Source organism: Thalassophryne amazonica, chromosome 10 (assembly GCF_902500255.1).
Source record: "Thalassophryne amazonica chromosome 10, fThaAma1.1, whole genome shotgun sequence".
NCBI lineage: Eukaryota > Metazoa > Chordata > Actinopteri > Batrachoidiformes > Batrachoididae > Thalassophryne > Thalassophryne amazonica.
The window spans coordinates 13463346-13535434 of record NC_047112.1 but is presented as its reverse complement, the minus strand read 5'-3'; the positions used below and the strand labels follow the sequence as shown (position 1 = coordinate 13535434).

The following is a 72089-nucleotide window of genomic DNA, read 5'->3' as shown; positions in this document are numbered from 1 at the left end:
AGAATTTCGTCAAAACCAATTGGCATCCAAACCTGTCAAATTCAGGTATGTCTCATCAGTTCTGGGAGCGCGCATCGGCCCCACGGGCTGGCTGCATCCATGACTTTGTGTGCTGGATGGCAAACACCAAGGCAGACAACTGGTCCATCCCCTTGAAGGTATCCACTAATCTGCTGCAGCGCGGTGAAGCGTAGACATGTCCTCAACACAGAGGGGGTCCACGTCCAGACATCCAGGGGTCACCGCAGGTCAACATCCAAGTCTCAGAACCAGGCCGTAAGACAGGAAGCACCACCACCAAAAAGACTTGGACCTTCATTCTTCTGCAATTAACTACCCAAATCTAAAATGATTATCATGGCAGGACAGCAGAGGGACTCATTTAGAGACACAATTTATGATTTATTCACATTATTAAAAAAAAAAAAAGTCTGGGCAGTGCACTGTGAAAATGCTGCAGCTGGACATGTGTAGCAGTCAGAGGAACAGCTCAGAGTCTCACAGCCAGCACGTAAGCCAGCCATCTGTTTGGTGTCTTTTCTGTTTGTTTGAGGGGTTTTTTTTTATTAATATTTTGGAAATTAAACTTTGTGGAGTAATCCAATAAAAACAGGTGCCCTAGAAAATCAGCGGTTGGCTGGCGGCATGTCACACAAAGAGCTAACCTCTTCATCATGTTTTCAAACTGTGCACATGAAATATTCTCTGTTTTATCTGTTGTAACCTGTTGCACAAACAAGTCTGTTTCAAGTCATGTTTCCCACCGTGCACCCAGAGACGTGCAGGGAGACAGTCAGTCATGCAACATTTCATGAGCAAGATTTCTTCAGCTGCACTGGCCTGATTGTCACCCAACTTTGTATATGCTTGACTCATAGTGACCCCATGAACCCCACTGATTTTGAGGTCAAAATATCAAAGGTCAGGGTCACATGAGTGAACCATTTACAAACATCATGAGCACAATAACTTCTTTTATAACTGCCTGACTGTCACTAAAGTTGCTATGTATGTCCGGTGAACTGGCCCCAAGAAACATATTGTCTTTTGGGGGGCAAAATGTCAAAGGTCAAAGTCACTAGAGCATACTTTGTAAAACCCTTCTGAGTGCAATTTTTTTTAAACTGCCTCACTGGCTCAAAACTTACTTTGTGTGTTAGGTACATTGACCCCAAGCAACCTGTATAGTTTGAGGTCAAAGATCAAGGTCACTGGAACCTACTTTCTAAAATATTTGTATGCAATAAATTCTTTCCCAATTGCTTGATTGTCACCAAACTTGGTATGTGTTTTAGGCACCCTGACCCCAAGCAGCCTCTATGCCTTGATGCCAAAAGGACAAAGTCATTGGAGTATTCTTTGTAAAAATCTTGTGAACGCAATAACTTGTTTCCCAATTGTCACCAGAGTTGGTGTTAGGCATGGTGACTACAGGAAGCCTTTTATTTTAGGATCAAATGGTTAAAGGTCAAAAGGTCATGGTTGCTGCGGGAAGCTTCTGCCAATCAGGATCTTTCACTCTCTCTCTCTCTCTCTCTCTCTCTCTCTCTCTCTCTCTCTCTCTCTCTCACACACACACACACACACACACACATAAACACACACACACCTTCCTCTTTCTCTTCATCTCCTCTGTGTTGTTCATCTGCATTTTTTAAGACTTACACTCCCATGTGTATCATTGTTCACCAGCTGGCTCGGTCCGGCGCTTGATCTTCCAGGTATTTCCATGATGAAGCAGCTCGTGAGGTTGTCATTCAGGAAGTCCTTGTAACGTTTCTTCTGCCCTCCTCTGGGTCATTTCCTACACTCCAGCTGGGAGCAGAAGATCTGCTTGTTGCCATCTAAAGCTAAATCTATTCTCTGGAACTTGGCTTCAGCCAGGATGCTGATGTTGGTAGATGTCACGTGCCCATGGCTCAGAGGACAGTGACAAGGAGGAGACACAAACGAGAGGATTAGAAAAATAGAAGTATTTATTTACAATAGTTTAAGTCAATAAATTAAAAGGTGCAAAGATGTGCAGCTGTGCAAAAAGGCGCTCTGTTACCGGTCGGCGCAGCGAGACGTCCTAAAAAGAGAGAGGGAGGAGAACAAAATGAATTAGTTGGGCCTACTTAAATAAGAGACAGGGACACCGGGCCCAGGTGCCCCTGATTATGGGCCCGCCCCGCTACAAGACGGCGGGGACCGTCACAGTAGAGTAGTCTTTCAAAAAGAGTATCCTCCACATCAGGTGGAGGATACTCTTCAGACGGTGTTGGTGGAATTGCTCAAGGGTCTTCAGTTGGTGTTGGATGGTGGTCCAGATCTCTAATCCATACTGCAGGGTTGGCATGATGACGGCTTTGTAGATGAGGGTTTTTCATCTTGTGTGAAGTTCTCTGTTGCTGAAAACAGGGGTACGAAGCCAGCTACGGCAGGTCCTGCACACTTCAGTCGATTGTTGGATCTTTTCATTGATGTCGGCATTTGATGACACATGGCTGCCCGGTAGGGAAAGTGGGTCACGTTCTCCAGGGCATGTTTTTATAATTTCACAGTAGGAAGTTTGGATTGATTGTGTAACAATATGATGCGGGTTTCTTCTTGCAACCAGTGATCTCAGCAGGTGTTTTTACTGATGAGCTCCTCCCGTCATCTAAAAATCCTGATCATCTGGGAAATCACCTGTGGAGGTGATTGGTAGTCAGGAAATCTTGCGCCATCTCGGGCTTTCATGCCTACCCCTGGTCTCTAGTGACTCACACAGATGGACAAATCAAAGTGAACAGACCAGATAACATGGTCAAAAACACTACGGAAAACACTGCTTCCTGACAGAACACAATACATTGTTTAAACTAAAATAAAAGGAAAGCAAAGTCAGAAAAACATGGTAGCAGGATCAATGGGACTAACCACCAAAGGGATGGACATCTACACTCTATAATAAGGTGACTTTACTAAAAAAAAAAATGCAAACTTGCTGCCTTAAAAAAAAATTATGTTGACTTAAGTGAATCAGATTTGATACTTAACTGAAATAATTAAATCAAATCAAAATCAATTTTATTTTTATAGCGCCAAATCACAACAAACAGTTGCCCCAAGGCGCTTTATATTGTAAGGCAAAGCCATACAATAATTACGGAAAAACCCCAACGGTCAAACGGCCCCCTGTGAGCAAGCACTTGGCGACAGTGGGAAGGAAAAACTCCCTTTTAACAGGAAGAAACCTCCAGCAAAACCAGGCTCAGGGAGGGACAGTCTCCTGCTGGGACTGGTTGGGGCTGAGGGAGAGAACCAGGAAAAAGACATGCTGTGGAGGGGAGCAGAGATCAATCACTAATGATTAAATGCAGAATGGTGCATACAGAGCAAAAAGAGGAAAGAAACAGTGCATCATGGGAACCCCCCCAGCAGTCTAAGTCTATAGCAGCATAACTAAGGGATGGTTCAGGGTCACCTGATCCAGCCCTAACTATAAGCTTTAGCAAAAGGAAAGTTTTAAGCCTAATCTTAAAAGTAGAGAGGGTGTCTGTCTCCCTGATCTGAATTGGGAGCTGGTTCCACAGGAGAGGAGCCTGAAAGCTGAAGGCTCTGCCTCCCATTTTACTCTTACAAACCCTAGGAACTACAAGTAAGCCTGCAGTCTGAGAGCGAAGCGCTCTATTGGGGTGATATGGTACTATGAGGTCCCTAAGATAAGATGGGACCTGATTATTCAAAACCTTATAAGTAAGAAGAAGAATTTTAAATTCTATTCTAGAATTAACAGGAAGCCAATGAAGAGAGGCCAATATGGGTGAGATATGCTCTCTCCTTCTAGTCCCTGTCAGCACTCTAGCTGCAGCATTTTGAATTAACTGAAGGCTTTTTAGGGAACATTTAGGACAACCTGATAATAATGAATTACAATAGTCCAGCCTAGAGGAAATAAATGCATGAATTAGTTTTTCAGCATCACTCTGAGACAAGACCTTTCTAATTTTAGAGATATTGCGCAAATGCAAAAAAGCAGTCCTACATATTTGTTTAATATGCGCATTGAATGACAATGACAATTAAATAATAGTAACTTGTTCATTTGATTTAGCAGTACTCAATTAAACTTAAATAACTACATTATAGTTACATGTTTATTTTGAGTTTGCAGTGCTCAAATAAATTAGATTACAGAAACTTACTTACTGTGAACATCCAGTACTCAAGTGACAGCTAATTCTCTTTAGTTTTGCTCACCCATCATATTCAGGTCAACTTAATTTTCTTTACTCTACAGCAGCTAAAGCTAACCTCTAACTTTTAGTATTGAATGTGGTACACTGTCAGCTACTGACAAGCCAGTTTTGACTTTAAACACCGCCAATGCTTCTGAGTAAAAACAAAGGTGATCACAAACTCAACACAAACAAGGAGTCAGAGCTTCTGTCTTTGAGCGCCCTGCTCACTGCTGTAAAGAAGAAGTTCATAACTTTCAACATGGAACAGTACAATGTGTCGCAGAAGACATTAAAAGCAAAGCAGTTTTGACTTATGGTTTTGATTTATTATACCAAACTAATTCTAGACAGTTGATCGAATTAATGTCAACTCTGTCATTTTTACAAAGTGAAAAAATATCACATATATGTTTAGTTTTAAAGTAATACGTAAATTCTGAAGGTTGAGCCTTACACACACAGATGCCAAAAGGCATTATGGGAAAATGAGCCTCTGCTCAAACATTGGTTTGGTTGGTTTATTTATTTTGTAAAACCCAACACACAAGTTACTGAACGTGTGTGTGTGGTTTTTACAAATAAATTGTATATTTGTAAAATGTAAGTTTTATTTGTAAAAAAAGGCATTTGCAAAACTGAAAATTCTGTTGTTAAATATTAATCCAGTGTAATGAATAGCGACTGGATGTGTTAGATGCTAGTCACACTCGCATCCATTAGGCAGTTCGCAAAGTAAATGAGGCAGTTCTGCACATGTCTGAAAGAATGCCCAAAGGACATTGGGCACGAAAAATTATTTTTTTCTAATTAGGCTTAAATGGGATACATCAAGTAAAGCATGCCTTCCAATCTCAAAGTATTACTCACTTATTTAAAATGTTCATAAAAGGTGATGAAAAACTGAGCTTGGTTCACTGTATCATTCTTAATTAATTTGTATGTTGCATTTACAGTGTACAGAGACAGAATTCCGAATGCCATGCTTAGTTTGGACATTCTTCTGTTGCTGATGAATATACATAGACCTGACCAAGACTGATGACACTAACATAAAATCATACCTTTTCAATCATGTAGAATCCAAATTTGTAACTCCACAAACCATTCCTCAACTCAAACAGCATTACCTCAACATGTCAAGCATAATGCCTATCTATATGTAGACTTGCGTTTGATTCCTGGCAATTGGGATATTGCATCACCAGTATTTGCACAAAATAGACTTGTCGTCTATTTGACCCCACCTAGGTGGCGCTATAGTGACCACTTGTCTCTTGTCAATGCAAAATCCTCACTCTATCTGAAAATGAATAGCATCTGGTCATGTTGCCTATGTTTCTTGCAGGAAATGTGACCAAAGGGTGATGGGGGGTCCCAGCTGTTCTTGTCTACAATGTAAACAATGCCCTCTGCTGGGCAAACTCCATAATGATATCATTTCCAACAACCAAAGTGTTTCTTTGTTATTTATTCTGTTTAAAAAAGTCTTCAAAAAATAACAGCAATACCGATATGTTTGTCAAAGACTTGATATCATTGGCTAACTGTTATATCGGTCTTGTTATCGGTCTGCTTTTAAATTCAGATAAAACTGAAGTTATTGTACTTGGCCCCACAAATCTTAGAAACTTGGTGTCTAACCAGATCGTTACTCTGTATGGCATTACCCTGACCTCCAGTAATACTGTGAGAAATCTTTTTGTCATTTTTGATCAGGATATGTCCTTCAATGCGTATATTAAGCAAATATCTAGGACTGCTTTTTTGCATTTGCGCAATATCTCTAAAATTAGAAAGGTCTTGTCTCAGAGTGATGCTGAAAAGCTAATTCATGCATTATTTCTTCTAGGCTGGACTATTGTAATCATTATTATCAGGTTGTCCTAAAAGTTCCCTGAAAAGCCTTCAGTTAATTCAAATGCTGCAGCTAGAGTACTGACGGGGACTAGAAGGAGAGAGCATATTTCACCCCATATTGACTTCTCTTCATTGGCTCCCTGTTATTCTAGAATAGAATTTAAAATTCTTCTTCTTACTTATAAGGTTTGAATAATCAGGTCCATCTTATCTTAGGGACCTCATAGTACCATATCACCCCACAGAGTGCTTCGCTCTCAGACTGCAGGCTTACTTGTAGTTCCTAGGGTTTTAAGAGTAGAATGGGAGTCAGAGCCTTCAGCTTCAGGCTCCTCTCCTGTGGAACCAGCTCCCAATTCGGATTAGGGAGACAGACACCCTCTCTACTTTTAAGATTAGGCTTCAAACTTTCCTTTTGAAAAAGCTTATAGTTAGGGCTGGATCAGGTGACCCTGAACCATCCCTAGTTATGCTGCTATAGACTTAGACTGCTGGGGGTTCCCATGATGCACCCCAGGTTTCTTTTTATTCACCTCTTTTTGCTCTGTATGTACCACTCTGATTTTAATCATTAGTGATTGATCTCTGCTCTCTTCCACAGCATGTCTTTTTCCTGATTCTCTCCCCTCAGCCCCAACCAGTCCCAGCAGAAGACTGCCCCTCCCTGAGCCTGGTTTCTGCTGGAGGTTTCTTCCTGTTAAAGGGGAGTTTTCCTTCCCACTGTTGCCAAGTGCTTGCTCACAGGGGGTCGTTTTGACCGTTGGGGGTTTTTCTGTAATTATTAGTATGGCTTTTTGCCTTACAATATAAAGCGCCTTGGGGCGACTGTTTGTTGTGATTTGGCGCTATATAAATAATTGATTGATTTGATTAAGATTTGTTCCAGCAACTAGAATTATCATGCAGTAACATTGGGCTGCACATAATAATAATAGTGAAAGCCAGTCTTTTAAAAAGTGTGTTCCAAGTCAGCTGAGGCCATCATGTTAATCTATGAATGAAAGAGCAGATGCTGACCATCAACTTCGGCGCTCTGCCTGAACTCATGCAAAAAGCTCACTTTCTTGTGCCCATCTCCTCCAGGGTCATTTGTTGGAGGACGTTTTGCACACAACATCCTTGCAGCTCTGCACGTTACATCTGTGCCACCTGTAAATAATAAAACACAGCCGGAGTGCTTCATCTGAAGTTGCACAAACAGCAGCATGCAGCAGTGACAAACAGCCTGCAGACACGCAGCAGATCAGTTGCAGAGTGGAACGTAATTGAATGTCATTCCGACCAGGGAGGGGATGCGTCCTTTTTGTGAGAGAGCAATTTCATCAAATGCTAAAACTCTTTGGGAGTAAACTAGAGCTAGAAAACTCATCTGCCAGTTATCAGCCTGGAACGGAGCGACCGCGTGCTCTGGAAAACAAAAGCAATCAGAGATTCCTAACGTCCACCAATCCTGATCCGGATCATCTCCAAAATGCAGTGGAGTCTTCCATGTCCTATCTGTGGTGCAAATTTCATCCATGCTGAAAATTTGGTGAGAATCCATGAAGCAGTTTTGACATTATCTGTCAGAACCTATATAAAGTGAAAGTTGATCCAGAATCCAGAACCGGTTAAGGATCACCTCCGAAATTTAATCTAATTTAATCCGTGAAGTAGTTTTGACATTATTATTGAGGGTGTTAATTCAAAAAATTTGGAAATCTATAAATGTTTGCCTGGAATATGGAAATATACACAGAATAAACCACAGCAGGATAAATTTTGGGTCATTTGGTTCCAAAAACCCATATGGACGGAGCCAGTGAAGATATCGGGTTCAAAAATCGCCAAAAATATCAACGAAAATGCCATATCTTGAGAACCGCTGCACCTAGAGACTTGAACTTTGGCTCCAAATGTTGCTTGACTCCAAGTTTATATTCAACTTCTATAGTAACAATGAGCCTATCTGGTGTTTTTTAAGAGTAATTGACAAAAAAAATAATAATAATTTCAGTACATATGTTATGATCAATTGTAACAAACAAAATCTATGTAGTTTTTATTTCAGGAACATCAGTTGAGTATAATAATCACATGTAAAGAATGACATGGCCACAATGAACTAATTATAAGCAACAGAGTGGTTTTCTACGTCACCAGCACATATACGACACACGCGTTACTTGAAATTTTCAATCGCCCCGTCCATGTGGGTTTTTGAAACCAAATAACCCAAAATTTATCCTGCTATGGTTTATTCTGTGTATATTTCCATATTCCATGCAAACATTTATAGATTTCCACATTTTTTTAAATAACACCCCTCCCTAACATTATCCTTCAAAACCTATATAAAGTGAATCTTGATCCAGAATCCCGATCTGGATCACCTCCAAAATTCAGTGGAGTCTTCCATAGTGTAATATCTATCTGTGGTGAAAATGTTGTCAAAATCCGTGCTATAGTTTTGAAGTAATCCTGCTAACAGACAGACAAATAAATAAATAAACACTGATGATTTTATTCCATTCTTGGCAGATGTAATAAATAAATAAATGAATAAATAAAATAAGGGACAATTCTGTCTGTTGCATGTAAAAAGACATTACTGTGACTGCATAATTCTGCACATCTCCTGTGAGGAGCCTGTTTTTGACTCCTCGCTGTTTCTGACATTAGGCCAGCGGCGTCATGTCCCACGGTGCCAACCTGCAGCACAATACCGTTATTTATTTATTTTATTTATTTCAACCAATGGGCTTTCCCATGAAGCAGATTATTGCGCTGCTGATAAAGAGTTTAAGTTGCCGCAAGGTCAGGGTAATTCCTGCTTAAGATAAAGTGAAATGGAGATCCGGCGCTGCGGCTGTGGGCCCTTCAGGCCAGCTGATAAAACTGCTCCTCGGGAAGGATGCTGAACAAAGATAAGAGAGAGGACTGGGGGAGAGTTGGAGAAATGATGGATCCTCAGCATTCACGGCCACCTGCACAGGAACACTGACAGCTGAGAGGTCGTTAGACACGGATGCAGCACTTCACCTGTTACTGACTGGGCAATTACTGTTGATGCACCGTTGTTGCTGCATCATGAAAGAAAAGTGCTTTTGCAACGGCTCTGTCACGTTGATCCTGTTTAATGCCGGGGTTTCACAGCTGTGTTTTTTTTTTTCCCCTTTTAATTTATAGACTGACCATCATATCATCCATCCTTATTAAACTTTCAGAGGGATGTTTTGCAATGCACATCTTAATGACAGGTATTGTCATAAAGCAACTCTGCCCTCTGCAGTATAAAACAAAAACCACACAAAATGCAGCTTGTTTGGATTTAAAGATCCAGTCCAGTCAAAAATGTGTGTTTTTTCTTCTGCTAATTTCTCCAGGTTTGTTAAATTGTCAGGACACACAGATGCCTTCAGGTTTTACACACAAGGCTGTCTTTTCCACTCCAGTCCTGCAGGGGGCAGGATGCAATTACCTGTTAGCAGCATTCAGCAATCACAGACAAGTTTAATTTTCTCAAATTTAAGATGACTGTTTGTATCAGATCGATCCATCCTGCCTTATTGATCCTTTCTGTGCATGTGCACAATTATGTCTGCAAAACCTTTGATGGCCAGCTGGAACAACAGAGTGTTTTAGGTTTTTGCAGTTTACATGGAGAGGCTGTTTTTAAGATTAGATTAGATTAGATTAGATTCGATCGAACTTCCCTTGGGGAGACTCTCTCAGGGAAATTGAGGTTCCAGCAGAATTGTATAGCAGCACACAGGGTATCAAAAGTGAAAAAAATAAAAACAGTTTGCAAATATAAATACAAATACACAACATAAATACCAGACATACTGATCAATAGTGGTTTACTGACAACTACTGTTCCTCTCATTGTCATGCTCTTTAAGACAACTTGTTGCCAATCCAAAACAGACCGTGGCCTGACCAAGGATACAGACAACCAGGAATCAAACCCAGGCCTATTTTGGTGGCCCAACTTGTTACTCCACTGAGCTACCTCAATCCCCACCCCCCAAAATTTATATAATCAATAACAGAAACAACTTCAAGCAACAAGTTTTAATTCTGTCGTACGTTTCAAAGCTTGACAAGCAAGAAGACAGAAAAAAACTTCAACACAAACACATTATAGTAAATTATATAAAACACATTATAGTAAATTATATAAAATAACTTTGGTGGCCACGAGACAGAAACTCCAGAGCTGCAATGATGCATCAATTACTAAATTAATCAACAACAATTTTCAAAATTCATCATTTGTTTGGAGTCATTTTTTGTAAAAAGAAAAAAAAATGGTCCAAATTCACTTATTTAAGCTTCTTAAATGTGAATATTTTCTGGTTTCATTATATTTATGACAATAACCAGAGATACTAACCTAAATGTCTTTGGTTTGTGAACAAAACAAGATATTTGCGGACCTTATCTTGGGCTTTGAGAAACACTGATGTTAATTTCTCTATATTTTCTCAGATTTTATGGGCCAATCAAATAATCCAGAAAGGAAAACCCCTGACAGATTAATCTATGATGAAAAATAAAATTGCAACCTTAATAAACAATAGAAATGTAAGATTTTAAACTACATCTAAGTTCAACCGCACCTGTTCCTAATTTCCCATGATCCTTGTGATGATAAGATCATTGCCTGCAAAAATCCTACAAATCTCCAGCAGGTGGCAGACAGGCACTTGTTCTATTACATAAACAACCAAATGTACTTTATGGATTGATCTGGTGCATCAAAGTTCAGCAAATTTGAATAATTTGTCCTTAATATGAACCCTTTTAATTCTTAAATGTAGAACATTTATTATTTTTCAGTTTGTTTAACAGTTTGGAGGGATGGACTCATTTATCGATTCACTCTATAAGTTGCATTTACTAGTTTGGGAGGTCCTGAAAGGGAAACAGGGAACTCAGCCCTTGGGAGAACTCTTGTTGGGTTCAGAACTCGGCCCAGTTTAGGTGTAGAGCATGTGGCACTGTGAAACCATGGCGATCAGCGGGAGTCGGGTTCAGTGGTCATTTCAGTGTCTTCCAGGGGGACATTTTATTTGCCATCTTGTATCAAGAGCTGGGGGATTAATGCGTTCAAGGAACTGTGAAATCTCTTCCAACACCTTGAGCTACTGGTTTCTCCTTCTTCTTTCACACAGACGCACCGCTCAGCGTCCATTCTGAATATCAAGGAGGCGCCCCTATCTCCAAAAAAAAAAAAAAAAAAAAACCCACACAATCAAAAAGAACCTGTCCTTTTTAGACTCCTGAATGCTAACTAGATATGCCACCAATCCAATCTGTGTCAAGTGTGGTGCCACCCCACCCACCCCACTTCCAGTGCCAACAAAAAAAAAAAACACAACAATTCGTGCCGACAGGATTCGGGTGAGTTCTGACACATTTTCGTAAACGTACCCAAAACAAATGGCACTGGTCCGGCGGTAACAAGGCCCGTCTGAACTGACACGGGCCGTGTCCAGTCTTTCAACACAGGCATTTAAAAATTAAAGATGGCACATGAGCAAGAGAGCAACAAATTCATTTAAACAAATAGAACTGTGAATGCTGCTTTCTCTGCTTCCATCGTTCACCAACAAGACAACTTCAGCGTTTTCTTTACAACATATTTTCATGTTCTTATTGAATGTCCTGGCCATGTTGTCCATAATTTCTCAGCTCTGCAGTGACAATTTTTTTTTTTTTTTTTTTTGGTTTAGGCTTCCCGATAATGTATAATTGAAAAGATAAAGCGGCTACACACAACCCAAAAATATCTCTCAGGCTAGTCATAAATAAATAAAAGCACTGTACATTATGCCGGTGCTTCAAAACCTGTGTTTTCATTTCTTATATGAGAGCGTTCTGCATCCCTCAAACCACACGCACAGACCACCTCCCTGCAACAACTGTAGTGTTAAAACACCACAGGCAAATGAAAGGCATCATGGGGCTGATGTATGCCCCGTGCATAAGGTGGTTTTTTTTTTTATGACTTCTTATTTTGATTTCTTTACATCTCCATCATGAAGTTAGTTATACCAAACAACCACAATTATTTTGCTGATCAATATGAGCATTCAATCAAATGTCTATCCACATACATAGCAGTGATGTTATGGTGCATGTTTTTGGACTATGTTTTGTTTGACCTTGACCTTTGACCAATCTGTTCAATTTTATTTAATTAAATTTTATTTTATTTATACAGCACCAAATCATGACAGTCGGTCAAGATGCATCACCAGAGCAGCTTCCAGCTTTTTATGAAGTGTTCCGGTGATGAAATTCATTTATTTAAGGAAGGGCATTTAATCAACTTTAATGAAAAAAATAATAATAATAATTTAATTTACGGTGGGTGTTTAATCAGCTTGACGAGGGGCATTCCAGTGCACAGATACGGTAAAATAGAATGCAATGGTTATTAAAATTAAAACTGTAACTTGCAACTGGAATATTGGTACAACTCAACACTGTAAAACAAATTCACTGTAAACCCAACTCTGCACAATTCAACATATGTAAATCCATGGCAGTTATAAGAATTAAAAAAGTTTAGCCTTGGTCCACAGAATAAGACTGTATTATCTCAATGGACAAACTGTTTCACTGAAAGAGTGCAAAGTAAGAAAAGGCTCTGTGACTTGCTGAGTTCTTCTTCACCCTCAGAACACCCAGCAGTCCTTGATCCTGACAAAGCACAGCACAGGACGATATAAAAGGTGTGAGTGTGAGCAGCAGTCCAAGTTCTAAAAGTTCATCATCTGGAGAAACTAACACAAGCAATATTCCACAGCGGTTCCACAGGGGTTCTTGCTAGGCCCCTTGCTTTTCTCCTTTTATATAGCCCCCCTTGGGCATATTCTGCAGCGTTTTGGGATTGCCTTTCATTGCTATGCTGATGATACTCAGTTGTACATGCCAATAACTGCTGATAATCTTATCCACATAAAATCCTTAGAAAACTGCCTTGTATCAGTGAGAAGCTGGTTGTCTAGTAACTTCCTACTCTTAAACTCTGATAAGACTGAAATGATGGTTCTTGGTCCAGCCAGACATTGGCATCAATTTGACCAGCTGGTGCTTAGTTTGGGTTTGTGTGTCATACATCATATGGACAAAGTGAGGAACCTTGGGGTACTTTTTGATCCTACATTGTCCTTTGACCTCCACATTAGAGATAATATGAGGACTGCCTTTTTCCATATGCGAAACATAGCAAACATTCATCCCATCCTGTCTATGGCTGATGCTGAGACTCTAATACATGCATTTATCTCTTCTAGATTGGATTATTGCAATGTTTTATTTTTTCGTCTGCCACAGTCCAGCATTAGGACTCTTCAATTAGTGCAGAATGCTGCTGCCAGACTTTTGACAGGAAGCAGAAAATTTGACCACATTACACCCATTCTGGCATCCCTGCATTGGCTTCCTGTTTCTGCCAGATCGAAATTTAAAGTCCTGTTGCTGGTCTATAAACCTGTTCATGGACTGGCTTGTTTCTACTTGGTAGACTTGTTCAAGCCCTACATACCAGCATGGCCCTTGCGTTCACAAGGCGCAGGACTTCTGTGTGTTCCAAGGGTGAATTAAAAATCTGTGGGGTATAAAGCTTTCTCTTACTGTGGCCCTGCTCTCTGGAACAATCTACCCACATCTCTAAGGCAGTCCGACACGGCAGAGATTTTTAAATCAAGATTGAAGACCCAGTTTTTCAGACTGTCTTATCCTTAATTTATTATGTTTTTATGTTTGCTTTGTAATTTATTTTATTCTACTATGTTTTTACTTTTTAATGTGCTCCTTTTCAATTTTAATTCACTTTGTGCTGCTATGAATTGTGTGTTGTGTGAAGCACCTTGAGACGACTGTCGTGAGATGGTGCTATATAAATTAATAAAACTGAATTAAAAAATCAATCAATCAATCAATTTTATTTATATAGCGCCAAATCACAACAAACAGTTGCCCCAAGGCGCTTTATATTGTAAGGCAAGGCCATACAATAATTACGTAAAAACCCCAACGGTCAAAACGACCCCCTGTGAGCAAGCACTTGGCGACAGTGGGAAGATAGATACTCTGATATCTATCAACTCTGCTTCCTGGTCCCAACCCTGGGACCAGGAAGCAGAGTTGTAGTCTTACACACCTCTCTGCAGCTTCTCTCCCCCTGTCATCCCCTCATTACCCCATCCCCGTAGAGACGGTGCCTGCTCCCAGACCACCAATAACCAGCAAAAATCTATTTAAGCATAAAAATGCAAAAAGAAAAAATAATATAGCACCTTCAACTGCACCACAGACTAAAACAGTTAAATGTGGTCTATTAAACATTAGATCTCTCTCTTCTAAGTCCCTGTTAGTAAATGATATAATAATTGATCAACATATTGATTTATTCTGCCTTACAGAAACCCTTGGTTACAGCAGGATGAATATGTTAGTTTAAATGAGTCAACACCCCCGAGTCACACTAACTGCCAGAATGCTCGTAGCACGGGCCGAGGCGGAGGATTAGCAGCAATCTTCCATTCCAGCTTATTAATTATTCAAAAACCCAGCTCCCAATTCGGATCAGGGAGACAGACACCCTCTCTACTTTTAAGATTAGGCTTAAAACTTTCCTTTTTGCTAAAGCTTATAGTTAGGGCTGGATCAGGTGACCCTGAACCATCCCTTAGTTATGCTGCTATAGACTTAGACTGCTGGGGGGTTCCCATGATGCACTGAGTGTTTCTTTCTCTTTTTGCTCTGTATGCACCACTCTGCATTTAATCATTAGTGATTGATCTCTGCTCTCTTCCACGGCATGTGTTTTTCCTGGTTCTCTCCCTCAGCCCCAACCAGTCCCAGCAGAGGACTGCCCCTCCCTGAGCCTGGTTCTGTTGGAGGTTTCTTCCTGTTAAAAGGGAGTTTTTCCTTCCCACTGTCGCCAAGTGCTTGCTCACAGGGGGTCAGTTTGACCGTTGGGGTTTTTCCGTAATTATTGTATGGCCTTGCCCTACAATATAAAGCGCCTTGGGGCAACTGTTTGTTGTGATTTGGCACTATATAAATAAAATTGATTTGACTTGATTTGATTTAATTGTCAGAAGGCTCTATTAAAACAATGTCATTACTTAATAAATTAGGTTTACCAATTTTGTTATTGTTTTTGGATTGTGTATTGTACATTATTGTTTGTCTGGGTGTGTTGAGAAATTTCAGTTCATTGATTAATTTATATTGTTTGCGCTTGTGAGTCGGACTCATTTCCGGTGGGGGTTGGCCTCCGCCAGGGCTGCTCCTTGTCACCAATTCCGTTTATGATATTCATGAACAGGATATCGAGGCGTAGTCAGGAGGACAAGGGTTTCTGCTGTGGTGGGCTCAGGGTCTCATCACTACTAGGGGTGTTAGATGATGTGGTCCTGTTGGCTTCATCGGCTGGTGACCTCCAAGACTCACTAGATCGGTTCGCAGCTGAGTGTGAAGCGGCTGGGATGAGGATCAGCACCTCTAAATCTGAGGCCATGGTTCTCAGCAGGAAACTGATGGATTAGGGAATATGGCCTTGCCCCAAGTGAAGGAGTTCAAGTACCTCGGGGTCTTGTTCACGAGTGAGGGGACGATGGAGCGTGAGATTGGCCGGAGAATCAGCACAGCAGGGGCGGTATTGCATTTACTCTGCCGTACTGTTGTGACGAAAAGGGAGCTCACCCAAAAGACGAAGCTCTCCGTCTAATGGTCAGTCTTTGTTCCTACTCTCACCTATAGTCACGAGTGTTGGGTCATGACCGAAAGAACCAGATCGCGGGTACAAGCGGCCGAAATGAGCTTCCTCAGGAGGGTGGCTGGTGTTTAGAGATAAGGTGAGAAGTTTGGTCATCCGTGGGGAGCTCAGAGCAGGGGCATGCTGGGAACATTTTTCAGCCCAGGAGTTTCATATCCAACCAGCCCAGAAACTGCCTGCGCACAGGGATAATAAGAGTTCTGCTGTGGCATTTATGTGCTGACTGACTGTAAAAATTGGGTGACTTATAATAGAAAGTAAAAGTTAGTTAGTTAAAACAAGAACGGTATTGTTAACTCACCAGTACACCACCTAAGGCTGGGCTTACACTGTACGATTTTTGGCCCTTTTTCATCTGATATTTCACTCGTGCGAGAATTTTTTGGATGGCGCTGAGTTTCATCTTAAGTGAGTTGAGTGAGTTTCCCAATGTTGATATGGCTGACATCCAGGCATCAACAGGCATGTAGCCTGTTATGCCTGGCCCTATTTACCATTTCCCTCTTCGCTCTGTCTTCTTGAAAAAAATATCTGTGAGCTTTGCACACTTGGCAGCATCTTCCTCCAAAGCTTTTCTTTTTCTTAATCTAGCTTTTTCAGCTCCACCTGGCTTTTTTCTGTCCATCTTTTCACTCACTGGCCACTCCTCCTATACTTGCTAGTAGCGCAAGTCCCATCTGGGCGCACAGGGCTTGATTGGACTGAACTAACTGTAAAGAATGCATAGGGGTGTTAAACATGTAATGGTATGCCCCTACCTTAGGCTTTGGAAAAGATAACAGCGTTGCAAAAGAAGCAGTCTTAAGTTATTTTCTTGTGAATTTTCGTGATTGTAAAACATTTATAACACTTAATGTCTTCTCTTTAAGATACAGCAGCCCAAGTGTCTTGCTGTGTAGCCTAACAGTTAGTGGTGGTCATATATGTATGCATATATTAACACCCCCTCACGACAGCCCCAGGTTGGACCAGCCCACTGGGAAAACTCCCAACTCTCCCGATTAACCAGCACGCGGTAGGCTCGGAGTAGATTCGCTGCTCCTTCACGTTGAAAGGAGCCAGCTGAGGTGGTTCGGGCATCTGGTAAGGATGCCTCCTGGGTGCCTCCCAAGGGAGGTGTTCCAGGCACGTCCATCTGGGAGGAGACCCTGGGGAAGACCCAGGACTAGGTGGAGAGATTATATCTCCACACTGGCCTGGGAACGCCTCGGGGTCCCCCAGTGAGAGGTTAGGGTTAGGGTTAAGTAAGTTGACACGGGAAAGGTAAGTTTGGGGTCCCCTGCTGGAGCTGTTGCCCCCATGACCCAAACCTGGAAAGTGGTTGAAGATGAGTGAGTGAGTGTTTGTGCTTGTTTCTTTTGTATTTGTTGTTAAGAGTATATATATATATATATATATATATATATATATATATATATATATATACACTCAACAAAAATATAAACGCAACACTTTTGGTTTTGCTCCCATTTTGTATGAGATGAACTCAAAGATCTAAAACTTTTTCCACATACACAATATCACCATTTCCCTCAAATATTGTTCACAAACCAATCTAAATCTGTGATAGTGAGCACTTCTCCTTTGCTGAGATAATCCATCCCACCTCACAGGTGTGCCATACCAAGATGCTGATTAGACACCATGATTAGTGCACAGGTGTGCCTTAGACTGTCCACAATAAAAGGCCACTCTGAAAGGTGCAGTTTTGTTTTATTGGGGGGAGGGATACCAGTCAGTATCTGGTGTGACCACCATTTGCCTCATGCAGTGCAACACATCTCCTTCGATAGAGTTGATCAGGTTGTCAATTGTGGCCTGTGGAATGTTGGTCCACTCCTCTTCAATGGCTGTGTGAAGTTGCTGGATATTGGCAGGAACTGGTACACTCTGTCGTATACGCCGGTCCAGAGCATCCCAAATATGCTCAATGGGTGACATGTCCGGTGAGTATGCCGGCCATACAAGAACTGGGACATTTTCAGCTTCCAAGAATTGTGTACAGATCCTTGCAACATGGGGCCGTGCATTATCCTGCTGCAACATGAGGTGATGTTCTTGGATGGCACAACAATGGGCCTCAGGATCTCATCACGGTATCTCTGTGCATTCAAAATGCCATCAATAAAATGCACCTGTGTTCTTTGTCCATAACAGATGCCTGCCCATACCATAACCCCACCACCACCATGGGCCACTTGATCCACAACATTGACATCAGAAAACCGCTCACCCACACGACGCCACACACGCTGTTTGCCATCTGCCCTGGACAGTGTGAACCTGGATTCATCCGTGAAGAGAACACCTCTCCAACGTGCCAAACACCAGCGAATGTGAGCATTTGCCCACTCAAGTCGGTTATGACGACGAAGTGGAGTCAGGTCGAGACCCCGATGAGGATGACGAGAATGCAGATGAGCTTCCCTGAGACAGTTTCTGACAGTTTGTGCAGAAATTCTTTGGTTATGCAAACCGATTGTTTCAGCAGCTGTCCGAGTGGCTGGTCTCAGACGATCTTGGAGGTGAACATGCTGGATGTGGAGGTCCTGGGCTGGTGTGGTTACACGTGGTCTGCGGTTGTGAGGCTGGTTGGGTGTACTGCCAAATTCTCTGAAATGCCTTTGGAGACGGCTTATGGTAGAGAAATGAACATTCAATACACGAGCAACAGCTCTGGTTGACATTCCTGCTGTCAGCATGCCAATTGCATGCTCCCTCAAATCTTGCGACATCTGTGGCATTGTGCTGTGTGATAAAACTGCACCTTTCAGAGTGGCCTTTTATTGTGGGCAGTCTAAGGCACACCTGTGCACTAATCATGGTGTCTAATCAGCATCTTGATATGGCACACCTGTGAGGTGGGATGGATTATCTCAGCAAAGAAGTGCTCACTATCACAGATTTAGACTGGTTTGTGAACAATATTTGAGGGAAATGGTGATATTGTGTATGTGGAAAAAGTTTTAGATTTTTGAGTTCATCTCATACAAAATGGGAGCAAAACCAAAATTGTTGCGTTTATATTTTTATTGAGTGTATATATACCTTTTGGCCACATGGGTACACTGTTACATTGTTCTTTTAATTAGGTTATTATTATTATTATTATTATTATTATTATTATTATTATTGTTGTTGTTGTTGTTGTTGTTGAGTCTGTGTGCTGAATAATTTCATTGATTCATTCATTCATTCAGTCTAACAGAAGTTAAAGAAGTTTTAACATCAGGGTTCAACACTATGTGAGTTAACACTGAAAATTTCTGAAAAATCTGTTGTTTGGAATTGCACAAAGTGTTGATGTTACAGAAAACTCTCCTTGTGTTTCCAGTCTATCCCGGCTATAAACACCTTGTGTGCAAATCAAGTGGACTGAGCTGAGACCTGAAGAAAAAGTATTTGCACAGTGATGTTGTTTGAGTACCACTAGTGTGCCTTGATAGAGAGAGTGGCAACATGATGAGTCGAAAAAAAATCAGTCACGTGACTCATGGTGCTATCTTGGGTTCAAAATAGTGTTCGCTGTTAATATATCTGCATTTAAATCCAGCTTCTTTTTTTTTTCGCTGAAAATCCCAGGTTTCTGTGCATTTGGATGCACAAATAGACACAAGAAGGGCTTCAAGATGTACAGATTCCCTTCAGATCCGAACAAGAGAAAAATTTGGGAAAATAAAGTCAGCTGTTTGGGATGGAAGCTGTCAATGTTTTGACAGGTAAATTGATTGTTCAGTCCCACGTACAGTAAAACTCACCTAAACCGTCATCGTATAAATGAGATATTCGCAGTTACCGGACAAAAAAGTCCCAATGTTTTTGTATTGTTTTCCAGGTAATAAACACCGTATATAACAGATTTTGTACAACGGATTTTTGCTCACATCGGCTAAATTGTGCCGTCCAATTGCAATGTATTTCCATTAAAAACCCCGAGCAGTCCGGATGTGCACAGTAACAGAGGCACAAATTAAAGTTCAGCTCTGACACTCACAGTCATTTCTGTGATTACAAGTCCAACCATTTATTTTTTTCACACCGTGTTCAGACTCGGACCCACAGCCTGACGTGCACCTGTTAAATCAGACACAAAAAGGCTGTGATTTGACAATTTTCTGCTTTCAATCCTTAGTTTCCCATCATATTTTAATAGTTTTTACAGTGCGCATGCTGATTAAAAATGGATCAGAAAAATTCACAACTTTACAGCACAAAGTCAGAAAAGATGTGGACGTGTTGATTGTAGAAAGAAAAGCATGTTGAGGGTCGAATTAGTCCAGAACAAAGCATAGTCCAGAAACGGAAAACTTTAAAACTGTCACGCACATCATTGCATGACACGGAGTTACAGAGCTTCAGCTGTGTAAATCAGGCTTTAAATTAATAAAATAAAATCATAAATTGTAAATGTATGTAAATTTGATAGCATAACTATTTTTATATTTATTTTGATTGCACCTGTACCTGGATGTGTTGCTGTATGTGGTTAAATGATTTTAAAATAATGTTGAAAACATTAAAGGTTCATTCAGTAGTTCAGCAGACTTGGAACCAAAATGGCGCCATGTTCGGAGTTGATGCCACTCTCTCTATCAAGGCACTCTAAGTACCACTGGAATGACTTTGTGTTAAGCGAGCGGTTACTTATGGACACTCACAGGAGGCGTGTCACTTGTATTGTGAGGGAATTTTAGATATGACACATCAATCTCTAATGGCCTTTTCATATTGATCAGATTTATTATTTCACCATGTTAATGTGCAGCGGTGCTGAAAACACAGCTGGGGGGTGTTCAAGTCAAACAATTTCAATTTATTTTCATTTATATAGTGCCAAATCACAACAAAGTTGCCTCAAGGCTCTTCACACAAGTAAGGTCTAACATTACCAACCCACCCTCAAAATCCCAACACTGTTAATGCACATGAAGCATTTCCTCTCCTCAAACACTTAAAATAACAATACCATGTGACAAAAACCTGTTAAACTCATTTCAGTTCAACCACCCTGATGGTGTTTAAGGTTGTAGAGTAGGAGGACCATGTGACCCAAGTTCACCAAACACCAGTCTCCATAAACACTGGTGCAGTGGATGCGTAATCGAAGATAGAATGACCGACTGGAGGCCCTGATCTTTCCAGATATATACTACATCCCTCTTATCTCGTAGACAAAATATAAACACTGCTGTGCCTTTTTTTTTTTTTTTTACTACCACACAAATTTCCTGGAGGTTCCAAGCTCCCTTTTGTGCCATGAAAGTGAAACATTCCTTATCTCACATTGCTGATGTACTGCTTTATGTCCGAACACCAGCCCCACAGCCTGTAGGTCCAACTGATAGTGACTGAATGTTCATCTTGAACATTCATTGATTTGGCGGCATATTTATTTTTATTCAAAGTGGATTTTCATCCTGTGCATTCACTGCCATATAATTATAGAAGGAGGACAAGAATTTGTAATAAACAATATTAAAAAAATGTACGTATGTAGAATGACGAAATATATTAATTCAACATTTCCAAAAGAGCCAGCTGTGTGACATGAAGGTCCTTATTTTCTGTCCTATTTTCGAGTGCCACCACTAGTGTAAAACTGACCAAATCAAATCAAATTTATTAATTTATATAGCGCCAATTCATGACAGGGTCGCCTCAAGGCGCTTCACACAACACAACTTGAAAAACAACAAAATGAAGTAAAAGATTAAAAAGCACAATAAAAGAATAAAAACATAAAAAGTAAAAAAGAATAAAAAAAACCACAATAACATAAAATACTAACAATCAAACAGGGAACAGGGAACGCAACTGTCATTTTCAAACACAGTGATCAAGTCATGTGTGTTGGGAGTATAATTGCGCCCGTGGGAGTGTTAGTGGTTGCTAATTCATTGCTAGTGTGTGGTGGCAGAAACTGATTTTTGCCTTTTGACTATGAAGCAACCTGGGCTAAAGCCAAGAACAGAGCAAGCAGCTGAGTGGATAAGGAGCTGGCCTGTCAATATGTAGACCTGGGTTTGAATCTTGCTCATACACTGTGTCCTCAAATGAGACGGTTGGTCTACATTGTCTCAGTCCACCCAGCTGTAAATGAGTACTGGCTGCAGGGAAGTAACCTGCATCCTGTCCAGAGGGAGTTGCAGAATCTGGAGATAAGACGTGAGCATATTACGCCCGTCCTGTACTCACTCCACTGGCTTCCAGTTCGTTTTAGAATTGATTTTAAAATTTTAATGTTTGTTTTTAAAGCTATTTATGGCCTTGCACCTCCCTACTTGTCTGAAATTTTAACTTTGCGCACCTACAGTAGGACATTAAGGGCGTCTGGCCAGCTTTACTTAGATGTTCCAAGGTCAAGATATAAACGCTGGGGTGATCATGCTTTCGCGGTAGCTGGCCCAGACTGTGGAATGAGCTACCTCTTGAGTTACGTACTATTCCTGACCTTTTTAAATCTAAGTTAAAGACTTATTTATTTAAACTGGCTTTTAACACTTAGTGGGGAGGTGACATGTTCTGTTATTTTTATGTTCTTTTTATGTGTTGTTTTAAAATTTTATTTTATATGTGTTTTATTTTTTGTAAATTTGTGTTTTTAATGTTAACCACTTTGGACACCAGTCGGTGCTGTAAAGCGCTTTATAAATAAATGTTGATTGATTGATTGATTGATTGAAGCACGGGCAAGAGGGCCTATATAAATCTTCTTACATAGAACCAGGTAACTCAGTGGGATAAGGAGTAGTGGTACTAACGTGTAAACCTGGGTTATTTTCCTTTTGATGCCACCAATAGCCAGTAAACCAGTAAGCCAGTAGCGAGCAGTATTTCTGGCATTTATATTTACATTTTGCAAATTGTTACTTGCTTTTATGTTTGATACTCTATGTGCTTCTGATCCTGTGTGCTGTTTTCCAATGCTGCTGGCCTCAATTTCCCTGAGGGAGTCTTCCCAAGGTATTAAGAAAGTTCTGTTGAATCTAATCTAACCTGTCCGTGTCCTTGGACAAGACACATCAGCACTGTCCCAGTCCACTCATCTGAAAATTGGTACTAGCCTTGCCTGATATGGGAAGACCTGAAACCTGCGGAAAACTGGCGTCCTATCAAAGGGGGGTTGTAGACTCTCATCTGCTTCACACAACAGAATCCTGGGATACAAACAGGCATCCACAGGCCTCAGGGCTTACAGGACTTACTTGTGGGTTTGTGATGCCTGTGCACTCTGTTGGTACCTACAGCAACTCTAACCCTCGTACCACAAAAACTATACAAAAGAAAATACAAAAGCTTACTCAAACTAAGGTGTCAGTCTCATTATGACGATTTGAGGAAATGCATGAGTTACATATATGAAATTTTATATCCATTCATGTCTGTGTTCATTCTATACAAGTGCTTTTCTCATTTGTTAAATGTGTTCCTTGTCAGCTGATGTTTGGTGAGTGCATCGTAAAGTTTTGTGCATGCTCAAAACTTTGAGTGGACATCAGAGAGAGAGCTTGTCCTGCACTTGTTTGTTACGTCTATAGAGAAAGAAAGTTGTTTGGTGCCCTCGCTTTGTGTTCAAACATCAAACATCAGTGAATCCCGCTCAAATCCAGCTCCCCCCAGCACGCATATATGTTTTGAAACCAGGAAAATCATTCTGGTGAATGCAACGCTTTCTGTTGCCTGTAGAAATGTGACGCTATCCATCCATCAGAGCCCCAAATCCACTGGAGGCCAATGGATTAAGCGATATTTGCCATCAGATAAGTTATTTCAATCTGTTACTAATTAGTTTTCTCAATCCGTTATAATGTGACAACACCTTAACTCCAGTAACTCTTGTTTGTACCATATTTTTACACTGCTTTTCTTCTTCTCCAGGTCCTTGATAAGCTCTGTCTGCAGAGTTAACCGACTGCTATTTCATATTTAGCCAACCTTATCAGCCAAAACAGCTATCATTCACCTGTAGCTACACATGGGGCACATTTTTAAATATATGACATGTTACTTTTTTGAGATAAGCTACACATATAAAAGCTAATTTTTATGTTTGAGTGGCAGTACAGACGACACTGAGTGCTCTGTCGATCTGCAGAATTGAAATGACAGAATTTGTTGGGCATCATTTTGGTTCTGCTGAAATTATTTAGAGAATATGAGCATGTATTGTGCACATTTAGAGTCTGTGTTTTGTTTTCGGCAGGAGGAGCTGACAGCAGGTTGCCTGACTTAAAAGCAGATATGCGCTTTAAACGAGCCTCAACTCAGCTATCTGCGTCGGCAACAACCTCTTATTATTTCAGCTTCAGACGACCGCCTGTCTCTACGCGCATCACCCCCATTTTGATCCTTTAATACAAGCATACTTTTGGCCACTTTTTGTGAATATTCATCTCAGCATAGCATTTCCACCAGACAAAATGTTCCTCTAAAGAATACAACAGAGGAGAAGCAAACTAAGAAAACAACATATCTGGATGATTGCACCCTGATAGCCAGTCGGCAGCCTGAGTCACGAATGTAATCAGGAATAGGTGCTGATTCAACCACATCTTGCTGGTGATTGTCCACTGGAGAAGGTGGAGATGTGTCGGAACGAGGGAACAGCCACTGTGATTCATAATAGCCTCTCATGCAACCTTGTGGACTGATTACATGCCCAAGAAAATGCATGCTGCACAGAGATATTAAATCAGCATGGCTTATTGCCGTGCCCATATACCCAAGCGTGGGCAAAACACGTCTGCAGCTCACCCCCTGTAAGCACTCCAGGCACTGGGAAAATTACATTCTATGGGGGCCCTGGATGAGTTAGCCAATCTTGCTTTCCACAGCAATGATTAATAATGATGGTCCCATAAATTGTCCTGTCTGAGAAATATATTGCACTCGTAGTATCTGTTGTTCCGCGCTGAGGCCACGCTGCCTTAGAGGGCAGTAGTTGGACACGCAGTCAACTGCAGCGTGAGATCCTGAAGAATGGACTCACCCTACAGCGGCGCAAGGCTTGATTAGTCCAAACCCGAGTGTCATTTACCATGCCGACTATTTTAAAACCCCTGAGATGTGAAATAACGCACCCAGAGTCCAAACAAATCAGAGAGAAATCCACTGGTCTTAACTCATCTTATCTCACTAACCTGGTTTGCTCTTACAGCTTGCTCGCTGTCAGATGAATAAAAACTATTTTTAGCTCACCGCAAGGCTCAAGTTGCTTTGAACCACTTTCTGACCTTTCTGCCTTCTTGCTATGATGCTATTTATGTGTTGACACAGACTTGTCATGGTCACTCGTGATTTGAAGGTTAATTTTCTTCTCCGAATGACATACTGTGACGGGCACTTTCAGAAGCATGCATCACCATGTGCATCCACTAGGTTATGTAGCCGCCTTGAGTCCTGGATGGCATCCACCCAGGGAGACATCCAGCCCAACCACAAGCCTAATAAGTAGCCATCTATCAGCTGCAGCTAGGTGATACCTGGACATCCCTTTGGCCTTGTCCACCCAGTGGGGTCCTGAAGACTGAACACATGACCAAAATGTCTGAGTATCCCAATCCTTTTTCTCTGGACTCAAAGTACTACTGGGAGGTGATGGTTTAGTGCTTAAGGGTTTTAGACCAGAGGATCCTTGGTTCAAACCCCAGCCTGACTGGAAAATCACTAAGGGTCCTTGGGCAAGGTCCTTAATCCCAAAGTTGCTGCCAGTGTGTAGTGAGCGCCTTGCATGGCAGCACCCTGACATGTTTATATGAATGGGTGAATATGAGGCATCATTGTAAAGTGCTTTGAGCATCTAAATGCAGATTGAAATGCAGACTATTTACCACACATTTTCCATTTGTCCCTGAACTAATTAGAGCAGCTGAGCTCTTGGAAAATATGCAGTACTTTGGGTCCCGATGACCAGGATTGGGAAACACTGGTCTAAACTGATGTTCCTTCATCCGAGTACCCCAAAATAACTGCTTGTTTGACACAAAGTCATCCCTGTGGGACATCTCGTCATCGCCTTAGGTTAGTGTGCAAGTCTCGCAACCATACAATAAGACAGGAAGCAACCTCACTCTCCTCCAAAAATACTGTACTGGTATCACCAATACCTCAGTCTCGCTACCTCATAACTCAATAAGATCTTCTCAGGCGTCTCTCAGCCTAAAAGGCAGAGAACCCAGAGATATAAATGTCACTGCCGAGATGAGCGAATGTCTCTGCAGGTTCAACATTTTCACCGCATATACATGTACTTCTGATGGCTGCATCCAGGAAATCGTAGAAAGCCTGGATTTTAGTCTTGATCCACGACAATCACAGACCCAGACACTCCAGTTCCTCTCAGTTGTGGGGTATCCATTGATTCCACAAAGATCACAGCGTTGGTAGTGAAGTCAAGGTTAGGTGGTGCATCATCATCAGTACAGGATAATTTTTTTTTTTTTTTGATGAACACCGGCAGGAAAGCTGATGCATTATTAAATGGGGTGCTTTTTTTTGGAATTGTATGATGCACCATGCTGTGATAGTGATGTGTTCTTTCTTTGCCTCCAGGTCTACTCAGGTTGACTGCATTTTGGGTAGTGCCTCTTTTCTTTGAAAATTAATTTATTCACGTCAGGTGCTGATTTGCTGTCTGTAATTCATACACAGACTGCAGTACTGAGTACTGACATGTTTCCCTGCTGTGACAGTGACTGCACCGTGCTGTGACCATGATCTTGTAAAACAATCTCCCAAAAGTGGTACAGAGAGCTTTTTTAAAAAAATTAAATATGTATCAGGAAAGTGACTTTGTGGAACTAAGCTTGATTCAGCTTTTTTTTTTTTTTTTTTGTGAAACAGTGATTTAACAGTCCAGACAAAAACAATGAGAAATGTGGGTTAAAGTTTAACAAGCAACAGTGACCTCTACTGGCCACTTGGATCCTGCAATTCACATCACATGCAACTTGATATGGTCATGGTCACTCTAAATTTTGAAAGATGTCAACATTACCCAAAATTGGGTAATGTAAAATTGTCTCGATCAGAACTCAAAATTTTAGCTCTAAATATAAAGCCGTATTTATGGAGTTAGCTATGGAATTTTTGCAAATTTCCTGTTTATCCCAGGGAATACTCACAGAGATTCATCTTCAACCACTTATCCAAGATCGGGTCACATGGGCTGGAGCCCCTCTCAGCAGTCATAGGGTGTGAGGCGGGGTACACCCTGGACAGAGTCGCAGGGCCACATACCTGCACCTTCTGATAATTTAAAGTTTCCAATTCAACTAACCTGCATTTCTTTGGATGTGGGAGGAATCTAGAGCACCCGGAGGGAACCCACGCAAACGTGGGGCGAACATGCAAACTCCACACAGAGAGAGTTGATGTCTGGTGATGGACAAGGAGACGGTGTGGGGTTGGAATTGTCGAAGTTGATGGATTTTTTTTTTATGAATTTATGATATAAGGGAAAATGTTTACAAGATTTATCTACTTTTGTTCCTTGTTCATGGAAATTTTTGTTCATGAATGAAGTAAAGTGAAAGGCCAAAGGTAGGAATTGATCCCATGACCTTCTCACTGTGAGGCAACAGTGCTAACCACTAAGCCACCATGCTGCCCTCCCAGGGAATATATGTTAAAAAATAAAAATAAAAAAGTGTTTTTTGGGGTTTTTTATTTCTGACTTGCTGTGATCTTGGTTTTGGCATGGTCGTGACCCACTTAGTCAACAGACTTCTGCTCAACTTGGATTCAACCCAGCCTGGCTGGGCTGAATCCAGCACCGGCCTGACTGACAGTTTCCTCAATGTAACACATGAAAATAAAAAAGCAGAGTCTGGCTGCATTTCAGCTCCAGTCCAGACTGAACACTGGACCGTGAAAAATCACAGTGACACAGAGTTTACTTATCCACATGATAAGTGCTATAGATTTTAGTGTTAGCTTATCGATGAACTGACTAAAAATGACTTATTATGCAATTTGCCGATTGCCTGTTAAGCAGAAACTCCACAGCGCTCAATCAAGCAATAGCCGAAAGCTACACTATGATTGATGAAGGCAACGATTGAGATTTGTCTTTGGTATGAGGCTGCTAGGCCCAAAGCATCTGAGGTGGAGAAAATATAATTATGTTCAGAGAAAATGAGAAAGCAAACAACTGAAGACTCCTCACTTCCAACACTGAAAAATTCAGATACAAAGAAGAACTGTGATATGGGTTAAAAATATAGTACTTTACAGGACAATAAAAATAAAAACAAGAGCAATCAGAGATTTCTGATGTCCGCCAATCTGGATCTGATTCACCTCCAAAATTCAGTGGAGTCTTCCATGGCCTGATACATATCTGTGGTGCAAATTTGGTGAGAGTCTGTGAAGCCGTTTTGAAGTAATCCTTCAAAGCTTATATAAAGGAAAATCTTGATCCAGAACCTGGATCCAGATCTGGATCACCACCAAAATTCAGTGGATTCTTCCATGACTCAATGTGTGTCCATGGTGAAAATTTGGTGAAAATCCATCACGTAGTTTTGACGTAATCCTTCAAAGCCAATATAAAGTGAATCTTGATCCAGAATCTGGATCCAGATCACCTCCAAAATTTAATGGAGTCTTCCATGGGATAATATGTAACTCTGTTGAAAATGTTTTCATACTCTGTGCAGTAGTTTTGATGTAATCCTGCTAACAGTAATCCTTCAAAAAGCCTACATGAAGTGACACTTGATCCAGAATCCGGATAACCTCCAAAATTTAATGGAGTCTTCCTTGGTCTAATATCTATCTGTGGTGAAAATGTAGTCAAAATCCAAGTAGTTTTGATGTAATCTTGCTAACAGTCATACAGACAAATAAATAAATGCCAGTGATTTTATTACGTCTTTGGCGGACGTAATAAGAACAAGAACCAGAAGGAAGAAGATGGGGAAGAAGGAAGATAGTAGGAAGAAGATGAACTTTCCATTTATGCTCCCATCATCAACTATGATCATGATCGTTGGGTAATGACCTAAAGAACAAGGTTGCAGATACAAGCAAGTGAAAATGAGATTCCTCTGTTAGTAGTTTTCCCAGTTACCAAAATCAGTTCACCTACATCCAGTACGTGTCTCAGCTTTACCATGAATTCTGCTTCCATCATTTCTTGTACACACAGTTGGCTGATAAGATAAGGAGGAAGAAGGTAGATATACTCTCTCCCTATACCGTCATACAGCCAACTCTCAAAGTCTTGAGTTTCATCTGCTCAGCTGTAAGCTACATGTTTGGTTTGGTAAAATTTATGCCGGATGAGTTTTCTGATGCGTACCTACTTGTTTATCCGGGCTTGGGACCTGCACTCAGAATGTACAAGCTGCAGACACCATGTGGCTGAGTTAAAAATCTTTTAGTATTAACAGTTGTGCATGTGTGTGTGTGTGTGTGTGTGTGTGTGTGTGTGTGTGTGTGTGTGTGTGTGTGTGTGTGTGTGTGTGTGTGTGTATGTGAGAGAAAGATCCCATCATTTCAACAGTCTCATAACTTTGATTTTTAAAAAAATATTTGTCAGACATCCAGCTTATTCCAATTTTCCATTTTGTTACTTTATTCTTGAGACATATGGTGCTAATTTAACCTTAAGTCATTTTGTGTACTTTATGCCGAGTAATACTTAAGTGTCTTTTTTTTTTTCTTTGCAAAGTGTAGCACTTTTAATGGTGTGAATCCATGCTGAGATAATGCATTTCTCGTTTTTGTTTTCCTAAAAAAGGATTTTGAAGTGAAGCTCATCTGTGCTGCCTCATCAGATGTCTTTCGGGAATCACAAATCCAGCCTGTGGGCCCATTCTGAGCTTACATGGCAAACGGGGACACAGTTCATTTCAAACAAATGCATTTCAAGAAGAATGAGAAGCCAGAGCCTTTGGGGACAAAAAAGAAGTCATCAGTACGTCATAAGACATGTAGGAATTTAAACAATTAACAATATCTCCACAAAAAACATGGGATTTTAAAAAGTAGATTTGAGTAACAAGAGACACCCATGTGTGTATGGAGTATGGGGAACTGGAACTACTGCAACGTGCGATCCAATCTCTATATGACCAAGGTAGGAGCTGTGTTCCACATTCTCGACATCACATCAGGCCTGTGTAGCACATGGCCTCGAGTCGCCCTAATTAAATAAAAAAAAGAATGCTTTCTCAACAAAAACCTGAGGTTTTGAACTGAGGACAGAGACTGCTGTTTTCACTCCTAACTCTGAAATTCTTTAGCCATCTGGAGATAAGCTCTGGGAGACACACCCTGGGCTTCCACACTGTGGCCCACAACAACAGAACGGTAACTCTTCAAAGGAGCCCTTGCTTGTTTGTGGGTTAAATTTCGGTCACTATGAATTACATGACATTATAATTGCTTCATGTCAGAATCTGAGCTTCCCCAAGCTAGGAGAACCCAAATTTTATGGCTTCACATATATTCATCCCAAATTATATTCATCCCAAAAATGTCTTAGAACAAATAGTATACCAAAATAGTTAATGTGTTTAAATAATTGAATCATTTTTGTGTACCTTTCTGAGCACATGAAGTTTCTGTAAAGTTACACACCCTAAATGGGTGGAGTTTAATGACATAAGTCCCCTTTAAAAGTTTCAGAAAGGAGTCTCTCTGCGGCCTCCCTTCTGCCCTTCTTCTGCGGCCTCTCTTGCAACTTTCTCTCTTCCCTTCTAAAAACACTTAATTTTATTTTTGGGTCAACAAGGCCCAATGCTAAGCTAAGCTAAACTACCACATGGCATTCATGCGTTCATTCATTCGTTGCTATCCTTTGATAACTTTTAACAGGTTTTAACAAATTGACATTTTTTTAAGGTTTGTCAATCTGTCAGATTTTTAAGAGAACTTCCGAGCTGAACTTTTCAAAATAATACAATATAATTTACAGAAAAGCGACTTTCCTTTTCTGTAGTTTTCCAGCACTCTTAAAGGTTTTACCTTTTTTTCTAAATTCACAAAGACTTTTAATCTAGCTCCAACAAACTTTTTAAAAGCTACCAGAAACCATTTTCAACAAATGCCTTCCATCTCTGGGGTCCAGCAAGCTGATGACCTGACTGCAAGCAGCCATCCTGTTGGTAAAGCCAGCCAATGCTGAAGCCTTGGGATCACCGGGGAGACCACTGAGTTAACCCTTGACCCAAGTGAGTACGCTGCAAAGAGCCTACATCGACGGACAGGCCATCTGAACCACCTCTTCAATGGATCAGTTAAGTGACCCATTTAAAGGTTCCAGAAAAAGGGTTTTGTTGTCAATGGATGCAATGTGGCTTTTTAAAACATATTCATATATTTGTTTAATAATTTTCTCAAAAATAATTGGCTTCAAATTTCATCACTAAATTCTAATCAGATTTATTTACTTAAAGTCTTTCAGCTTCATCTCTCTTTCTTTCAACATCTCATGAGTAAGCAAATTGTGTCTATAAATGAACTGATTTAATCACTGTCCACTCAAAATGCCAGTAAACTGTTCATTTCTTGTTTATTTGTAAATAAAATGTAAATATTTCTGCTGTGATTCATTTTGTGTTCAGAAGGAAACCCTTGGTCAATCGTATCGTAGAATTCAGACTTTCAGCCCCAAGACTGATTAATTAAATTGAGACTGATAAATTAATGAACATTTAAATTAAAGTACCTATGCTTTCAATACGTGGTGCCCCAAGGAGATTAGAATAATATTTAATCAAATAATAATTGTTAAACCCTAAAATTGTTAATTATTTTGGTGACCCATTAAATGAGGTCTCGGCCAATCTAATTCAATTTTGGAGTTTAACAATACTTTCACTACATATTTTTGGTGCTCTCTGTGAAGCCGATAACACATTGCGAGGCTTAACTACTCATTCACTACATTAAACTGGTGCCTCAGTGTGAGGGGCCATTCATTCCAAATAATTAAATTAATGTAATTCATTACGTTTATTGGTGCGCCTGTGTTAGGCAAATTAGAATTTTGCTACAAATTTTATTGGTCCCCCGTTGCGAGGTATGCAAATTTGCTACATATATTTATTGTTGCACCCGTGTGAGGTGAATTTGTAAACACATTATATCTGTTCCCGGTGCATGATGGGCTCTGCCGGGGCCTCCCCTTCTCACCAATCCTGTACATAAATGCTCATGTACAGGATTTCATGGCACCATTAAGGCCTGGAGGATGATGAGTTTGGTGACCTCAGAATTACATTTCGGCTTTTTAGATAAAGTGCGTTTGTTGGTTTCATCAGACATTGAGTTCTGATGTGTCCTGAGCAGGTTTGAGGCTGAGTGTGAAGCGACTTGAATAAGGATCAGCACCTCCAAAAAGGGGGGATTGTACCCTCTAGGTCAGAGGAGGAGTGGATGAGTTTAAGAACAGTTGTATGCAAAGGTTTGGGCACCCCTGATAATTTTCATGATTTTCCTTTATAAATCATTGGTTGTCTGGATCAGAAATTTCAGTTAAATATATCATATAGCAGACAAACACACTGATATTTCTAGTATTTACAGAAAGTGTGCAATAAGTATTTAAATAAAATTGGGCAGGTGCATAAATTTTGGCACCCTTATCATTTTATTGATTTGAATACATTTAGCACTAATTATTGGAACACAAAATTGGTTTGGTAAACTCACTGACCCTTGACCTCCTTACACAGGTAATTCCAATCATGAGAAAGGGTATTTAAGGTGGTCATTTGCAAATGTTTCCCCTCTTTGCATCTCTTCTAATGAGTGACAACATGGGAGCCTCTAAACACTCTCAAATGACCTGAAAACAAAAGATTGTTCAACATCATGGTTTAGGGGACAGATAAAAAAGCTATCTCAGAGATTTCGGCTGTCAGTTTCCACTGTGAGGAACATAGTAAGGAAATGGAAGACCACAGGCACAGTTCTAGTTAAGGCCCGAAGTGGCAGGCCAAGAAAAATCTCAGATAAGCTGAAGCGAAGGATGGTGAGAACAGTCATAGTCAACCCACAGACCTGCTCCAAAGACCTACAACATGATCTTGCTGCAGATAGTGTCTCTGTGCACTGTTCAACTATACAGCACACTTTGCACAAAGAGATGCTGTATGATGCTGTAATGAAGAGGAAGCCTTTTCTGCGTACATGCCACAAACAGAGTCGCTTGAGGTATGCTGAAGTACATTTGGACAAGCCAGCTTCATTTTGGAATAAGATGCTGTGGACTGATTAAACTAAAATTGAGTTATTTTGAGATAACAAGGGGCGGTATGCATGACTAAAAAGAACACAGCATTCCAAGAAAAATACTTGCTACCTACGTACTTGATCATAATATGATCAAGTTCCTGCAGTATGCAGGTAGTGCCCCTTTCGGGTATTTAGTTAAATTTCATATTTAAATAAATATTGTTTTAACTTATATCTACCATCAGTCTCCTCTTTGCTTTCTAAATCTGGCGATAGCATGGAGTCTTTGTTCATAAGGCCCGTCTTGCATACCAGGTGGAAGTTTTGTAGCTGTGACTTGGCCGTTCTCTAATGTGGTTAAGTCCTTAAATATCACAAGGTGCCATACTCAAGATGTGGCTTCACCATTCCTTTCTAAAGTAGCAAGAACTTTATTTCAGTTAAGCTGATGAAATATCTACTGATTATTCCCAGGATATGGGTTTGCCTTATTGACTTGAGCCCCAGTATCCTATTTGTACGTCAACTTCTTGTCTGGGGTCTGTGGTAGTCTGTGGCACATGAATCCATTTTCTGCGTCAGTGGTGCAGCTACCTCAGTGGCTTGCGGTGGAACAAGAATGTTGGCCAACAGGTATTCTGGGATAATTACTTGTCACAGGAGGACAATTCCATCTACTCCGTTGCACTCCTGTGCACCACTTGAGAGTAGATCTGGAAGTCCAGAGAAACTGTTGATGAGTGTGCGACACCGTCTGCCTTTTTCTTTGTGCAATGTCTTGCGAGGAGAGTTTCTTTGGAAGTGAAGCAGATTACATTGTTGACCCATTGTATGCTATGTTTCATTGCTTACACTTTTTGGTATGGAGCAGTAATATGTGACCAGATCTACAACACATCCAAATCCCTCTATAAGTGCAGGGTCATGAAGTAGATCCTCTATTCAATATATTCCCTGAGGCCAGCTGGTGCCTTTGCTTATCTCTTGATTCTGCAGTATGAAATGGTTGCTAATGCTGGTACTCATTTACAGCTGGGTGGACTGAGACAAAGCAGACTGGGTGTCTTTTTGAGGGCCCTAATCAGGCATAATTTGCCAATAAGTTGGTGTCATCTACCACTGCCACTGATTTAATAATATCTTTCAGGTCTCCGATAAATATAACAAACAGGAGCAGTCCGAGGACCGGCCCTTGCAGTATTCCACTTTTAAAAGACCTCCAGGTTTTACAAGTCTTTGTTTACTGTCTGCAAGGACATAATTGATCCGGTTTGCTATTTCTCTTTAATTCCATATGCGTCCATTTCTTCAGAACATTTTGAAAAAAATGTATTTGTGGTTGTTCGGCGTTTCAGAAACACTCCAGTCCAGACGATGGCGGTAACGCACGAATAGAAAAATATTCTGCCCACCGCCACCAAACTCTAAAGGAAGAAGAAGTGACGTTGCATGAAAACACTTCCTGGGTTGATGTCAGGTAAATCTGTGATTTAAGAGGCTAAATTAAGCTCACGAGTTCAGTCAGGAAGGTTGTGTGACCAGCGCAGTGTTTGCATATGGAGCTCATATTTCATCTGGATTCACGGCTTCGATATTTTGTGCTTGTGTGCTGTTTTTTCGCCATGTGTGCTGGAGCAGGAGGGCTTCGTAGAATAACGTGGAGCGGCTGCCGAAGGTCGGCTAACAACAAAAGTAACACAGCTTATGTAAATAAGCGACGGTAGTTGCATAAAACGAGAGCCGAATTCATCAGTAGGTGGAGTTGTTTCATTTAACACTGGTAAATGTTTTCCAAGACATGTTTTTTCGTGTTATATCAACGTGTTATTGTTAAAACGCAAAGATTTGCAATGAAGTTTGTCGTGTCAGATGGGACAAACTGATCCGTGTTAATCTGATTACAAAGAAGGTGAACTAAATAAAGAAGTAAATGGGGCTGTTTCACTGAATTATTTCCCACTGAGGTTATGGTACAAACCTGTTTTTATTTTCCAGATATTCACCAGAGTGAGTGTGAGACACTACAGTAAGATGTTTTCAGTTTATAAGAATGGGCAACTAGGTTTCCACCCTAATAAATGTATAGTAATTCAAATTGGGTCAGGCACCCCAGTTTTACATATACCATGGAAACACTAGCCTTTACACAACAGGAAAAAAAAAAGGGGGGGATCCTGGTTGACAGAGAGCTCAGTTTGGAAAACCATATAGCAGCTCTTGTCTCAAAAGCAAACTGGATTCATCTGGAGAACATTTGAATATGTAGATTCTGCAGGACAGTGCCACGTCACTTCTGTGAAGTAGCCAATCCGAAGGCGAGAATTCGTACTTCTGTGACTGGCTGCTCAGAGAAAACACGCTTGGGCTGTGTGCTGTTCTGTTGAAATCAGCCGGTTTGCTTTTGTCTCTAATTTGCTTCTATCAGTCAACTGATTGCCATCATTGCCTGGAACGGTGAGATTTATACACTAAGCTGACCTGAAATGTACCATTATCATTAAACTAACTTTATTGACAAGTTTGACCACCTTGAAAAGTGACCAAATTACATGTATTTCCATTGAGTTCGGCGATGTGTTCAGCGACAAAACCCACCCCTTCAGGTTAAATGCCCGGATAACCGACCTTGAGAAAAAAGATGTCTTCTCTCTCCTGTACAAGTCCCTGTTATGTCCACACCTTGAATATGGGGTCCTTGTGTGGGGTCACGCAAGCTTCCACCTTACATGTGGAAGCTAGTGGAACAGATTGAGAGTGTCCAAAGATGAGCCACAAAATGGGTACCAGGATTAAGGACAGACCTAAAACTCTTAACCTACCTACATTTGTGTATAGAAGAATAGGGGACTTGATCGATACCTTCAAATATGTCTTTGGAAAATACGATAGTAAGAAGTGCACACCTGATGTGATAAATGCCAAGACAAGAAGAAACAGCTTACCTCTGCAAAAGAGAACGGCTAAGTGCAACAGAAGGCTGTTTGTCTTTAGTAATCACATTGTATCATGGTGGAAGGTTTTACCAGATGAGACTCTAACATATTCAAGGCACGACTTGCTACTGGTGCATTGTCGAGATAAGTTCTACATATTCCTTCACATTTCTTAATGCCCAAGGGATCTAGAGGAGGTGGTGCGTCCAGTCAAGATGCAGACGTTGGCCAGCGGAGGCAAATGGAACAGTAACGGCATACTAGTGGATGTGACATAGTGGTAGTGGAGCTCAACTCTTGTCAGTGTTTTAGCATGAACATCGAAGATTTTAAGCATGTTCACAATTTTTCCAAGACTGCTGTGAACATCAATGTTGCCGGACTGACGTTAACTTAGCTACTGCAGAATCTGGCGCACCTCAGTGCAGGTCAACATTAATCAACTTTTCACTCTCTGTCGGCAAACGCCGGGCTAATTATCAGAGTGTGAATGCATCATTAGTTTTTGATTAGTCCACACCAATGATCATACACTTCTATGCTGTTTGTATTTCTTAATGATTGATGTAAACAAAGAGCAAGACCCAGACAGTGATGTGGAAATGTTCATGTGTCCATCGCCTGACATGTCTAAAGAAAAAAGTGAACAGTAATCTTTATATTTCATCTGTCCAACTGCAAATACCTATGGCCTTTGGAAATTGGGGGACTGTTTAAAAGTAGCTATAATTAATGGTTAATGTAGTATTTTTGTTAAACATTTTGAATTAGAGTCTATACTACAAACACGTCTTGATTGTTTACCGGTGATTTCAACCCCGTTATGTTTGTGTACAGAGATGACTCTGACTGTGTCACACTGTGGGCATTTGGTGGATGCTAATTATCAGACAAGTGTTAATCTTTGTAATTATTCATCATTTGTACAAACCTGTTGGATTTCTACTCATCTGTCAGTCGTCGTTTGAGAACATGTCCTTTAAATGGGGTACACATGTTTCACTTGTGTAATATTTATTTATTTGTTTATTTCAGAATGGGAAATTTAACATCCTCTCGCAGGGGTCTGTCCAGCTCTGGTTGTGTACAGTATGTTCAGGTAAGAAGATGTTCTCCTTGGATTAAAAAGAAAAAAAAAATTTCAATTATTTATAAAATGATTGGGATGTTAAAAGTGTAAGAAATGATGCTGCTATAAATAGTTACTGACACATAGTGGTGGAAACCTTAAACCAGCTGTTGTTTTGGATTTGATTTTTTTTTTAAATGCTGGCTTGAAGTTGTAGTTTTGTTCCAGGATTTGTCCAACAAGACCTCATTAGTCCTCATAGTTTGTGCTTGAGGTTTCCAGAGGGAGGTTTTTCTGACCACTGTCACCTGTGTGCTTTTGTAGGGGCATTGGTGAGGTTCAAGCTTACCCATGTGAAGGGTCTTGGGGCGACTTAGGTGGTGATTTGACGACGCTGTATAAATAAATTGAATTGAATCAGTCCTCGTAGTTTTCAGAAACTCTTCAGTGTGCTGTGTCACACCTAGTGACACCTAGTGACCCTACGATCATATGAGCTACAAGTGAAAGGCGAAGTCAGCCCAACTGATGTATCTGTTGCCCGATAATATTTGCCTTTTGCAAATGTATTGGTATTGCCTTTTTTTTTTGGTGGGGGGTGGGGGGGACTTTTATTTTACCAATTAAAGAACACAGAGAAACACTTTGGCTTTTGAAAGTGATGTCATTATGGAGTTTGACCAGCAAAGGGCAGTGTTGACAATGTAGCCAAGCATGGATTGGGACCCCAGTCACCTTTTGGTCACATTACCTCAAAGAGACATAGGCAAATTGAGAACTTACCATTCATTTTCAATCAGAGGAGGCATTTTGCAGCGACAAGAGGCAGCAGTCTCTAAGCCACAAGCTAAGTGGTGCCAAAATAGACCAGAAGTCGATTTTAAATAGATATACACTTTTAAATATAAAAACCCTTTGAAGTGATTTATAAGACATCTAACTGTTAGCATGGTAAGTAACAATACAGGAACGTCACTAAGAAAGACTTTGAACTGAAACAAATCAAGTGATCTTTAGTTCTGTTAAGCAGTCAAGCGCAGACGAAAAACTCAATGACTGTGTCTGGTTTCCATGTCCTTTATAATCTATCATTAAACATTGTGCACATTAATGCCAAGTAACCACGAGTTGGCCACGCCCCAGAAATGCCCATCAAGCAACAAACTCCAACTGCTTGTTGCCCACATTTGTAGCTAATGTGACTGTAGGATAAAATCTATTTCTGACATGGAAAGTTTTAACACGTTACATTATTTGAGAAAAACGTCAACAGTAGTTTAACATTTTTGGTTAAACTGCATTCTGCTGATACGTAATAAATCTTATTTCTGTAATTTTTGCAGGAGGTCGTGTCTCAGAACTGTGTGGTGATATTTTCGAAGAGCACCTGTCCTTATTGTAAAATGGCCAAGAATGTGTTCAATGAAATTGGTGCGACGTACAAAGTGATTGAGTTGGATGAGCACAACGATGGACGGAGGCTCCAGGAAGCCTTAGCTCAGATGACTGGTGCCAGAACGGTAATAGAGCTTGACATTTGGGTTTTTGCCATGTTTATTTAAAACCAAGTTCTAAAACATTCTATATTGTTTCTTCTGTCAGTTTTACCTGTAATTTAGGTCTTTATTGTTTTGTCAGTATGTCAAGATACAAACAACAATAAGTTACATCTTTCTAGACTAAATTCTTTAATATAGGTTAATATAACATTCCCACTGTAGCCAAGTGCTTGCTCACAGGGGGTCGTTTTGACCATTGGGGTTTTACATAATTATTGTATGGCCTTGCCTTACAATATAAAGCGCCTTGGGGCAACTATTTGTTGTGATTTGGCGCTATATAAAAAAATTGATTGATTGATTGATTGATTGATAACATTGAGAATTTGGCACTCCATGTAAAATTATATCTGAAGAGTTTGTAGTTCTGAGTGATAAAATCATAATTTGAGGAATATTTACATTTACGTTTCTGCAGTTCATGTGAGTGTTGCAAGAATAAAACTTGGACTGCCAAAAACAAAGTTCTCATTAGTGCTTCTTTTTCTGTCCCTCTGAGCAAACGTTCCAGCGCACTGTTGAATGGAATCTGCTGCTAATGTTAACAGAGCTGCGGATTAATTGCAAAGTTTACACAAGTGTGATGCCGTGTCGTGATGACTCATTTTTAAAGTGCAAACTGTGTTAATTTCAATACAGTTGGGGTAAAAAAAAATATTAAGAGTTTGGAGTGAAGTGTGTCGTCTCCTCTCTGTCCAGCGCACTGAACCAGGTGGCGCGCGCAACACTTGTGCACATCCACGAGTTGGTAGAAAACCCCGAAACTCCTGAAAATAACATATTCTGAACTTTTTCTCCAATGTAAGATATGCAGCTGCATTTTCAGGCAGTCTGTAAAAACAGCGTCATTGGCAGAGTTTCAGATACACGTAATGGCGTCCCGGAGAGATCCATGTGCGCATTCACGACCAGACTCGGCACACGTCTTGATCCAAAATCTGACAGGTGCTCTCAAAAATTTAAGAGTTAGTGTCCGTTGTCTCCTTGTCACTGAACCGAGCAGCACGCGTGCGCAATGCTAGTGGATTCCTGACTTTTTCCAAGCATCTACTCGCAGGTCCACTGATCTGAATGAATGGTTAGCATCACTTTTGTATGAATGTGCAGTAGTTTCATGATCTGATGTTGCGATGTTGTTTACACTCTCTTTTTGCCACTGTGCTATTTCTGTGTTTGCTCGGCCTGATGTCACCCGCCAAGACTGCTGACTTGCCAAGCAAGAGGTTTAATTAGCAATAAAGATACATCAGCGACCACTAATCGTGACCACGTGCGTGGGTAGATTAACAGTCACAAACAATTTGATGTTGTGTTGTTGAACAGTACTTTAAATAACATGCAACAATTAACAGTGGTTAATTAATTATGGTTTCCTGCTCGTTCTCTTTAGTTCATTCAAGGAAAAATACTTTGTGTGTTGTTGATTTCCCATTTTTATCACCTTCAGAAAAGACAAAAATCTCGCTCTTTGCCATAGGGTCCTCATATTGAGTAATCAAGGCTTGAAAAGTTTACCAGGTTTCAAACGCTGACCCACCGGGATGCAAATCTGTAGATGTAAGGATGAAGCGTTATTGTTGAACACACAGTGTAGGATGACATGAACTCAGAGTTTTCAAACCACTGATTTACAGCATTTTGAGGGTAATTTGGAGCTTGTTCTGAAATGCATTTATTCCTGACTTTTGTGCTGTTTTCGCACTGCTGGTGTTCCACATGTGGCACCTGACATAACGTGTGGTGTTCAGTAAGGTGGAGGAACTGCCTCAGTCAGCAGTCCAGGACTAAATTTGCAGTTCAACCTCATTAACGCTGTGAAATAATGTGTTCGTTCAGGTTCCGAGAGTCTTTATTAATGGGAACTGTATCGGCGGCGGCTCTGACACCAGACAACTCCACCAGCATGGCAAACTGGTGCCTCTGATCGAGCAGTGCGCGCCGTGCTGTGCTGCCACCAGCTTCGAAGGCTCCGCCAGCGGATACTTTGAGTCCGCCAAATGACTATCTGTTCTTTTAAGTCTTTTTTTAGTTTCTGTATTTATTTGACTGTCTTTTTTATGGTTCTTGTGCTCCACATTGAACACAGCTGGAGCACAGCTGCTATTTATTTATTAAGTAAATTGAGAAGGCAGCATTTTGGGCTGTGATTTGTGCAGTTGTTTCTAAAGCTGCAGCTGAGAAATGGAAATATTTTCCGTGTTTGTCCTCAGCATGTCAGAGTGTCACAGTTTTATCAAAGATGACCATCATTACTATTTGTACTCTGAATTTTACATATGTGTATTTACTAGAGGTTTTCAATATATTAATAGAGCTTTAAAGAAAACAGTTCTGGTGCTAAATATTTTGAATATTTTAAAGAGAAATAAGTCATTTTTCATAGGAAGAATATTTCAGTTTTGTAAATTTTTACACTTTCCTTCCTCATTATTTTCGTGGGTGAGCTTTGTGTAGTTGCTACGTTCCTCTCACGTGCGCAACACAAAGCTTTTTGGTTTGGCATTCATTGTAAACAATCAATCAATCAATTTTATTTATATAGCGCCAAATCACAACAAACAGTTGCCCCAAGGCGCTTTATATTGTAAGGCAAGGCCATACAATAATTACGTAAAAACCCCAACGGTCAAAACGACCCCCTGTGAGCAAGCACTTTGCGACAGTGGGAAGGAAAAACTCCCTTTTAACAGGAAGAAACCTCCAGCAGAACCAGGCTCAGGGAGGGGCAGTCTTCTGCTGGGACTGGTTGGGGCTGAGGGAGAGAACCAGGAAAAAGACATGCTGTGGAGGGGAGCAGAGATCAATCACTAATGATTAAATGCAGAGTGGTGCATACAGAGCAAAAAGAGAAAGAAACACTCAGTGCATTATGGGAACCCCCCAGCAGTCTAAGTCTATAGCAGCATAACTAAGGGATGGTTCAGGGTCACCTGATCTAGCCCTAACTATAAGCTTTAGCAAAAAGGAAAGTTTAAGCCTAATCTTAAAAGTAGAGAGGGTGTCTGTCTCCCTGATCCGAATTGGGAGCTGGTTCCACAGGAGAGGAGCCTGAAAGCTGAAGGCTCTGCCTCCCATTCTACTCTTACAAACCCTAGGAACTACAGGTAAGCCTGCAGTCTGAGAGCGAAGCGCTCTATTGGGGTGATATGGTACTATGAGGTCCCTAAGATAAGATGGGACCTGATTATTCAAAACCTTATAAGTAAGAAGAAGAATTTTAAATTCTATTCTAGAATTAACAGGAAGCCAATGAAGAGAGGCCAATATGGGTGAGATATGCTCTCTCCTTCTAGTCCCCATTAGTACTCTAGCTGCAGCATTTTGAATTAACTGAAGGCTTTTCAGGGAACTTTTAGGACAACCTGATAATAATGAATTACAATAGTCCAGCCTAGAGGAAATAAATGCATGAATTAGTTTTTCAGCATCACTCTGAGACAAGACCTTTCTAATTTTAGAGATATTGCGTAAATGCAAAAAAGCAGTCCTACATATTTGTTTAATATCACAAATTGCTTATTACAGGAACAGTTTACTTCATAGCGAAATCGCAGTGCTCACACTGTTAGCGCTGAGTTTTGGAAATGTTCAAAAACAGTTGAACTGCAAACTGTTTGCAACTTAATTGCGAGGATGTTGCAAAGTGTTGATGCCTGACTAGTAAAGGCAGAAACACAAAAAAGAAAGCTGGCGGCAAAACTTTATCAATTTTGAAATTGGAGGCTGTTGCACCACCTGCAACAATATTGTGACTTTTGGTGACTTGCTTTTAAATCACAAATTCAAAAATTTGATCTGGATGTGCATTCCTAAACCATCCAGCAGGTGTCAGTGTTGAGCAGGTGACTACACATAATGTGTTCAAAACACGGGTGTCTCGAGACATCACAGAACAATTTCAAACCGGGTAGTATCCCTAATGGAAAAGCAAAACAAACAAACAAACAAAAAAAACGAATAGAGTCGAGCCGAGTAGTGCTAGTTCTGTGTAGTGGAAAAGGGCCTAAAGTTTGCAGATGAAGTGTTTGGTATCATCCCTGTTTACACACTCTACCCATCATTTCTAGTTTTGCTTTCCCATTCTGTTGTGTATTTCTGTCTGTATTTGGTGGCGTATCGCCACAGTTGTTAGCTCACATGAAGGCTAGTGACACAACCAGCTGGTGTTAGACATGGCAGGTTCAGTGATTAACCCAGACTGACCCCAACTGACCCAGACTGACTCAAATATGACTAAATTAAGTACTTTATTTTTGGTCGTTTCTTGTGGCATTTTGAAAATGTGAAAATGCGCTCCTACCTCAAAACGTTACATGTACAGTATTTGGGGTGGGTTTGCCGTCTGGTGTTCAAGAGATGAAACTTCATCCACGGACCCAACATTGGCCCCATTTACATGTACATAAGCATGTATACCGATTTATTTTGTTCTTTTACATTTGCATATATTTCAGCATTCTAAAGAGCTAATTTCTTAGAGAGGGAGAGAGCTGTCATTGCTTTATAAAGGCAGGTTTTTTTTTCCAAGACCTGCCATTTGTCTTTTCTCTACTTCAAAAGAAGCAAACGTGCTCTGCTACGGGACCTCATCTCGACAGAACACCGGCACCAGTAAAAGGCGCTGGCTGTGGAGGGAATCGCAGGTGCACCTCAAAAATTACATCCTTAATCCCCTAGTTGCTCCCGGTGTGTAGTGGGCGCCTTGCATGGCAGCAGCCTCACATCGGGGTGAATATGAGGAATTGATGTGTAAAGAGCTTTGAGCATCTGATGCATATGGAAAAGTGCTATATAAATGCAGTCTATTTACCTATGAGTACATGTACCATTTTGAGGAAGGAGTGCATTTCCAAAATGAAACCACCAACAAAAAAAAAGTACTTAATTTACTCATATTTGGAGTCACTCTGGGTCAGTCTGGATAAATCGTTGCACCCAACACAGCTATAGGATACTACAGGCTACATAAAGTAGCTTTTTCATTTAATCTGGTGTGTCAAAGTTCACCATATTTTAATCAGTTTGTCCTCATTATATGCCCTTTGAAGCTGGACATGTACAAGGTCATAGCATGTATTGTTTGTTCTTTTTCCATCACTGAATTGTAAAAAATGCGGCATATACTGAAAGTTGTGCTTTGCGAGAATAAAGTTACATAAAATGTATAAATTGTCTTGATCGTTATTTTACACTTTTTTTAAAGGTTCTTGTAAGGATTTTAACATTCAAAATAGAATGATGTAATTTAACATGAATCTCAAATGGTAATAAAAAATATTAAAACATTAAGGCACACTGTTTTTAGTGTGAAATTCCATTATATATTTTGATATTGGTTCTATGGGTCTCTTTAACGGAGCTCGCGCTGACATAAAACGCGCACGTTTTATGTCAGCGCGAGCTCCGAAAATATGGGTGCGCACACCCATATTTTCCCAGAGTGCACCGCGGGTACGCTGCAGTGCTTCAGCAAAATTAGCTTTAGTAGCTGTTAGAATACGTTTTTGGTGACATTTCTATCCACACAAACAGTAAATTTAGCATTTGTAAGAATGGCTGGAAGTGCAGGAGAATGGTGCCTGATGGAAAGTGACCCCGGCGTGTTTACGGAGCTGATTAAAGGCTTTGGTGAGTCACACATTTAGCTCACAGCTAACACTGGCTAGTCCGCAAGGAAAGGGGAAGAAAAAAGTGTTTATTCTGATTTATACCTGAATGCTGTATTCTGGTATATTAACACCCCCCCCCCCAAAAAAAAAAACCAAAAAAAAAAACAGCTGACTGTACCTTTGACAATATAAACATTTTGAGTCGCAACTCAGTAAACATTTGGCAAATAAACTGGTAAACTGCAGCAACCGACGACTCTATCTCATTAACTGTAATTGTGCAAATATACACACGGTAGAAATGTCCAAAATTTCATCTTGTACTGTACATTCAGCATAATTTGTATGATCTGAGTCTAGTGCCTGCATAGAGTAAAATGGGAAGATTGAGTGGGCTAGACATGTTTTTCAAAGGCCCAAGTATGTTTATTATTACTTAACATAATGAAAAAAAAACGTGACAGAAGTGTTTCCTCCATTGAGCAGGTATCTACGTAAGGAGCTGGTCTGCCAATATGTAGATATGGATTTCAATCCCGCACTATTCTGGAGAAGTAACCCCATTGGATTGGTGTCCCACCCAGAGGGAATTATAGACTCTCATTCGCCTAAGTTCACACTATGGAATCCGTAGATGAGCACAGGCACCAACGGGCCTCAGGGAATACGAGGTCTATTAGAAAAGAAACCGACCATTTTATTTTTTCAAAAACTATATGGATTTGAATCACGTGTGATTGCGTCAGACAAGCTTGAACCCTCGTGCGCATGCGTGAGTTTTTCACACCTGTCGGTTGCATCATTCGCCTGTGGGCAGGCTTTGAGTGAGCACTGGTCCAACCCCCTCATCGGAATTCCTTTGTCTGACTTCTTCCTGAGAGACTGGTGCTTTGCTTGATCAAAATTTTTCAGAAACTGTAAGGCACATCCAAGTGGACACCATTCGAGAAATTCAGATGGTTTTCGGTGAAAATTTTAATGGCTGATGAGAGATTAAGGAGTGTTACTGTCGCTTTAAGGACAGCCCACGGCGCCGGACGCACGCCGTGCCCCGAGCCGCTGTCGTCAGCCTGTTTCGAGCTGAAAACTTCCAAATTTAAGCCTCTGTTGACCCAGGACGTCGTGAGAGAACAGAGAAGTTTCAGAAGATGTCGGGATCAGCAGTTTATCCGACATTCCACTGTTAAAGGAGATTTTGTAATGAAAGACGTGCGGACAGATTCGCGCGTCGGCACCCAGCCGCTCATGGCGCGGCGCCACAGAAAAACACCTCCGTATTGATAACCATTTGTAAGATTCAGGGCGGTTTTCGATGGCTTTCAGTCGAGTGAGTATCCGAGAAATTGTTTAACAGCTGGGTATGTTCAAACTTGTCCTGTATGCTTCCAATGGAGGTGTTTGCTGTGGCGCCGCACGATGAGCGGCTGGGTGCCGACGCACGAATCTCGACAGAACACCGGCACCAGTAAAAGGCGCTGGCTGTGGAGGGAATCGCAGGTGCACCTCAAAAATTACATCCTTAATCCCCTAGTTGCTCCCGGTGTGTAGTGGGCGCCTTGCATGGCAGCAGCCTCACATCGGGGTGAATATGAGGAATTGATGTGTAAAGAGCTTTGAGCATCTGATGCATATGGAAAAGTGCTATATAAATGCAGTCTATTTACCTATGAGTACATGTACCATTTTGAGGAAGGAGTGCATTTCCAAAATGAAACCACCAAAAAAAAAAAGTACTTAATTTACTCATATTTGGAGTCACTCTGGGTCAGTCTGGATAAATCGTTGCACCCAACACAGCTATAGGATACTACAGGCTACATAAAGTAGCTTTTTCATTTAATCTGGTGTGTCAAAGTTCACCATATTTTAATCAGTTTGTCCTCATTATATGCCCTTTGAAGCTGGACATGTACAAGGTCATAGCATGTATTGTTTGTTCTTTTTCCATCACTGAATTGTAAAAAATGCGGCATATACTGAAAGTTGTGCTTTGCGAGAATAAAGTTACATAAAATGTATAAATTGTCTTGATCGTTATTTTACACTTTTTTTAAAGGTTCTTGTAAGGATTTTAACATTCAAAATAGAATGATGTAATTTAACATGAATCTCAAATGGTAAAAAATATTAAAACATTAAGGCACACTGTTTTTAGTGTGAAATTCCATTATATATTTTGATATTGGTTCTATGGGTCTCTTTAACGGAGCTCGCGCTGACATAAAACGTGCGCACCCATATTTTCCCAGAGTGCACCGCGGGTACGCTGCAGTGCTTCAGCAAAATTAGCTTTAGTAGCTGTTAGAATACGTTTTTGGTGACATTTCTATCCACACAAACAGTAAATTTAGCATTTGTAAGAATGGCTGGAAGTGCAGGAGAATGGTGCCTGATGGAAAGTGACCCCGGCGTGTTTACGGAGCTGATTAAAGGCTTTGGTGAGTCACACATTTAGCTCACAGCTAACACTGGCTAGTCCGCAAGGAAAGGGGAAGAAAAAAGTATTTATTCTGATTTACACCTGAATGCTGTATTCTGGTATATTAACACCCCCCCCCCCCAAAAAAAAAAAAAAAAAAAAAAAAACAGCTGACTGTACCTTTGACAATATAAACATTTGAGTCGCAACTCAGTAAACATTTGGCAAATAAACTGGTAAACTGCAGCAACCGACGACTCTATCTCATTAACTGTAATTGTGCAAATATACACACGGTAGAAATGTCCAAAATTTCATCTTGTACTGTACATTCAGCATAATTTGTATGATCTGAGTCTAGTGCCTGCATAGAGTAAAATGGGAAGATTGAGTGGGCTAGACATGTTTTTCAAAGGCCCAAGTATGTTTATTATTACTTAACATAATGAAAAAAAAAAACGTGACAGAAGTGTTTCCTCCATTGAGCAGTATCTACGTAAGGAGCTGGTCTGCCAATATGTAGATATGGATTTCAATCCCGCACTATTCTGGAGAAGTAACCCCATTGGATTGGTGTCCCACCCAGAGGGAATTATAGACTCTCATTCGCCTAAGTTCACACTATGGAATCCGTAGATGAGCACAGGCACCAACGGGCCTCAGGGAATACGAGGTCTATTAGAAAAGAAACCGACCATTTTATTTTTTCAAAAACTATATGGATTTGAATCACGTGTGATTGCGTCAGACAAGCTTGAACCCTCGTGCGCATGCGTGAGTTTTTTCACACCTGTCGGTTGCATCATTCGCCTGTGGGCAGGCTTTGAGTGAGCACTGGTCCAACCCCCTCATCGGAATTCCTTTGACTTCTTCCTGAGAGACTGGTGCTTTGCTTGATCAAAATTTTTTCAGAAACTGTAAGGCACATCCAAGTGGACACCATTCGAGAAATTCAGATGGTTTTCGGTGAAAATTTTAATGGCTGATGAGAGATTAAGGAGTGTTACTGTCGCTTTAAGGACAGCCCACGGCGCCGGACGGCACGCCGTGCCCCGAGCCGCTGTCGTCAGCCTGTTTCGAGCTGAAAACTTCCAAATTTAAGCCTCTGTTGACCCAGGACGTCGTGAGAGAACAGAGAAGTTTCAGAAGATGTCGGGATCAGCAGTTTATCCGGACATTCCACTGTTAAAGGAGATTTTGTAATGAAAGACGTGCGGACAGATTCGCGCGTCGGCACCCAGCCGCTCATGGCACGGCGCCACAGAAAAACACCTCCGTATTGATAACCATTTGTAAGATTCAGGCGGTTTTCGATGGCTTTCAGTCGAGTGAGTATCCGAGAAATTGTTTAACAGCTGGGTATGTTCAAACTTGTCCTGTAATGCTTCCAATGGAGGTGTTTTGCTGTGGCGCCGCACGATGAGCGGCTGGGTGCCGACGCACAAATCTCGACAGAACACCGGCACCAGTAAAAGGCGCTGGCTGTGGAGGGAATCGCAGGTGCACCTCAAAAATTACATCCTTAATCCCCTAGTTGCTCCCGGTGTGTAGTGGGCGCCTTGCATGGCAGCAGCCTCACATCGGGGTGAATATGAGGAATTGATGTGTAAAGAGCTTTGAGCATCTGATGCATATGGAAAAGTGCTATATAAATGCAGTCTATTTACCTATGAGTACATGTACCATTTTGAGGAAGGAGTGCATTTCCAAAATGAAACCACCAAAAAAAAAAAGTACTTAATTTACTCATATTTGGAGTCACTCTGGGTCAGTCTGGATAAATCGTTGCACCCAACACAGCTATAGGATACTACAGGCTACATAAAGTAGCTTTTTCATTTAATCTGGTGTGTCAAAGTTCACCATATTTTAATCAGTTGTCCTCATTATATGCCCTTTGAAGCTGGACATGTACAAGGTCATAGCATGTATTGTTTGTTCTTTTTCCATCACTGAATTGTAAAAAATGCGGCATATACTGAAAGTTGTGCTTTGCGAGAATAAAGTTACATAAAATGTATAAATTGTCTTGATCGTTATTTTACACTTTTTTAAAGGTTCTTGTAAGGATTTTAACATTCAAAATAGAATGATGTAATTTAACATGAATCTCAAATGGTAAAAAATATTAAAACATTAAGGCACACTGTTTTAGTGTGAAATTCCATTATATATTTTGATATTGGTTCTATGGGTCTCTTTAACGGAGCTCGCGCTGACATAAACGTGCGCACCCATATTTTCCCAGAGTGCACCGCGGGTACGCTGCAGTGCTTCAGCAAAATTAGCTTTAGTAGCTGTTAGAATACGTTTTTGGTGACATTTCTATCCACACAAACAGTAAATTTAGCATTTGTAAGAATGGCTGGAAGTGCAGGAGAATGGTGCCTGATGGAAAGTGACCCCGGCGTGTTTACGGAGCTGATTAAAGGCTTTGGTGAGTCACACATTTAGCTCACAGCTAACACTGGCTAGTCCGCAAGGAAAGGGGAAGAAAAAAGTATTTATTCTGATTTACACCTGAATGCTGTATTCTGGTATATTAACACCCCCCCCCCCCCAAAAAAAAAAACAAAAAAAAAAACAGCTGACTGTACCTTTGACAATATAAACATTTGAGTCGCACTCAGTAAACATTTGGCAAATAAACTGGTAAACTGCAGCAAACCGACGACTCTATCTCATTAACTGTAATTGTGCAAATATACACACGGTAGAAATGTCCAAAATTTCATCTTGTACTGTACATTCAGCATAATTTGTATGATCTGAGTCTAGTGCCTGCATAGAGTAAAATGGGAAGATTGAGTGGGCTAGACATGTTTTTCAAAGGCCCAAGTATGTTTATTATTACTTAACATAATGAAAAAAAAAACGTGACAGAAGTGTTTCCTCCATTGAGCAGGTATCTACGTAAGGAGCTGGTCTGCCAATATGTAGATATGGATTTCAATCCCGCACTATTCTGGAGAAGTAACCCCATTGGATTGGTGTCCCACCCAGAGGGAATTATAGACTCTCATTCGCCTAAGTTCACACTATGGAATCCGTAGATGAGCACAGGCACCAACGGGCCTCAGGGAATACGAGGTCTATTAGAAAAGAAACCGACCATTTTATTTTTTCAAAAACTATATGGATTTGAATCACGTGTGATTGCGTCAGACAAGCTTGAACCCTCGTGCGCATGCGTGAGTTTTTTCACACCTGTCGGTTGCATCATTCGCCTGTGGGCAGGCTTTGAGTGAGCACTGGTCCAACCCCCTCATCGGAATTCCTTTGTCTGACTTCTTCCTGAGAGACTGGTGCTTTGCTTGATCAAAATTTTTTCAGAAACTGTAAGGCACATCCAAGTGGACACCATTCGAGAAATTCAGATGATTTTCGGTGAAAATTTTAATGGCTGATGAGAGATTAAGGAGTGTTACTGTCGCTTTAAGGACAGCCCACGGCGCCGGACGGCACGCCGTGCCCCGAGCCGCTGTCGTCAGCCTGTTTCGAGCTGAAAACTTCCAAATTTAAGCCTCTGTTGACCCAGGACGTCGTGAGAGAACAGAGAAGTTTCAGAAGAGGTCGGGATCAGCAGTTTATCCGGACATTCCACCATTAAAGGAGATTTTGTAATGAAAGACGTGCAGATGGATTCGTGCGTCGGCACCCAGCCGCTCATCGTGCGGCGCCACAGCAAAACACCTCCATTGGAAGCATTACAGGACAAGTTTGAACATACCCAGCTGTTAAACAATTTCTCGGATACTCACTCGACTGAAAGCCATCGAAAACCGCCTGAATCTTACAAATGGTTATCAATACGGAGGTGTTTTTCTGTGGCGCCGCGCCATGAGCGGCTGGGTGCCGACGCGCGAATCCGTCCGCACGTCTTTCATTACAAAATCTCCTTTAACAGTGGAATGTCCGGATAAACTGCTGATCCCGACATCTTCTGAAACTTCTCTGTTCTCTCACGACGTCCTGGGTCAACAGAGGCTTAAATTTGGAAGTTTTCAGCTCGAAACAGGCTGACGACAGCGGCTCGGGGCGCGGCGCGCCGTCCGGCTCCGTGGGCTGTCCTTAAAGCGACAGTAACACTCCATAATCTCTCATCAGCCGTTAAAATTTTCACCGAAAACCGTCTGAATTTCTTGAATGGTGTCCACTTGGATGTGCCTTAGTTTCAGAAAAAATTTTGATCAAGCAAAGCGCCAGTCTCTCAGGAAGAAGTCAGACAAAGGAATTCCGAGGAGGGGGGGTGGACCAGTGCTCACTCAAAGTTTGCCCACAGGCGAATGACGCAACTGACAGGCGTGAAAAAATTCACGCATGCGCACGAGGGTTCAAGCTTGTCTGACGTAATCGCACGTGATTCAAATCCATATAGTTTTTTTAAAAAATAAAAAGGTCGGTTTCTTTTCTAATAGACCTCGTATATAGGACTAGTAAATGTTTTGTTTCACTCGGGGTTACCACCGCAGATCCAGTGACACAAGATTGACACCGGATGCCCTCCTTAGAATGGGCAGAGGTGGCCTTGGACCAGAGACCTTCTGTTTGGTCACCACTCCTGCTGGGCTTATTTAGGATGATGGAAAATAATTCCAATTTGACTTCTTCAAGGAGAGAGAATTCAGTCATTTGCATATTATCTGCAAATATGTTGGGCTCTTTAATACAGAGGTTCACCAGTTTGTCAGTTCATGTATTTAATCACAAAATATTGACTAGCACAGACATATACAGAGCTCAACATCTCTGTTTGGCCACAAAATAATTCAGAAGTCATCTCACCCAGTTGAACCACCTGTAAGATACCACGTAATATCTTGTCAGAATCTGTGGGGAACGTTGACTTATATTTTATTACTGCCCTGGCTAATTTATTGTCTGTGAGTTGTTGGGTTGATCATTTTTATTATCTTTTATTTTTAACTGCATTCAGATTGTAACATAATGCATGCAAGCAACTCAGCTATGCATTAACCTTTAATATCCACACATTTTTCAATAGAATATAGTAGATAGCAATATGCTTTACCAAACAGTTGAGTATACTTTCAGGTTAAGTTGACCATTAAAGGGTTAATGTGCATGGTAGCTACAGCTCAGTCATAGTATGGTTATATGGTTCAAGTACCAGGAGTTCATATGCTGTTTACTATATCTGTGTTGATGTGACATGATGGCTGTACTAGACACCCCCGTGACCTGATCCTGGTGTCGCAGACGGAACGGTATTCCCAAAAAATCGGTCAGCCCTGCCTTCACTACGCATGCTTCATCAGCCGCGGTTCACCAATTATCACCTCGTTTCTGCTTCAAACTGCACTCCAGTTGTCATCTATCATCTATTTCAGCAACAGATATCTGAAGCTTTTGTACAACAATCATTTCCACATAAATTCAGCATTATTTCATCATTAAAGACGGAGAAAGCAATCAGAGTGCAGCAGCTACATGAGCTGCTAGCTGCTGCATTCACTGTGTCCGCCATTTACAAAGCGTCACAGATTATCACCTGGTTTTTGCATAAAACAGCCTCGTTTCTGCTTAAAACTAGAATGATTTAAGAGGTTTTACCTTGTCATCTGATGGTTAATAATCCCATTAATCCATTTGATCAATTTGGGTGAAGAGAGTGCGTCAGACAAGCTGTTGCGCTCCGAAATGACGCATGTGCAGTGGAGGCAGGGCAGACCCATTTTTAGAGGGGACCGTTCGATCTGTGAGACTGGATAAGCAGTTGCAGATGTATGTATGTGCTAACCACACATTTTTGTTTTCTTGTCTTGCATGCTGCTTTCAAATCAGATGCATAAATGTGATTATAGGTAGTGTAAGGCATTGTTGTGTTTTGAGTTTGGGTCAGGATTTATGATCGGGTAGCAAAATAGTTGTTGGAAAAAGCTGGTGGCACGTTTTGGTTTGGACCACTAGTGACAGCAGGTCTAACATGTCAATGACAGTTAACCACTGTTCGAGGTTTTTGTCATAACTTTAATGCTAAACTCCAGCAGTGCCGCCAAAAGAACTGACCGTGTCAGTGAAACTGAGTATTAACAAAATTAAACAAGCTGTAAAAGCGATGACCCAGAAACATTGTTACTTTTGACCCAAACTGTATTTCCATGGAGATTATCTGACTTTTAACAAGTGGAAGATCATCCTGCATCATATGCGATGATGTCTGAACTGATATGTTCTACTTGTCATTGTCAGGCTGCAAAGGAGCCCAGGTTGAAGAGATCTGGAGCATGGAGCCTGAGAACTTTGAGAACTTAAAGTATGTCTACATGTGCAACTTTATTATTGTGCACACCGTGTCTAAATACAGGCCTTTAATTTATGTGTTCTTTTCCAGACCAGTTCATGGGTTGATTTTCCTGTTCAAGTGGCAGCCAGGTGAAGAGCCAGCAGGGTCAATTGTCCAGGATTCTCGGCTTGACCACATTTTCTTTGCAAAACAGGTACATTCGGTCGCAATGTCAGTTCCATAAGGTGTTAAAAGTATATCACTCGGCCAAGCCTCTGAAATGTGTATGCAATAACGCTACAACGGCTTCATGGATTGTGATTAAACTTGCTGCTTTGGATTAACCCTTCCTTAGACCATGCCCAAGTTTGTGGTCAGGCTCATTGAGGCAGCCTGTGGCCGGTGTTGCCCTTTTTATTTGTAGAATTTCCGACAATACTGACAACTTTAACAAACCAGCTTTGAAGTTTATTTTTATCCATATAATTTCATGCAGTGTTATGCTGGAGTTCTTTTATGGTTTCAGGTCATCAACAATGCCTGTGCCACCCAGGCGATAGTCAGTGTCCTGCTGAACTGTTCCCACCCTGACATGTTGCTTGGAGACACGTTGACGGAGTTCAGAGAGTTTTCACAGAGCTTTGATGCAGCTGTACGTGCGTAATGTTTCACTGTTGAATCAGTAAATAGTGGTTTCAATTTAATGTTGTTGCTTTTGTGTGTATTTGTAGTTTTAATGTGTCAGTCCATTTGCTCAGTTTAGGTTTGTTTAATTTTTCATCCCATAAAAACATTTTTTATTTCTGTGACACAAACATCGGCTTGTGACTGCAATAATATCCCAATCAGACCTCAGGTTATTTCTCGTTTTCTGCTTGACGCAGGACTTCATTGCACCATTCTGGTGCTGGAGGTGTTTTTCGTCATCTTCATCACAAGCAACTGAGTCTTGTTTCAAAGTCATTAAAGATTCTTAGCCTGTTTGTACCATGTGTATGATGTGTGTACACTATGAGATGTCCTTTGGCTCTAACACTTTGATATATTTAATCCTGGGGTGATACGACTTTATAATCTTGCATCTTCTCCTCAGATGAAAGGTTTGGCTCTTAGCAACTCCGAAGTGATCCGGCAAGTTCACAACAGCTTTGCCAGGTAAGCTGTGGTTCGTCTGGAGTCGTCCCGCTGCAATGGTTTTGTGTGTCTGGCTTCATGTCACTTTTAGCTGCTCTTTGCCCACTTTGTGGAATGTGATTAGGCCAGTGTTTGCTGCTGCACTGGTGTGCTAACACAGTGCAAAGCCAGAATATGGAGCTGTTGCATCAAGTACTTTTTTTGTAGTCATTCACTCAGAAACTGTGAGGTTCCATGTGTTAGAATTGATTGTGCTGTTTATTGAATGACAAATCAATTCTTTGTTATGCATTGCACACATTTACATCTTGCTTTACAAGCTATTGTTACAGCAGAACAAACCAAAATCTGTGTCAAATGTGTTATTTTCTTTGACCTGGTGGGGCGTGAATTCCTCCATATTCTCTCCTTCAATTTTTAGTGAAATCGCTAGTCGTCCTTGGGTTCTTATTGGATCAGTTGGACCTTTCTGCCATGCTAACTGGGCTTATGGGGCTACAAATGAACGGAACTGTAATTCCACCTATAATTTCCACAGGAAGTAGAAATAAGTTTTAAGTTTAAAAATGTTACTCCACACACTACTCAGATCAGTTGCTGAGTGTATTTACATGTTAAATACACACATTTTCCCAATATATGGCTAAATAGATTATAAATTGTAGAGCTAACATTAACAACTATCATGAGTAGTTTTTTTTTTTTTGTCCCTAAATTAAGTTAATATAATCTGACATCTTTCAGTAGAGCAGTGTTAATCTTATACATTGTCAACTCCCCCGACACACAAATGCACACACCCACACATGCTTCCTGCCTGCCTGCCTGCAATGCTCAAAAACCGAGCAAACAATTAGCTCCTCTCTCACATATAAAATGCCACACACACACACACACGACAACAAACACATAAATACATTTCTTTTGTTTGTTTTAAATGGAGCAATGTCTCCAACTGGTGGACATTTATCATCAATGCAGGTTCATCAGAATTTCAATAAGAGCTCCATTGTTAAAGAGACAGTATACAAGTCTGGTCAGTTTTTCATTGTTTTGTTTTTTGGCCACATTCTTCTCTAGGGAATTCCCCTACAGCTCTGTAGTACACATGTTACACAACTGTCATTAAGTAAGTAAAGTTTATTTATATAGCACCTCTCAAGAAAAAATCACAAGGTGCTTCACATAAGAACAAAGAAATTTAAAAACAGGAGAAATGTAAAACAGATTGAACTAAGTAAAGCCTGCTTATACAAATGCGTCTTGAGCAGTGGTGGGCACACTTCCGATAATCTGATAACAGATAATTATCGAAGATAATGTTTTCATTATCGGATTATCTTTTTAGATAACTTTAAAAACCATTATTGGACTAATTATCTTCTGACCACTCTACCCTCTGCAGACAAAGGAGAACTGGTGACCAAAAAAAAAAATCATTTCCTTTAACACTATACTGATACGCTGGCAATATCACCCAAGTCATCCAGGGGCATACATTTTTAACTTATGGTTCAAATTTTAACCAAACTAATTTTTGATAAGTTATTTAAAATTACTGTCATGCCTGAAGTTTTATAAAGTGAAAACATCAGATATATGTTTTAGTTTTAAAGTAATGTGCTAATTTTTAAGGTTTTGTGAGCACATGCTTTGCCCAGCAGTGCATTATGGGTAATCTCAGTACGTTCACGACAGGACAAATGCATTTCGGACACTCTGTTCAGGCTCCATGGACAGCAGCATTAAACTCTAGTGCCTAAAACTCTCGTGAATATATTCTCTGAGTTTATAGACTTTATTGTATTTGCGTTTGTTAAATTCCACGCATCTTAAATGTAGCAGAAACGGATTATCTGGAATTTTGTTTTGGCAAGTTTCAAGGCCTCTACTGCCATCTACTGGCCAGTAGTGTTCACGGCAGTATTCGCCCTAAGTACTAAGCGTCTGGGCACCAGTAGATGGCAGTGTTCTATTTATTTTGACCCCGGTTATATCAGATGGCTGTCAAATCAATCAATCAATCAATCAATTTTTTTTATATAGCGCCAAATCACAACAAACAGTTGCCCCAAGGCGCTTTATATTGTAAGGCAAGGCCATACAATAATTATGTAAAACCCCAACGGTCAAAACGACCCCCTGTGAGCAAGCACTTGGCTACAGTGGGAAGGAAAAACTCCCTTTTAACAGGAAGAAACCTCCAGCAGAACCAGGCTCAGGGAGGGGCAGTCCTCTGCTGGGACTGGTTGGGGCTGAGGGAGAGAACCAGGAAAAAGACATGCTGTGGAGGGGAGCAGAGATCGATCACTAATGATTAAATGCAGAGTGGTGCATACAGAGCAAAAAGAGAAAGAAACAGTGCATCATGGGAACCCCCCAGCAGTCTACGTCTATAGCACATAACTAAGGGATTGTTCAGGGTCACCTGATCCAGCCCTAACTATAAGCTTTAGCAAAAAAGGAAAGTTTTAAGCCTAATCTTAAAAGTAGAGAGGGTGTCTGTCTCCCTGATCTGAATTGGGAGCTGGTTCCACAGGAGAGGAGCCTGAAGCTGAAGGCTCTGCCTCCCATTCTACTCTTACAAACCCTAGGAACTACAAGTAAGCCTGCAGTCTGAGAGCGAAGCGCTCTATTGGGGTGATATGGTACTACGAGGTCCCTAAGATAAGATGGGACCTGATTATTCAAAACCCTATAAGTAAGAAGAAGAATTTTAAATTCTAATCTAGAATTAACAGGAAGCCAATGAAGAGAGGCCAATATGGGTGAGATATGCTCTCTCCTTCTAGTCCCCGTCAGTACTCTAGCTGCAGCATTTTGAATTAACTGAAGGCTTTTTAGGGAACATTTAGGACAACCTGATAATAATGAATTACAATAGTCCAGCCTAGAGGAAATAAATGCATGAATTAGTTTTTCAGCATCACTCTGAGACAAGACCTTTCTGATTTTAGAGATATTGCGTAAATGCAAAAAGGCAGTCCTACATATTTGTTTAATATGCGCTTTGAATGACATATCCTGATCAAAAATGACTCCAAGATTTCTCACAGTATTACTAGAGGTCAGGGTAATGCCATCCAGAGTAAGGATCTGGTTAGACACCATGTTTCTAAGATTTGTGGGGCCAAGTACAATAACTTCAGTTTTATCTGAGTTTAAAAGCAGGAAATTAGAGGTCATCCATGTCTTTATGTCTGTAAGACAATCCTGCAGTTTAGCTAATTGGTGTGTGTCCTCTGGCTTCATGGATAGATAAGCTGGGTATCATCTGCGTAACAATGAAAATTTAAGCAATACCGTCTAATAATACTGCCTAAGGGAAGCATGTATAAAGTGAATAAATTGGTCCTAGCACAGAACCTTGTGGAACTCCATAATTAACTTTAGTCTGTGAAGAAGATTCCCCATTTACATGAACAAATTGTAAATCTATTAGACAAATATGATTCAAAACCACCGCAGCGCAGTGCCTTTAATACCTATGGCATGCTCTAATCTCTGTAATAAAATTTTATGGTCAACAGTATCAAAAGCAGCACTGAGGTCTAACAGAACAAGCACGAGATGAGTCCACTGTCCGAGGCCATAAGAAGATCATTTGTAACCTTCACTAATGCTGTTTCTGTACTATGATGAATTCTAAAACCTGACTGAAACTCTTCAAATAGACCATTCCTCTGCAGATGATCAGTTAGCTGTTTTACAACTACCCTTTCAAGAATTTTTGAGAGAAAGGAAGGTTGGAGATTGGCCTATAATTAGCTAAGATAGCTGGGTCAAGTGATGGCTTTTTAAGTAATGGTTTAATTACTGCCACCTTAAAAGCCTGTGGTACATAGCCAACTAACAAAGATAGATTGATCATATTTAAGATCGAAGCATTAAATAATGGTAGGGCTTCCTTGAGCAGCCTGGTAGGAATGGGGTCTAATAAACATGTTGATGGTTTGGATGAAGTAACTAATGAGAATAACTCAGACAGAACAATCGGAGAGAAAGAGTCTAACCAAATACCGGCTCACTGAAAGCAGCCAAAGATAACGATACGTCTTTGGGATGGTTATGAGTAATTTTATCTCTAATAGTTAAAATTTTGTTAGCAAAGAAGGTCATGAAGTCATTACTAGTTAAAGTTAATGGAATACTCAGCTCAATAGAGCTCTGACTCTTTGTCAGCCTGGCTACAGTGCTGAAAAGAAACCTGGGGTTGTCTTATTTTCTTCAATTAGTGATGAGTAGAAAGATGTCCTAGCTTTACGGAGGGCTTTTTATAGAGCAACAGACTCTTTTTCCAGGCTAAGTGAAGATCTTCTAAATTAGTGAGACGCCATTTCCTCTCCAACTTACGGGTTATCTGCTTTAAGCTACGAGTTTGTGAGTTATACCACGGAGTCAGACACTTCTGATTTAAAGCTCTCTTTTTCAGAGGAGCTACAGCATCCAAAGTTGTCTTCAATGAGGATGTAAAACTATTGACGAGATACTCTATCTCCCTTACAGAGTTTAGGTAGCTACTCTGCACTGTGTTGGTATATGGCATTAGAGAACATAAGAAGGAATCATATCCTTAAACTTAGTTACAGCGCTTTCTGAAAGACTTCTAGTGTAATGAAACTTATTCCCCACTGCTGGGTAGTCCATCAGAGTAAATGTAAATGTTATTAAGAAATGATCAGACAGAAGGGAGTTTTCAGGGAATACTGTTAAGATCTTCTATTTCCATACCATAAGTCAGAACAAGATCTAAGATATGATTAAAGTGGTGGGTGGACTCATTTACTTTTGAGCAAAGCCAATAGAGTCTAATAATAGATTAAATGCAGTGTTGAGGCTGTCATTCTCAGCATCTGTGTGGATGTTAAAATCGCCCACTATAATTATCTTATCTGAGCTAAGCACTAAGTCAGACAAAAGGTCTGAAAATTCACGAGAGAACTCACAGTAACGACCGGGTGGACGATAGATAATAACAAATAAAACTGGTTTTTGGGACTTCCAATTTGGATGACAAGACTAGAGACAAGCTTTCAAATGAATTAAAGCTCTGTCTGGGTTTGGATTAATTAATAAGCTGTAATGGAAGATTGCTGCTAATCCTCCACCCCGGCCCGTGCTACGAGCATTCTGACAGTTAGTGTGACTCGGGGTGTTGACTCATTTAAACTAACATATTCATCCTGCTGTAACCAGGTTTCTGTTAGGCAGAATAAATCAATATGTTGATCAATTATTATATCATTTACCAACAGGACTTAGAAGAGAGAGACCTAATGTTAATAGACCACATTTAACTGTTTTAGTCCTGTGGTGCAGTTGAAGGTGCTATATTATTTTTTCTTTTGAATTTTTATGCTTAAATAGAGTTTTTGCTGGTTATTGGTAGTCTGGGAGCAGGCACCGTCTCTACGGGGATGGGGTAATGAGGGGATGGCAGGGGGGAGAGAAGCTGCAGAGAGGTGGGTAAGACTACAACTCTGCTTCCTGTCCCAACCCTGATAGTCACGGTTTGGAGGATTTAAGAAAAATTGGCCAGATTTCTAGAAATGAAGCTGCTCCATCCAAAGTGGGGATGGATGCCGTCTCTCCTAACAAGAACCAGGTTTTCCCCAGAGCTTTGCCAATTATCTATGAAGCCCACCTCATTTTTTGGACACCACTCAGACAGCCAGCAATTCAAGGAGAACATGCGGCTAAACATGTCACTCCCTGTCGATTGGGGAGGGGGTCCAGAGAAAACTACAGGAGTCCGACATTGTTTTGCAAAGTTACACACACGATTTAATGTTAAGTTTAGTGACCTCCGATTGCGTAACCGGGTGTCCATTACTGCCGACGTGAATTACAATCTTACCAAATTTACGCTTAGCCTTAGCCAGCAGTTTCAAATTTCCTTCAATGTCGCCTGCTCTGGCCCCCGGAAGACAATTGATTATGGTTGCTGGTGTCCGCTAACCTTCACATTTCTCAACAGAGTCGCCAATAACCAGAGTTTGATCCTCGGCGGGTGTGTCGTCGAGTGGGAAAAACGGTTAGAGATGTGAACGGGTTGGCGGTGTACACGGGGCTTCTGTTTAGGGCTACGCTTCCTCCTCACAGTCACCCAGTCAGCCTGCCAGTCAGCCGAGTCTCCAATTCGCCCAGCCTGGCCTCCAAAGCTACGAATAAGCTACACTTATTACAAGTACCATTACTGCTAAAGGAGGCCGAGGAATAACTAAACATTTCACACCCAGAGCAGAAAAGTGTGGGAGAGACAGGAGAAGCCGCCATGCTAAATCGGCTAAGAGCTAGTAGCGTACGCTAAGCTAGCGGATTCCTAAAAACACGCAAAGTGAATAAGTGTAAATATTTAGAGGGTGATTCGCAGAAGTAGTGCTTTAGTTAAGGCACGTAAAGATTACACCTGGAACAAATCGTAATCTAGATAACTAGACCAATCTAACTGCGCAGATTAAACAGCTAACAGATACAGAAAAACACCGCTGTGCTCCAGAACAGGAAATGATACAATACCGCAGTGAGAGCCAACCACCAGTAGAGGCAAGCAAGATCAAATCAACTTTTTCGCTTTGCAAATGGTCTTTTTTTTTTTTTTTTTTTTTTCAAATTAAGTTTAAAAACAAAACAGCAACAGCAAAAAACATTACAAGACAGCTCTACGGTGTTTGCACAGGCACAGTGTGAGAGGTTGGATGCTTGTAGCTCTTCAGCAGCCAGACCAGAATAATATCAAACAGGTTTGATTTTCATTCGACCATACGATCGGCGATCAGGAGGTGCTCGTGAGATGTTGAACGCAGCTTGTTACTCCTTGTACACTACACGATGCAGGATGCGCAATTAACCTGAAACTCGGTCCAAAAATTTCTCACACAAATGAAAAATCATCTGAAAAAGTGCCAAAACTCGCACAGTGTAAAGCCAACATTTATGTGTCGACAATATTGACAAGACAGTACATCATAAAACGTGCGCACGGCACTAATAAGAGCGCACATTCTCTCCACATGCAAAACATTTTGCAGTGACACTTCCAGGGCTCTGTAAAAATGCCTGTTTTTATAAATAAAAAATGGAATATTTTACAAAAGCACATTTATCTGTAAACACCAACACACGACACACGTCACATTAACGTGTTGGTTTACATAATGAATGACTGAACCAATTAGTGTTTAGCAGAGGCACATTTAGTGGTTAAGGTGTTGGGCTTGAGTCCATAAGATCATGGGTTCAAATCCCCGCCTGACTGGAAAATCATTAAGGGCCCTTGGGCAAGGCCTTTAATCCCCTATTGCTCCCGGTGTGTAGTGAGCGCCTTGTATGGCAGCACCCTGACATCGGGGTGAAGGTGAGGCATAATTGTAAAGCGCTTTGAACGTCTGATGCAGATGGAAAAGCGCTATATAAATGCAGTCCATTTACCATTTACATTTACCCAGAATCCTTTGCGATCTGTCTGTTTTTGTTACAAAACCTCAGAATTAGTGCATTATTCAACATTAAAAGATATGTTATATTTTAACTTTGTACAGATGACAGAATTGACATTAATGGAGTTATTCTATCAGTATTCACACACAACCGTAAGTCAGGATGCTTTTATTTTTCAAGACCTCCACCTGACCGGAGCATCGTGATTGGTAGAGAGCTAGTCTTTGTGGCTGCTGTAGCCGTGTAGCTTCCAAAAGGTGGTAGCATGTTCAAACATAGAAGTGCTGACTCGTTATTTGGGTCTTATGTCGCTTTTTATGCTTCCAAAAGCGACCGTGGTGTTAAAACTCAAATTCAGCTTGTTAGCAGTTGTAGATGTATCAGAGACAATACTGGAATTTATCGGTTATCTGTAACTTCTGATACATTTTTGGGTGGTTCATCAGTTTATCTTTATCAAAGATAACTTTTCAGTTAACTGATTATCTGTTATCAAAGTTAATTTTTTGGTTATCTGTGCCCACCACTGGTCTTGAGCTTTACTTTGATTAGAGTCCAAGCATAGGCCCAAAGGCAAAGCATTCCACATTTTAGGAGCCATCACCTCAAAAGCACAGTCTTCCCTGGTCTTCACTCTTGTCCTAGGAACAACCAACAGGCCCAGATCCAAAGACCTCAGTGGCCTGCTTGTTACATTCGGATGTAGTAGCTCAGCGATATAAGGTGGCATTTGACTATGCAGCGCTTTAAAAGTCAGGACCAAAATTTTAAATTGAAGCCTAAATGGATGGGGAGACAGTGCATAGTGGAAAGAATCAACGTTACGTGCCACCTCTTTGATAACCCCATAAGAAGCCTTGCACCTGCCTTCTGGACCATTTGTAAGTGGTCCAGAGAGGACTTGCTCAGGCTAAAAAAAACAAACAAACAAAAAAAAAAACAGCCAGTTACAATAATCCAGATGTGATAAGACAAATGCATGAATGATCATCTCCATCTCGGGCCTAGACGCAATTCTGTGCAAACAAGCAATATTACGCAAATGAAAAAATAAGATTGTGCCAGGCGGGTAGCATACACATCAAAATTGAGAGACTGATTGAACGTAACACCTAAATTCCTGACTGCTAAGCTAACAAAAGGGGCCAGAGAACCAAGGTTCCCACCCACAGTGGGAACGAACTCGTCAGAAGCACATTCAAGGACCTCAGTTTTTTGCTGTGTTCAGGGACAAGTAGTTGGCCACCATCCAGCCACCAATAACCTCAACACACCTTTGAAGAGCAGAAACTCTAGAAACCGTTTGAGGAGTGAATGAAATATATAGCTAGATGTCATCCGCAAAACAATGGTAAGAGACTCTTTAAAAGACCAAGTGGGATCAAATATAGAGGGCCAGAAATATTTTCAGTGGAGCCATTGAACACAGTCTGTGAAACCGTGTCAAGAAACTGACAATACACAGAAAAACAGAGAACGGAGAGTTTAGGTCAGTATACTTACAAGTGCAACAGCAAGAACACCAGGTCTGCATCCGTTTGCCACACTTCTTTATCCAAGGTTGACCCACGTGTGACCTCTTGCTCAGTCACACGTGCATTTTCTCTTCCACGCTTCTACTGACAATGGTTTTCTTTGGCTTGTTCTTACAGCTGCTAGCTTGTACAGTTGCTAGCGTGTATATGTGGGAGAGCCATAAAGCAGTTTGTGTTTCTCGTGTGATCCGAGTCTCTCATTCAAAAGGACACTGGGTCAGTGTTCCTAAAGTTGCAAGGCTGGTTTTCTGCTTGTGGTGGTGGTGATGGGGGTATTTAGCAATTACAATTACTCCCAAATTGTAAACTTAAGGTAAAAATGTTGCATAGTTCCTCTTCAAATGAACAAATCTTGACCACTCAAGATCTAAGTGCAGAGAGAGGGATCAAAGTTACTTTTAATCTCATATTGTCAAGAGGTGAAGTAGGCAGTCACACATATTTGAGATCTCATACTGGGCATTGCCCACGTACCCTGCTAGTAAATTATAAAAAAAAAAAAAAAAAAAAAAAATCAAAATTAAGTCAATCACGTAGTTGCAACGCTTTGGAATATTAAAGACATTTTGTTGCTTCTGTGGAAAAGAGTTTGTTCGTGTGACATACAAATGTCTTTACTTGGATTGGTTGTGTTTGTTTTATTTGCAGGCCACAAATGTTTGAATTTGATGCAAAATCATCAGCAAAGAGGAGGACGCCTTTCATTTTGTGAGCTACGTTCCTGTAAACGGCAGGCTGTACGAGCTGATGGACTCCGAGAGGGACCAATTGACTTGGGTAAGGTGAAAAATATTGTCTGTCTTGTTTCCCGCTCCAACATCAGCAGTTTATTGCAGTGCTGTACTCGAGTTAATTAAATCTGATATCGGCTTGTTTGAGATCAGACTGTCTGTTCTTTCAATTACTGTGAATGTGCCAACCTGCAGCTGTTTATGCCTGCTTGTGTTCCCACTAGGTGCATGTAACCAGGATGACTGGATCAGCGCCGTTCGTCCAGTGATTGAGAAAAGAATCCAAAAGTGAATATCTCTGCATATTTTATATTCGTTTTAGGCCACAAGCAGGAGACATGGATATAGCGAAGCCAGAGGGCGGAGTCACGCCTGGCCATTTGATGTCAAGGAGCATGTGCTGCCATTACCAAAGACGGCAAATGCGCACAGTTCAATGCTACAAGTGACACGGTATAATCGTGCTTTTGTGCTTTCAGATGGAAAATATAACCCAAAATGCTGTATTCATGTGCCTGCATCGACTGTTGGAACCACCGGAAATCAGGGATTTACATTTGCTCCATGATGGATATTGCAACCAACTGTGTTATACTCTGTGTGGATTTTACTAAAATGCATGCATTCACTCTCTTGAACCCCACGGTCAACTCCAGAGTGTGCAGTGAGCATTATTTTGTGCCAAGCTGGAAATTTCATGTCCTTAGGATCTTGGGACAACGACATCATGAGAATTTATTTACATTGCATGATGCACCGTGCTGTGTTTAGCGATGATCGAGTCACGACTGTGTTTCCACGTCAGCGTTATGATCCCAAAGCCCCGCTATTTCTGAAAGAAGGTAAGAAATTTAACTCTTTTTACTTTAATAGTATTAAAAAGTGGACCAAAAACAGGTAGGTACGGTATTTGCGATCCGTGTAGGCCAGCCCATTATAGTGACAGAACACGCATGCTGTATTGCACATCCAGGTACTTCACCACATCCTTTTTGCCCTCTTTGGTATTGCCGTGTTACGTTAGCAGTATAGGGAGTGCGCACTCTTAGCTTCGCTGTATCCAACTCTGTGGCCACAAGTTAGCATTGTCTTGTGTTCGTTCTCGAATTTAGTCAGATCTCATTCTCAGCTTTGAATCACGAACATTCAACTGTACTCAGTTATTTTCTGTATGTTCAGGTATATTCAGCACAATACACTTATATCTAGACAGCAAACAAGATTTGAGGTAAATCACTGCACGGTTATGTGTTTTTAGGAGGAGCAGACACTTTTCATGACCTCATATGTACTGACGCAGTCTTTTTCTACCAGCAAGAGTCCATCTGGATTTTTTTGTCTCAGTCAGTCATTCTGTTTTTGTCTTCAGGTACAGTGAAGGGGAGATCCGATTCAACCTAATGGCCATTGTGTCAGACAGAAAGATGATATATGAGAGGAAAATCACAGCGCTCCAGACTCAGCTTACTGAGGTGAGTGCCAGCACAAGAGCTGGAAATATTGCAGATGTTAAAAGTTGATGGATTCTTACGCTTTCTCCCTCGGAGACTGCACGCAGTCGGTTGCCACCATAGTTTCAGTGGAAGTTTATCTCAAAGGCGTCGTATCAGATGTGGTCGGTATCATTCTGATTAAACTCAACGCAGAGCGATAATAACATGCAAAGTGACACCGATCAGCTCAAATAGTAGGACAAAGCAGTCAAATCCACGCCTGGAAAAGTGTCCGAATATTTTGGATAAGCTCAAAAGGCCTGGAATCTTTCTGCAGTACTGCTGCACCATCACAACTATGACCACTAGAGGTCAGCAAACACAATTTCATGTGAATTAGGTTTAAACATTTAATTTAAATGAAAAGAAAAAAAAACAGGCTCGAGCTTCTGAACAAAACCTGCTTAATTTGATGGGTTGGGAATTGATTACCAAATATTAAGAATCCCTGGAAATTGGCAGAATTTGGCATCAGGTCCAAAAGTCCACTTTTGTGGCTTGAGACATAAATAATTGGTTTATTTAGGAAACTACCTTAAACGTGACTTTGTAAAAGGTATTACCAGTCCTAAAATTGGCCTCAATTAATTTAGTATATACATTAGTGGCTTGAGTTTACACAGTAAACTCTCAGCTCCAGCTGTTCATTTTAAATTAATGCCCCTTATAGCAAAGTTGCTTTTCTGCAGCCGTTGGAAATGCATCACATATTAAGTAAACAAAAGCTAAATGCATATTTTTATTTTTACTTTTTTAAGCACTGATCATAAAGATATGGTGGAGAAATGTGTTTTCAACAGTCAATGCTGCATATTTGAAATTGTATTTTGCTTTATTTTCTCTGCAACTTCAATCGCCTTTAGAAGTTAGTAAATTATTTATTTAAATGGTAGTATTTAATAGCCCGAGGGCCTCATTTATTAGACCATGTCTGGGAGCAGAACAGAATGTTTCCAGTTCAAAACCACCTGTGCCCATTCTCCATGTAATGTGGAGTTGCGCCAGGAAGGGTATCCAGCAGAAAACATTCTTAATCAGCTTGTAGGTCTGTATCGGATCTGCTGTGATGACCCTGAACAAAAAAGAAGGCGAAAGAATTTTCTCTCAAACTCACCCATTCTCTTGAATTTTTTCCAAAAGAAAAAAAAGTCATACCTTACAAAAAAAACCTAACAATTGTCTCAACTGTATGAGACAACAAGAAAAGCGATGGCAGGCCAGCTAGGCTAACATAAGGCTATTACGTTTTTTGAAAGACAATTCAAATATTTAATTACATTTAACAGAAGAGAAGAAGCAGCTTTCTCTTGAGCTCTGTGCCTTGTACAGTAAAAATTAATTAGTCCGTTGGCTTCTGCTTCTTAATGCAATGGAAATGATGTACAGATTGAATGAATTTTCCTTCTTGTTGCATGAAGCGCCACATTTCAAAAATAAATGTGATTTACAGTCCGGAAAATACTGTAGATGCTGAAACAGACGTTTTTGCATGTGTGGAACATTTTCCCTTTTTACAGTATGCATGAAATCAACTCCCTGTTCACTCTGGTGTTTTCTCTGCTGATGTCCATTGGAAAACATCAGACGTTAATCTTCTGTTGGATTATTTTCCTTTTCTTCTGTGTTCAGGATGAACCGATGGACACGGACCAGAGCAGCACATTTTTAAGCTCCATTCAGTCGGAGATCGCCAAATACCAGCTGCTCATTGAAGAGGAAAATCAGAAACTTAAGCGATATAAGGTGAGATTGTCTCGTCAGTCACACGATTTGAGTTGGCACAGAGGAGTACGAGCGACGACATGGTGGGTACATCTCTGAATAACTCCAGGAACGTTAATGGCGGCGCTGCACGTTCACCGTTATGTTTCATACAGATTCTAATGCACTGTGTGAACCCCACAGTCAGCAGAGTGCTGTCTGTATTCTCTCAGCATCAGCGTTTCATTTATTGGATTTGTGTGTTCGCAGATTGAAAACATTCGAAGAAAGCACAACTACCTTCCATTCATCATGGAGCTGCTTAAGACGCTGGCAGAATACCAACAGTTAATACCTTTAGTGGAGAAGGTGATTAAAAAAAGAACAAAATCCTTTTCAGGAATGAGTGTTTAAATTAGAAAAAATTGCTCTCTCTTCTCACCAAACATGCACTTTATAACCTTCACCATAATGGTTATATTTTCATCTTTCTGTGTTTAATGATTAATGATTTTTAGCCTTAAGGAATAAATATTGTGGCCTGTCTCTTTTTGTATGTACCTCCAGTATTTTGTTGTTATGCAGAAGCACACACTCCATCCAAAGTTTGATAGACCTGTCAGGTTTGTTACAAAATATTCAATTCATCATCCAATTAGATGAGTTATTGATGATGTTTGCAGCCACAGAGCTACGGCAGAACGTTTTCTGACCACTGCCAAGCCTTGTAATCATTGTAAAGTAGACTTTCAGTTAACCTTTTCAACAAATTTTGTTCTATCCTGTTTGGAGAGTCTTAGGCAAGACAACAGACTGTATCTAGGACTGTAGGTGGTCCTCCAGACACCCGATAATTCCATGTTGGTGTTTCGTAGAATGGCTGGAGGTTGGCGTTTCACAGAATTGGCTCTGGGATGGCGTTTCAGCTGCTGTAGAATACTTTGCAGAGCTCAGCACCAGAAAATATCTTTTTGTGTTTCAAAACATGTTTAAAGCATCAAATGAGAGCAGTTGATGTTGGGGTTTGTCTGAGTTACAGGGTTTCAATGATTTCTTGGACACAGCCATCAGAAGTGTGTGTATCCCCATGCTGTGAAAGTGTTGAACTTGTCAGTGACCTTCATCTCTCTGGGAGCTTGACCTTTGATGTTGACAGTCACCTGAGAAGAGCTTATGGTGTCACAAGGGCGGTAGACAAAGGTGTTTGATGATGCAGTTCCTTTGCAAGAGAATGAAGGCCAAAGTCTTTGGATGGCTGGTGCTTCTTGTAATGCATGATTATCAGACTTGGATGCCAACTAGTGGCTACTGGATGTCTGTGGTACAAGGTCTCTGTGGAGTATCCTTGGGTACCATTTAAATGACTGCCAACTGAGGGTCTGTGATGTGGTGGCATATTGCACCAGCACATGCTAAAAGATCTGACCTGCTGTTTCTTTAGTTATCCCACAAATCTACTTTATAACCTTGGCTCAGGTAGTAGGTTTATCACCACCAACAATTCAGGAGAATTAAATGTTTGAACAGAGCACAAGAGCAATATTTCCACTATACTGCACTATGAGTGCTGATGTAGTTCTTTAAATGCTGTCCACTAGGGAGCAAACATCTCACCAGCATGACTTTTTGTATTTGAACTTTTTAACAGACTGTAGAATGAAATAAAAACTGCCTACCTGCTCCATTTATGTAAAAAAAAAAAAAGGTGTATTTTTGCTTATTTCTGTGTAAATGCTGGTTGGTAATGGAAGTATTTTTACTTTGGCAGGCAAAGGAGAAACAGAACGCCAAAAAAGCCCAAGAGGCCAAATGAAAACAGAAAAGCTGCAACCACTCATTCATCAGTGAACCACACACGCCACACCGTCTCTTATATTCACGTTACTGACCAGGTCATTTCTTCACTGTGGCATCCTACAACCATCAAGATCTAAGAAAGGCACCAGAGTCTGTCTGCAAAATACTGGCCATATGTGTCCCTCAGCTGCACTGCATGATAGAAGAAAGTGTGCACAGCATATGTATTGTCTTATTTTCATAATAAAATGTCTACATATTTGTGAATGTTGTTTCACATGCTCATTTTTTAAAAATGCTTACGTTTGGCACCACCCTCTGGTGAGGGATAAGAATGACCTGTCCCTCAAAGTTCAGCCTGTGGAAATATTTCCAGCACGTGACTTCAATTTGTGTGTATTCTCAGAAATCCTCTTGCTTCCTGTCGCTGTGTGTTTATGCCTTCAACACGGGGTTGTGCAGTGACTAATCTGTCCTTAATCAACTTGGGTTTGGTACGATCCAAGATGGCAGTACGTAAGAGACACATGCGTGTGCTGTGCGTTTGAAAGCCTACGTCGTCTGACGTCTGCAGTCAGCTGACTTTTTTCTATTTTTGACTCCAGTGTTAACATAAATACTTCAAGTACTGCTTGGGTCAGATCCTGCTCGTCTGTTGCCAAGACGCTTTGTGACAACAAATGAAAACGTTCCGGTTTTACTACCAGCCCTGAGAGAGAGAACACTGTCTGCTTCATTGTTCTGATGTCACTGCGCGATGTGGCTAAGGAAATGACAGCACTCATACTGACAGCGTTCCTGTTCTGCAGGCTATTCACCAATACAGCGTTTTTCATTGTCTTTGTGCATCGCTTCTCAGAATCAGAAGAAGTTTATTGCCAGTGAACAGGATTCACAGACTAGGAATTTGCTTCGGTACAATGGTGCAACATTAAGAAGAGATAAATATGTGTCAAAATAAGATAAAATATAAGATAAAAGATGAAAGGCTGTGTGCACCAAAAAAACAGAAACAGAAAAAACAGTGCAGTGGGAGGAGTGCAATTAAAAACCAAAGTACATTGTCTGACCCGTGATAAAATGATAACGTGACAGAGTTAAGTTTAAGGTGACTGAGTTATGAGGAGTTCATGAGTCTAACGGCAGAGGGGAAGAAACTGTTCTTATGGCGGGAGGTTCTGGTCCGGATGGACCGTAGCCTCCTGCCCGAGGGGAGTGGTTTGAATAGACCGTGTGCAGGGTGAGAAGGGTCAGCTGTGATCCGACCTGCTCGGCCCAGAGTCCTGGAGACGTGCAGGTTGTGGAGAGATGGAAGGCTACAGCCGATCAACTTCTCAGCAGAGGCCACAATGCGCTGCAGCCTGTCTGTGTCCCTGGCTGTGGCCCCGGCGTACCACACCGTGATGGAGGAACAGAGGATGGACTCGATGGCGGTGTAGAACTGCACCATCAGCTGGACAGGCAGCTTGGCCTTCTTCAGCTGCCGCAGGAAGTACATCCTCTGCTGGGCCTTCTTGATGAGGGAGCTGATGGTTGACTCCCACTTGAGGTCCTGGGTGATGGTGGTGCAGAGGAAGCGGTGACAGACCACAGTGGTTGATGGGGCTGTTGGTGAGGGCGAGGGAGGGCGGGGGGCTGTGGCTTTCCTGAAGTCCACGATCATCTCCACTGTTTTCTGGGCATTGAGCTCCAAGTTGTTGCTGCTGCACCAGGTCACCAGCCGGTCCACCTCCCTCCTGTAGGCAGACTCATCCCCATCCGAAATGAATCTGATGAGGGTGGTGTCATCCACAAACTTGAGCTTTACAGAGTCGTGGCTGGAGGTGCAGCAGTTAGTGTAGAGGGAGAAGAGCAGAGGGGAAAGGACACAGCCCTGTGGAGATCCTGTGCTGAGAGCCCGAGTGTTCGAGACATTTTTCCCCAGCCTCACACGCTGACTCCGGTCCGTCTCGACTATGTTGTTGAGGTCACAACATGAGGTGTGCACGATACACAGCAGAAATAACGAAGAAAGTAAATGCAGTAGCCAGAGGCCATGCTGGTGTGTTAAACGTGCAGCAACAAAATCACATGTAGGCTCTCAGCAGGCTGGAGAGGATCCCGGCCAGGGCTAAAATAAGAAACATTTACTTTTGGCGTGTCACCTGCAGAAGCATGTGCTGCCTGTGTGATCCAGACAGCGACAAGCTGCATCATGCTCACTGGTACACATTACTGCCTTTCAGAACATCTATCAGTATTGACCTGCTGTGTTGAGTAAATGAAACTTTAAGTTGAGGTGACTCTCTGGAGATATGGAGATGATTGTGACACACTACAGCAGGTAAAATAAGTATTGAACACGTCACCATTTTTCTCAGTAAATATATTTCGGAAGTTGCTATTCATATGAAATGTCAAATGGCACAGGCAAAAGTATTAAACACCAAAAGAAAGGGAGGTGCAAAAATGCATAGAATGCCACCAGCTGAAATCTATCAGTATTTAGAAAGCAATCCAGCCCCTTGTCAGTGCAAATTAATATCAGCTGGTTCAGTCTCAACTGAAGGCTGATTAAAAAAACGTCCATGACCAGGTTCTCCCTGCAAGATTGACAAAGCAGTGAAAATAATAATCAGAAGAGCTGTCCAAGAGCCAAGGGCTACTTGTGGAGAGCTTCAGAAAGACCTGGAATTGACATGTACAATTGTTTAAAAAAAAAAAACTCTTAAGTAATGCATTCAGCATGGCTTGTATGCGTGCTCACCGCACAAGACTGCATTACGGAAGAAAGAGCATGTTGAAGCTCGTTTAAAGTTTGCTGCATAACATTTAGACAAGCCTGTGAAATTTCTGGAAGAATGGTCTGGTCAGATGAGCCCAAAACAGCTCTTTGGATGCCATAATACACAGTGTTGTTGGAGGCACTGCACATCACCCCAAAAAACACAAACAGTAAAATTTGGAGGTGGGAACATCATGGTGTGGGGCTGTTTTTCAGCACATGGCACTTGCAAACATATAATTGAAGGAAGGATGAAAGGAAAAATATACCGAGCCATTCTTGATATAAATGTACCGGGATGATGAAGGTGGATATTTCTGCAAGACGAGTGACCCCAAACACACATCCAAGGAAACTTGTTTTCAGAGAATGAAAATAAAGCTGCTGGATTGGCCCAGAAACAAGGTCTGTTAAAATACTGTAGAATGTCAGTGTCAATGTTACATGATACCAAAATTAAATCCTTATCTTTTGTTTGGGGGATTGTGTTTCACATTTCCCACACAGTCCCATTCTGTTTACTGTGCATTTTGTCCCATATTTCCCTCCAGCGAACAACTCCACTACTTTTTTGTAAAGCTGCAGCCATCATAAAAAGGAAGCTACCGTATCCTCTGGAGTCTAAGTT

The 72089-nt window shown here is 41.0% G+C and overlaps 2 protein-coding genes across 3 annotated transcripts; both read left to right on the top strand.

Moving 5' to 3' along the window:
- Positions 1-34484: 34484 nt before the first annotated feature.
- glrx2 (glutaredoxin 2) lies at positions 34485-40911 on the top strand. Of its 2 annotated transcripts, none has more exons than XM_034179443.1 (4): positions 34485-34507; positions 36999-37062; positions 38376-38552; positions 40428-40911. In XM_034179443.1, exons 2-4 carry the CDS (start codon positions 37000-37002, stop codon positions 40590-40592), a joined length of 405 nt encoding a protein of 134 aa, XP_034035334.1. In that variant the 5' UTR covers positions 34485-34507; position 36999; the 3' UTR covers positions 40593-40911. The 2 variants fall into 2 exon arrangements, with proteins under 2 accessions (XP_034035334.1, XP_034035333.1); XM_034179442.1 differs by lacking the exon at positions 34485-34507 and adding an exon at positions 34520-34705.
- A 7941-nt stretch (positions 40912-48852) lies between these two features.
- uchl5 (ubiquitin carboxyl-terminal hydrolase L5) lies at positions 48853-68964 on the top strand. Its single transcript, XM_034179441.1, is given in 13 exon segments — positions 48853-49056; positions 52833-52896; positions 52975-53080; positions 53393-53518; positions 53960-54021; positions 63624-63655; positions 63658-63717; positions 63720-63752; positions 63931-63994; positions 65076-65178; positions 66829-66942; positions 67171-67269; positions 68669-68964. Coding segments are annotated over 13 exon segments (984 nt in total). The 5' UTR covers positions 48853-48980; the 3' UTR covers positions 68714-68964.
- Positions 68965-72089: the final 3125 nt, after the last annotated feature.

Coding starts and splice junctions, on each gene's coding strand:
- glrx2 (XM_034179442.1), top strand. CDS start 34,587: ATGGAGCTCATATTTCATCTGGATTCACGGCTTCGATATTTTGTGCTT. Junction 34,706..36,998: donor ACGTGGAGCGGCTGCCGAAG/GTCGGCTAACAA, acceptor TGTTTATTTCAG/AATGGGAAATTTAACATCCT. Junction 38,553..40,427: donor AGATGACTGGTGCCAGAACG/GTAATAGAGCTT, acceptor GTGTTCGTTCAG/GTTCCGAGAGTCTTTATTAA.